The following is a 72,089-nucleotide window of genomic DNA, read 5'->3' on the forward strand; positions in this document are numbered from 1 at the left end:
AGCAAGAGGTCCTCCGGAGAGTTCCCTTAGAGTTTGAGCAACATTAGATTCATGACCTTGAAGTTCATCAAAGAGTTGATAGAGCTTCAACTTTTTCAGCGAACCATTACATTGGAGAAGCGATTTCACATTTCCTCATCCTTTACCGAGGCTGTTTATGAGCTTGAGATTGTACTCCAGAGGAGTCCGGATAATCCCATGAGCATTCATGTTGTTGACTACTATTTAGTAACGGTTAGAGGCTGAGGCCACTGATTCACCAGGAGTGGTAGTGAAAGTGTCAAACTCATTGACAACTGAGGTGAGACGCTTATCTTTCATGTTTTTGGAACCTTCAATCAAGTCCTGAAGAGTTTCCCAAATCTCTTTTGCAGATTTGCACAACTTAATGTGCTCGAAGAGTGAAGGAGGAACACCAAACACCATTTCTGAGAAAGCAACTTGATCTGCATGAAGCTTTTCAATTTCATCTTCAGTGAGAGGAGCTGGACGTGTTTCGTCTTGTCCCATGAGCTGAGCAGCAACATCCCTTACAACTGTTCTTACGGGAACGTGAGGTCCTTCTTTGACGGATCTCCAAATAGCTTCACCTTTTTCTTTTGCCAATAAAAATCTTTCCATTCAAATTTCCAGTGATCATATTCTTCCACAACTAGCAGTGGGGCACGTGTAGGGCAGCCCACGCTATTTGCGATTTGCATTGAATACATTTGTTGAGTGTTGGAAGCAGCCATTGAAGTTAAGATATCTTTAAGCAAAAGTGGTATATAGAAGAACTTTTATCCTTGACACAGGAATGGTTGAAATACCACGGTAAATTCAAACCAACTATAATCTGGTCATGTGGATTCAAAGGACAACCACTCAAGCTCTAATACCAATTGAGAGAGTAAGATTGATCGATGCGCAGGGACAAGGTTTGAAAACTCAAACCTTGAGTTAATGCTTAAGATCAATTTCTGCTTACAAACGAATACTCCAGTCAAGTCTGGATAGACCAGTCAAGTTTGAGATGATATATTCAACAAGTATTCAAGTCATTAATGAAGCACAAGAAGTTGATCAAAGTAAAGCTAATTAATGAAGAACAAAAGGAATGTTACAGTGAAGTAAATAACAAAGTAGTGCAAATGAGTTTGAACAATTCGTCACAATGAATTGCATTGAAAGCTCCTATAAATAGGAGATATGGTTACATCGAACAGACCATAAGACTTACATATGACCGGGCAATAGAGATACTTCTGACATTCTGATTGTCTAATATTACAAAAAGACTAAGTCCTATGAAACGTCTATTCAATACATAGTGACAAAAATAATTAATGCAACAAAGGATTAACTTCGTACAAACATCCATTCCGGAACCAATAAACATTATGGAATGTCTTCAGCATAAACACCTCCGAACACTCTTTACTTCCGGAGTCCACCAGTTCCGCACCATCTTCACTTCGGACATGTAGCTGATTTCGTTTCTTCAAAAGAATTGAGATTGCTAAGGTTCACTTTCAGGTTCCAACACATACTGTCAAGCATACTTAGGTGCCCAACCTACCCTGTCAAGCATATCTGGGTGCTCGACCTACCCTGTCAAGCATACCTGGGTGCCCGACCTACCCTGTCAGGCATATATGGGTGCCCGACCCACCCTGTCAGGCATATATGGGTGCCCGACCCACCCTGTCAGGCATATATGGGTGCCCGACCAACCCTGTCAGGCATATCTGGGTGCCCGACCTACCCTCCGGTTTACTTCAACCGGTTACGGGGTCTATTTTGCCCCCACCACTACCACATAATATCATAGCAAATAAGAACATAAATCACAACAGATAGTGGCATACCAGACAATTATCACAAAGAAAATCATCTTCACAGTAAACAACTAGTGGGCCGAAATTGGTGCCTTCAACCCAATGATATAGGGAATGTAACTCACCTCGCACTGCTAAAGTTCACTACAACAAATCCTTAGCAGGTGCCCTGACAACTCCTCAAGCTATTATCACCAAAATATCACCCGATTAGCAATTGGGTCCCAAACCATGATCCATAATCCATACTTGGGGTAAAATAACCATTTTACCCCTAGCCCAACAAGATTCATAACTAAGGCCCAATCCCAAAACCATTAAGGCCCAAAATTGTAAAATCCATAAAATCCCACTAATGGCCTAATTTTCCAAATTGGGCCCAATCCCATATTGGTCTTATCCTAAGCCCATATTTTCCTTGAATACACTTCATATTATCTCAAACACCCCTTAGGACAAACTTGGTCGAAAACATAAGTCAAAGTCAAAGTCAACGCCAAAGTCAATGGTTCAAGTGACCCAACTCACCGAGTTGGTCCTTCAACTAGCCGAGTTCTCATCGAACTGTAGAATCGATAAGAACCGATCCAACTCGCCGAGTTCCCTTCAACTTATCGAGTTTTCCTCCTTTTCATCAAAATCGGGACAAATCATTTTAACTCGCCGAGTTCTTCATTCAGCAAGGCTTCAAAAACGCGCATGACGCATATTTCCAACACGTCGAGTTTCCCCTCCATAACTCGACGAGTTGCATTTTAGAAATGAGGTTTTATTTCTGTAACTGACCTTCTTGATTCCGGATGTTACAACTATAAAGACGATAAGACGAATACTTCTCCTACATGGCATTTCGATTTAAACTCTAGTCACCAAATTTCTTTAATTACCCATCTCTCCTTTTATAATAAATTAGCAAAAATGTTCGATTCAAGACTGAGGAAATTGGATTCTAGGCTACTCTTCTTCTTCTTAAGTCGTTCACCAAAAGGGCAAGATTGGCCATTCCCATGAACGATTACTCTCCAATCAACTAGTCAGATTTTTTTCTTACTGAACTGGAATTTTTTAAATTGTTCGTGTGTAACTTGTTTTTTGCCCTCGATTTCTAAAATCGTTTTATGCAATAATTGATTTCATAAAATCGTTTTTCTGTAATCATTCCAATAATCCATTTCATTTACTTGCTCATTGACGAATCAATTTCCATTTATTAACTCAATTTTTTCATTGCAATAACTGCTCCATTGTTGTGATTTCCTTTTATCGTTTTTTTCTTCATGAATCACTAGAGTTATTGACTTGTTGTATAAAATAAGAACAATGCCTAGATATCCTTCCAAAAGAGTGTTCGAAGCAGATTATGTTTGGGATATGAATTTCACGTTTGTGGTTTATCCTTATTGATATGTATTTCATGTTTGTGAACTTTTTTTTGGAATTTTCCGATTGTTATTTATCCTTGCGACTATATATTTAACTACCTCATACGATCTGTTAGTTACCTAGTATAAATTCCATGTTTTCTTAGCCACCTGGGTTTAACCGATATGAATTTCGTTACAATAATCGATCCTTAGTGCTATATATTTAATTGTTCTATACCTCTGTTCATTAACTGTTTAAATCTATTCATTAACCGATATGAATTTCGTTACAATAATCGATCCTTACTGCTATATATTTAATTGTTTTATACCTCTATTCATTAACTGTTTAAATCCATTCTTTATTTAGTGTGATCTTTTTTTTTCACAATTGTTTTTTCTTTAAATCTACACAATTACTCAATTGATTTATGTTTTTTACTTGGAAAAATGACATAAAAGCCTTTAAGTATTCAAGAAATGTTTGGTTTTACCATTTTGTGAATTTTAGGTTCGGTCACCAGGTCACTTAGCACTGGTAAAAGTGAGAAATTCTAGCATTAATAAAATCTAAAACTCATAAAAAGATAAAAACCAAATATTTCCTTAAAAACTTAAAAAAAGGCTTTTATGTCTTTTGGCTTTTTTATTTTGTTTGATTATTAATTGTAAGACCCAGGTATTACATGAGTTAATTTAAAAAAATCATTTTTAATATATGAAGATTTTTTTTTTGCTATTTGTTACATTCTTATTCATTTTGTCAAATGTCATTTTATAGTTATTTTGAATTAATTCTTTTTATACATATCACTTTATGAATTTTTCTATTTTATTAAATTTCACAAAATGACTATAAAATAACATTTAACAAATTGAATAAGAACGTGAAAAGTGACAAAAAAAAATTCTTAAAAACTTTAAAAAAAACGTTTTTATGTCTTTTGGCCTTTTTATTTTGTTTGATTATTAGTTGTGAGACCCATGTATTACATGAGTTAATTTAAAAAAAAAAAAACCATTTCTAATAAATGAAGATTTTTTTTTTGCTATTCGTCACACTCTTATTCATTTTGTCAAATGTCATTTTATAGTTATTTTGAATTATTTTTATACATGTCATTTTATGAGTTTTTTTATTTTATTAAAAAGAAAATTTTTTAAGATTATTATTATTTATTATGAGTTTTTTTATTTTATTAAAAAAAGAATGAAAGATTATTATTGTTTTTCATAGTTACCTGAAATGCTTCTTATACGCCCCGTTTACGTCCCTACAGAGAAATGCTTGTTTGCATCCCTATCATTTTTGAAGTTTTGTCAAAAATTCATCTCCCCCTCCTGCTTTAGTCTAGCTGCAACGGCGAAGTACCGAAACCCTAAGAAGCACAGCAGCTAAGAGCGAAGCAGCAACAAATGGCACAACCTAAAGTGTTGTCGACGAAGGAGGCCGATATACAAATGATGTTGTCTGCTGAAGTCCATCTCGGCACCACGAATTGTGATTTTCAGATGGAACGTTACGTATTTAAGCGCCGCAACGACGGTATAAACTGCATACTCCATGTTATGTTTTGGCGTGCTCAAAACTTTATCTATCATAGATTTGTTTAGTCTCTTAGTTTCCGATTCTTGATCTGTCGTTGGTTTGTCTGGAGAATGCTCGGGCGCTACTTTCCTTCATCCCAAGCATGACATTTTTTTAGTCTGATGCAACTTAAGCCATACGGTCTAAATGGTATCAAACCGTGTGATTTGATAGTTGTTTGATTGGACCTGTTTGGATACAGACTCATAGGTTAATTTGCATTTTAATCTAAACTCATCTAAGATTGGTTGTTATCTTTTCCAAGGTTGTGTTAAGGGTTATTTTTGAAGTTTCTATAGTTTGGTAAAGTAAATTCATTTTAACTTTGGCTGATAATATTTATTGGTAAAAGGTGGTATTCTGAATTGAAAAGTGCTTATTTTCTTTTATATTGTTTTACAGGAATTTACATTATCAACATGGGTAAGACATGGGAGAAGCTTCAGATGGCTGCCAGAGTGATTGTAGCAATCGAAAACCCTCAAGACATTATTGTCCAATCTGCTAGACCATATGGACAAAGGGCTGTACTGAAATTTGCTCAGCACACAGGTTGTCAAGCCATTGCTGGCCGTCACACTCCTGGTACTTTCACAAATCAGCTCCAGACATCGTTCAGTGAGCCCCGTTTACTTATTTTGACCGACCCAAGAACAGATCACCAGGTTAATATCAAATTTATGATCATGCTCACATTTCAATCTTGTTTTGTTGCTAAAATTTATCATCTTTTCTTTCTTTACAGCCAATCAAGGAGGCTGCACTAGGAAACATCCCCACAATAGCTTTCTGTGATACTGATTCTCCCATGAGATATGTTGATATTGGTATCCCTGCTAACAACAAAGGAAAGCACAGCATTGGGTGTCTGTTCTGGCTTTTAGCTAGAATGGTGTTGCAGATGAGAGGTGTGTTTGACCAAGGGCATAAATGGCATGTCATGGTATGGACTCTGGTGGTTTTAAATTAATGGAGGGAATTTTGTAAAGGTTATGGTTTGACTTTGATGATGTGAATTTGTTGTGTTTGCAGGTTGATTTGTTTTTCTACAGGGAACCAGAAGAGGCTAAGGAACAAAACAGAGATGATGTTGATTACCCTGCAGATTACACAGCAGGCATGTGTAGCAACTGGTCAGCTCAGATTCTTGATGCTCAATGGGTTGGTGACATGGCACCACCACCAATTGCTGGTTCCCCTGTGGCTGCAAGTGCCACTGGGTGGACTGGTGCTCAAGGTAAGGATTTCTATTCCCTCATTGGTTGTTGTTATTTGAAATTATTAATATTTATATTTATATTTTTGGGGTTTAGCTCTGGTTAGTGGTGGTGATGGATGGGAGGCTGTTGCTGCTCCTTTACCACAAAAGCTTAAACCAGTCAGACAAGTTGTCATAAAATCTAAAAAATTTGATGCAGGGAAGTTGATACAAGAAGACATGGATGAACAACAAAGGTTAGGTATTTTGGGCATTAGAGGGAATAACTAGTTATTTTTTACTTGATCAAGATTGGACTCTTTTATTCTCCTATAATTATAACGAATGACAATCAATGGTTTATTTTTTCAGTGTGGCCAACGATATAAACAAAATTCTGAGGGGGGCTGAGTCCATGTCAAACAAGCTCGAAGATCTGAGCAGTCGTGTACAACATATGGAGGAGGAGTTGCAAAACATTCAAAAAAATCAACCTGAGTTTCCTCTTATCTCAGATGAGGAGTCCAAAGAGGACCAAAACTTAGTTCTACCTGACTACCGAAGCTTAATTCTACCTACCTTCCCTGAGAATTTTAAAGATCTTAAAGTCTTTCGTAAGTGGAAGAAGTGTGTAGATTCGTGTTTTGAGGGTCGTGAAATCCCATACGAAATCCAAGGACAACTTGTAGCCGAGACATTCCCAAAGAATTTCCCATGGTGGGAACAAATCCAAAAGCTAAGCCAGCGAATCGATAACGATGATAAGATTACGTGGAGAGAGATTAAGAAGATGTTTATCGTTCAATTTTTTTCTTCAGATTGTTTGCTTTCCAACAAGGACCGGTCGTCTCCTCCTAAGAATACAGACTAACCATATTATACTTTTGATTCGGTTACAACTAGTTAGCATTCAAAACTACTCAACAATGTCAAACTTTCTATTTGACTGTTTTGGAATTTAGCAAATGAAATGGTTAGCAACTTGGTATTTTGTTTTGTCTTAATTAAATTGATAAACATATTCCTAAAACATTTTTCTTTCTTAAGCAAGATTGTCGGGAAAATATGGACCGGGACACTTTAAAAATTTCTTAGGTGTTGGTAGCATCATTGCATTGAGCACTAAACAATATAAACAAATATCATATTTTTATTGTTACGTTATTTTTAAATGTAAATATTTATTAATTGATTTTTTTTGATAAATATATGGATACATGAATAAAAGAATACTTATTTTATATGTAGATTTTAATAAAGTTTTAATGTTATTACTATATATGCTAATCTTTGAAAAAAAATTAAAAAATTAGACATATTTTATTAATATAGTAATTAAACAAAATTGTCTACTCCTTTACTTTTTTTTATTAGATCACACTTTATTCACTCTTGCTCTATGATTTTGAATTGTTCATGTTTTACATATTTTACCTGGTCCATATTATTTGGTTGAGTCTCATGTGTTTAAGAATCATTTGTTTTTTCACAAACAAAAACATGGCTCAAAGCATATCTGCTAATTATAGCAACGTTTCGTCTTCATCATCTACTTTGAAAATGACGATTTCCTTCATAAGTTTAATTTTCATGCTATTACTCATCTCCAACAAGTAGATAAGGTTTATATACTTAACTTTCATTTATGAAATATACATTATGTCAAATAGTTTTTGGACTATTTTTACCCTCGTATTTCATTTTATCTTTTTTATTATATAATTTAAACTTACATCAATATTTCTCAGAAAAAAAAACATTGATTTTCGTCGGTACGATTAAGCAGGTGTATCGTGACGCAAAATGGTACTATTTGGCTTATATTAAATGTCAAAAGAAAGCCATAAAATTCGTTTTAATGCAGGAGGACCAAAAGCAAGATAAAGAAGTTTTTTTTTATTGTTACACTTCAACTTGCATGAACAAAAACATATATGTTAAGCAAGATAAAGAATGTTTTCAATAATTCTTTTATACATATTATTACACTCTTTAGTTAAATTTTCTAATTTTATATTACCGAATTTGTTTATATCAATGTTTTAGTTTCAAAATCACCATTAGAATACAAGACTTTACTGGTGTGGTGTCACTTACGTTATTTGATCGTGACGCAAAGAAACCACTGGAAAAAACAACACAAGAATTGCTTCAAAAGTTTATTGAGGTTATCGTTTTTAACTTCATTTACATAAAACTAATTTTTATTTTTGGTCTATCTGTTTCTATAACCGTTCATTTTTTAGGAGGGTAATACACAAATTTATCCATGTGCTTTGAATGTACTTTTGGATGAAAAGTTGGCGTTCAAAATTCAAATTTCACATGATAATTTGAAGAACAAAGTTGATGGTTATGCAATCTCAAAGTTCACTGCCGATAATACAATTATTGTTGAATGTGAAAAAGAAAATTAACATCGAACATGTAACAATCTTTTACGAAGTATACTACAAACACTACACTTATTAAATTTTGTTTTTTATATTTCAGTTAATCAAATAAAATATTTTTATGTACTACAAATGCAAATGTCAGATCACCCATCCATCGTATGTTACTAAATTCCATTTACTTCATTAGTATTGTTATACAAAGGTTTTGATGAATATGTTACATGTTTTATTTTATATAAAATGTGTTTACTTTAAAATTGTATAATTTATTATTATTTTGTTTGTGTTACTAAATTCTATTTACTTCATTAGTATTGTTATACAAAGGTTTTGATGAATATGTTACCTGCTTTATTTTATATAAAATGTGTTTACTTTAAAATTGTACAATTTTTTATTACTTTGTTTGTTTTACGGTTATCATTATTGGACACTGAGATGATTATTGAAATGCTTTCAAGAGCATCATTACAAACATTTGATTGTTTACGTTGTACAAGTAAATATTTTGAAAAACTAACGTATAAAAAGAATTTTCTTAATCTATACAAGCGTAGAAATAATGTGGTTTTTGGTGTTATTGTTCAACAAAAAAACCATGGGGAACTATAGAGCGTCAGTTTATTCCGTCATGTGGTGGGAAGAATTTTGACATTGGTTGTCTAACAAATTCGTGTACAATTTTAGCATCTTCCTTATGCGGACTCATTGTTGGTGAAGGTGATAATTGAGAAGAATATACATAAAAGTTTTTTTTAATTTTTTTTAAACCAACGACTTTATATTGCAAATCGTTACCGTTTCTAGTCTCTAAATACGTTGCGGTAAAGTTTGCTATGGTAGTTATGAGTTCGAAGCCGTAGCATTTCAAGATCATTTGATTATCATACACAGTGTCATCGTGATACTTTATTTGTATTATACTTGAAGTATATTATTTTTGTTTATTTTATTACTGATATGTATTTTCTTTGTAGTGATCTGCTTAAAGATCAAGTGGACTATGATTACTTCCACCTAGAATTGTTTGACTCTACTACATGGCAATGGGGGGAGCTTTGTAATATCCGGTTACCATCTTCTGTTTATCCTGTTTCGGATGAGGCAATTATAACCGGAGGTGTATTTTACTTCTTATTGTCTAACCATGATATTTTGCGATTCGATGTATATTTGGAAGAATATTTAGTGATATTTGCACCTTCTGTTATTAATGATTTTAACTCATATGCATCGAGGCTTATCAAGTTTGATGGAAAATTGGGATGTTTTTCTATAAGTAGAGGTCATTTGTGGGCTATTTGGGCTTTCATTCAGAATTGGTAGGCTAAAGTAGATGTTCGTAATTACAATGCCGATGCAAATGAATGGTAAGATGATCGAAACAATCTCCTTTAATTCTTTAAAGGAAATACGGTTGAGTATATCTTTCAAGCACATCATTCTCATGAAGTATTTTCATTTTGTTCAGATTTTGAGATAGTCACTATGCCAAGTAGAAATGTATGATTGTATATATTTTAAATTGCATTCGAAAACCGTTATATTTTTATCAAGAAAATATTTACTATTTATATTAGTTTATGATTGAATACTTTGTTTTTTTAATTATAGTTTCAATTTTCAACTCATGTTTTATTTTGTTTAATGATATTAATTTTTTTAATATATGCATTGAAGAATTTAATAAATTTATTTTAAGCCATTAATTCATCCAATTTGTTTTCTATGAAAAAATTGTGTCATTTATGTTTACAAATAAAACCAATGTGGTGAATGTTATTTTATTCACCTATATGTATGTTGATTGCTTTTGTTGTTTTTGAAATATAGCAATGTACTATTCTTTTTTTTCTAATAATAGGGATATAGTTTTTATATTCACTTAATTGATTCATATAACATTATAAATTTACCATTTTTACTTAAATATACTGCAATTAAATATGTATTGATATTATTAATAGTTATTATAAAAAAATATATACATATGAAATGAATGAGTTTTCTTTCGTCACACATCTAATAGTTAGCACATGAAGGACAATTATGGTGTATAATATGGATCTTTTTAAACTCTGCCCACATGTTTGCATTCAATAAGTAGAAACAAAGCTTGTTGCTCAAAACCCAATCCCATATTTTATACTTAATCATACCCTACCCACTGTAGTCCCTACATCTACCCATTTTTGCATTTGATTGACAAATACTTCATCATCACATTTCCAAATGTGTCCTTAACTATTTTCTTCCTTGTAAAATGTAAAAGTGACAATTACATAAGAAACTTAAATGATATAATTACAGAAAGAGATAAAAATACATTACTATTGGTTACATCTCGGCCGACGAAGGTTAAATGCAAGATATAGCAACATACTCCCGTTTTGTTTATGAAATATAACATCAAATTTTTATTTATAATTTGTCACACCCCCGAACCAGACGGCGAAAACGTCCAGGGGCGGGTGACTTCATTTTGTAATATCATAACAAGTGTATATAAATGAAACATAGACATCATCATCACCATACATAGAAATATAACAACCAACATAGTTTACATCATTGTATTTGTGCATAACATTACATCAAAAATTATCAAATATGGTGAGAACAAAAATACAGCAAACATCCACATTCTTTGGCTGCCAACTTGTTTTTAATGAGATCCTGAGAATACAAGTTATTTTGAAAAGCGTCAACATATAAAATGTTGGTGAGTTCATAATCAAGTTTATAAGAAATGCTTTGTATTAGTTTGTAAGCACCAGAAAATCCGATATTTTCTGTAAAAACATTTTGTGAGTTTTGTTTCAAATCCTGTATTATAGCATGTATATTCTTGTTTGATAGTGTATAAAGAGAGATCCCCAGAAAACCCTGTATTTTCTGTTTAATGAAAAAGTGTGGTCTTAACCCTAAGACCTGAGTAGTGAAAACTTAAACATAAAGTAGTGACTATATAGTTCGTACTTCGTATCACGAGTAGAGTATGTGTATTTCGTAAATTTATTGTATTGTTATTCTCTATGTGAGTCGTTATAACCATACTAATACGGCGAAAGCGCATGTCTTGACGTTCTTCAGGCGTCAGTTTCTGAGAAGACATTTGTCACCCTAGATTGGCCTGTCTAGCTGTAGCGAGCAACTCAGGTGTGAGATGTCAACCCTGTATAGGTCTATACACAAATTCCCGCTCTCCCTCCAGGAGACTCTGATTATAACTACATGACTTTCTATGCACACTAGGTAGGTACGAGTGAAGGAGTGTCTCACAAGAGCCTTAACGAAATTTACGCAAATAGTGTGTTTCATTATTTAACGTTATAAATAATGTTGTGAGTGTATATTTTGACTACAAATCCATTGGTGATAAACATATAATTGTTTTATCAAAATGGTCAAACTATCTGATTTTCACTATTATTATTATAAATAGCTCATTGTTACCCGCGATATCATGAAAGATTCGAGTTTATTAGAATTGTCACTAGTGGCCCAATTAACATAAAATTTGTCATAAAATGCCCAATTAGAATAGAATTGTCATATATGGCCCAATTAGAATAGAATTGTCATATATGGCCCAATTAGTAGGATTGTCATATATGGCCCAATTAAAATAGGGTTGCCACATAAGGCCCAATTTTTGTTCTAATTGTTATAAATGGCCCATTTTTACTAAAATGTTTGAAAATGACCCAATATTATCCAAGATGTCAATAATGGCCCATTTTTGCCAAAAAAATCCATTTTTAGCCCATTTTATATAAAAATGTCATATTATGCCCAATTTTGTTAATTGACTCATTTTCGGCCCTTTTTAAATAAAAAATATCATAAAAATCCCATATTTATCAAAAATAACAATTTGGCCCATTAATACCATAAATGTCATGAAAGGCCCATTTTTATAAAAAATGATCATTTTAGCCCAATAATACCAAAAATGACATAAAAGCCCATTTTTATCAAAAATGATACTTTTGGCCCATTATTACCGAGAATGTCAATAAAAGCTCATTTTTATCAAAAATGACACTTTTGGCCTATTATTACCGAGAATGTCAATAAAAGCCCATTTTTATCAAAAATGACACTTTTGGCCCATTATTACCGGGAATGTCAACAAAAACCTATTTTTATCAAAAATGACACTTTCAGCCCATTATTACCGAGAATGTCAATAAAAGCCCATTTTTATCAAAAATAACACTTTCGGCCCATTACTACCGAGAACATCAATAAAAGCCCATTTTTATCTTTATTGTCAAATATGGCCCCTTTGTATACTTTCTTTAGTTTCAAAGTAACTTTTAACATGTTTAATCTTTCCAAGCATCAAAGGAAGTTACATAAAGTAACTTGTTTACTAATAACTTCAAAACTTGGACGAAATTTCGAGTTCATGAGTGTTTTATCATGGTTTCGTAGCATTTCACCCAACATATCATGAAAATATACACATGCATGCATAAATACAAAGATTTTACACAAAACCAAGCTTGTATTCTCCCCCTAAAGATGGAAAATCACGAAAACAAGGGGTATGAAGCTCACCTTGGGTTTTTTCGGTTGTGAAGAGGAAGAGGAAGGAAGTTTTCGGCCTAGATAGCTTTCTTGAAGAGATTTTTCGAAACCAAGAGAGTTCTAGGGAGCAAAAAATGAAATGGTGCAGTTTAAGGAGTGATATTAGCATAACTTTAAAACAAAACCACTTGAATTTGATAGGAATTTACCAAAAGTGTATAGATTGAAGTGAACTTCTTGTTGCATGCACCCAAAACCCACGGCTTTTAAGAGGAAAGAGTGAAGGATGAGAAAATTTTTCTTGAGGATTGAAAGAGAAATGAGAGAGTTGTAGTAAGTTTGAAGTGAGAATGAGGGAGGTGATGGTGGTCTCGGCGTATAATGAGGAAGAGAAAGAGAGAGAGAGAGAGAGAGAGAGAGAGAGAGGGAAGGGATTAATGGTTATTACTTAATAGCTAACACCTAATTGTATAGATGCATGAGGTGTAATATGCATGTTTACATGCAAGATAACTGTGAGGTGTCACATTTTTAGCTAATGCCATTTTTTTTATTAAAATGATGGCCGTTCGACCCAATAGGAGAGGGGAAAGGATTTGGGACTCATTTTTCACGAATGGCCGAAAACACCTCAAGCGCACTAAGAGTTTTCGGCTATGCGTGTTTTTGGCTTGGATTGGGCCCAAAATGGGTTCGACCCAATAATGGGTCCAAAAGAAATAAATTTTGGCCCAATAAAGATTTTTGGTTCAGTGAGAGGTCCCAAAAGAGATTTTTGATCCATTAGGGTCCATAATTGGGTTCTCAACCCAATTACACTAAATGCAAAGTGTTTTCGGCCTAAAGGGGCCCAATATTAAATTTCCGGACTTTCAAGGTCCTATTGGAAGTTTAATAGTGAGTTGTGTCCCATTAAGCTTTAAAATAATTCCTTACGGCCCAACAATGGCCCAACAGTGGTTGTTCGGCCTAAAAGAGCCAAAGCGAGAGGTTACCGTCCTGTTAGGCCCAATAAGAGGGTCTTAGTCCATTAATAGGGTTTGGACCGAGAGAACTTGAGTTAAGGCTCAAAGTTGAATGGATATAACTTATTGGATTAGGTTTAGAGCTTTCATAAAGAAGTTTCGATTGGAGAAAATTTCTGGATGTATAAACTGATATAACATTGAAGTTTAGTTCACATTTAACATAGCGTCATATAGTTACACACAGAACTATCTTGTACATGAATAGGAAATCCTAGCCCTAAAATGCCAGTTGTGAGATAATTCTTATTTTAAAAAAAGTTATGTTTTTTTTTTCTTATTAAATCATTGTAATTTCAAGCGCTACATAAATCTTTTTCTTAATTGAAGAACTGAAACTTTAAATGTCAAGGGCTGCCCGCTTCATCTTTGAATCGACCATTTAGTCATCCTCACTTTGTTATTGATATTTTTCAACCACAAATTCAGTATTTGTTCTCGAACTAAAACTTGGGTTGATGGTTTTTGTTCTGTCATCTTCTGAGCCATCAAAACTAGGTTTTGTTTAACCTTATCACACTATAAAGACAGAGTAAAAACAAACACTTTACAAAGTTTACAATCGCCAAAATACAAAGAAGCACTATACTTTTTTGTTTCCTTTTGTATAAAATTTACAGGACCTTCAACTTTCGAATAGAGTTAAGTTGCTTTTCCCCATGTCTATTTCGTTCATAATTATCACCTCAGGAATAAAATCTAACCTTTTTATGTGATATCACTTTAGTCCATATCAATGAAGCTGATTTAATATTTACATCATTTATATATTCAAAACCGACTAAGAGTATAATGGTAATTAATAAGAATGTTTGAATCATTCACAAACTTTCACCTTTTAAATCAAAGTCACTATCATTGCTATATTGATAGATACAGTTGGTATATGTTATTAAATTCTACACTTGCGTAAAATTTTTGACAACTACTTTATTTTCATTATTGATCTTTTACCCGTGGTTTCCATATAATCAATAATACTAAGTCTCTTTATGTTACTTTATTTTTTTTATTGTGTCGTTTTTATAACTTTATATGTATTTTTTTTTTATATGTTTCTGTAGATATAACCTAGTTTCGATATATATCTAAATAATATAAAAACATTGCAAAAGAAAAAAAAAAACTAGTTAAGATCAGCCTGGGCCATGGCCCACCCACTTCAACATTGATGTTTTAATATTTTCGGCCCAAAGATTGATCCAGCTCCACCTCAGGGGTCCGGTACAGCGTAGAGAGGCGGTGAAAAGGAAGGGAGCCAGCAAATTAACGAGGCAATTTCAGAAATCGATACCTGAGGACGAGGAGACGGGACGATTGCTTCACGTGATAACGGTAATTTCTTTCTTACTCTACTAATTATTTGATTGCTGTGTGATTTGTGATTCTGATTACTCGAGAACCCTTGCTTGCTTTTCAGTTGTGTTTAGTTATTTTCTAGGGTTTGTCATAAAGCTATTTTGTTTTTTCTGATATAAGTTTCATTGATATTCTGAATATATTGATAGACATCTCTTATAGAGTTGTATTGCAGAAATTCGGATTAACAATTTCTGTACATGTTTGCTTTGCTGCTACTGCTATTATTAAATTATGTAGAAAGTTCTTTGTAAGCATAATCATCCCTTTGGTGTTTTTTTTTTTGTGTTTGTATCGGTTTCAATCTCAGAAGAAACAAACCAATATTAAACGCAGCCCACAAAGCTTTAACATTTGATGGCATCCAAAATTAACAACTTACATACGTTTATGCACATGTGTACATACATACTGCATCAAAAAAGCTTAAACCAGTCAGACAAGTTGTCATAAAATCTAAAATTTTTGATGCAGGGAAGTTGATACAAGAAGACATGGATGAACAACAAAGGTTAGGTATTTTGGGCATTAGAGGGAATAACTAGTTATTTTTTACTTGATCAAGATTGGACTCTTTTATTCTCCTATAAGTAAGGTACCTTATAATGAATGACAATCAATGGTTTTGTTTTTCAGTGTGGCCAACGATATAAACAAAATTCTGAGGGGGTTTGAGTCGATGTCAAACAAACTCGAAGATCTGAGCAGTCGTGTACAACGTATGGAGGAGGAGTTGCAGAAAATTCAAAAAAATCAACCTGAGTTTCCTCTTTTCTCAGCTGAGGAATCCAAAGAGATACCTTTTGACCAAAACTTAGGTCTACCTGAGATGCCTTTTGACAAAAACTTAGGTCTACCTGAGATACCTTTTGACCAAAATTTAGGTCTACCTGACTTCCCTGAGAATTTTAAAGATCTTAAAGTCTTTCGGGAGTGGAAGAAGTGTGTAGATTCATGTTTTAAGTATCATAAAATCCCTCGCGAAAGGCAAGGACAACTTGTAGCCGAGACATTCCCAAAGAATTTCCCATGGTGGGAACAAATCCAAAAGCTAAGCCGGCGAATCGATAACAATGATAAGGTTACGTGGAAAGAGATTAAGAAGATGTTTATCGTTCAATTTTTTTCTTCAGATTGTTTGCTTTCCAACAAGGACCGATCGTCTCCTCCTCCTAAGAATATAGACTAACCATATTATACTTTTGATTCGGTTACAACTAGTTAGCATTCAAAACTACTCAACAATGTAAGGGGCGTTTGGTTCAAACTTTCTATTTGACTGTTTTGGAATTTAGCAAATGAAATGGAGTTGCATGTATTTGGAATTTAAGGAAATTAAAATCCTTTTGCTTGTTCGGTTGAAAATATTTGGATTGAAACCTCTGTAACATCAGCAATGACTAAACTCGGAGGATATTTCCAACTTTATTTGGAGATTCATGTTAAATGAAGGGGAGCAGACTCCTTTAAACCCCTTTTTTCATAAAACATACCAAGTGTGATTAGCTATTTTGAGAGAATAGCTCATACAGGGTGACCAGCCCCTCTTTGGTCTTCAAATTCAAAACAAAAAAAAAACAACAATTTATGATACCTTTATTTTAACATATATATATATATATATATTAAATTAAATATTATCCTACTTTCAAAAGGTAATCTGTAATTTAATAATAAAATCAATTTATACCATTTATAGCAATGTACTTAGAGAGTACATTGCTATAACTAGTGATTTATGTCTTGCAACTATGAAACATCATGTGAATTATTCCCAGTTTAAATGCCTATTTTTATAGATCTTTTATTCACGATTAAATGGATGGATTTTAATATAGTTCGTATGAGCATATTTTGTGGCTAGGAGAAGTTTGAAGTCCAACTTAAATTCTAAATTGGCATATTAATGAACAGTTAGCATGTGTTCTTAACGAGAAAATACAAAAGTATACTTAATAAATAGTCGATCCCAAAAAAAAAAAAAAAGACAAACAATTGACTGCTTGTTTTCAAAACTCATATAATGTAGATCTTTATCCCCTTTATATTTCATTTTCATAATAGTTGATGGTTTGTTATATGGTTTACTCTCTGTTGATATATGTTATGTGGTTCTTAACATATGTAGTGTATGTAACTACATGCTCAATAATTGCTCTTTCATGTTCTTTGTTAACTGTTAGATGGTTCGCAACTTGGTATTTTTTTTTGTCTTAATTAAATGGATAAACATATTCCTAAAACATTTTTCTTTCTTAAGCAAGATTGTCGAGAAAATATAGACGGGACACTTTAAAAATTTCTAAGGTGTTGGTAGCATCATTGCATTGAGCACTAAACAATATAAACAAATACCATATTTTTATTGTTACGTTATTTTTAAATGTAAATATTTATTAATTGATTTTTTTGATAAATATATGGATACATGAATAAAAGAATACTTATTTTATATGTAGATTTTAATAAAGTTTTAATGTTATTACTATATATGCTCATCTTTGAAAAAAACAACTAAAAAATTAGATACATTTTATTAATATAGCAATTAAAACAAAATTGTCTACTCCTTTACTTTTTTTTATTAGATCACACTTTATTCACTCTTGCCCTATGATTTTGAATTGTTCATGTTTTACATATTTTACCCGGTCCATATTACTTGGTCGAGTCACATGTGTTTAAGAATCATTTGTTTTTTCACAAATAGAAACATGGCTCAAAGCATATCTGCTAATTATAGCAACGTTTCGTCCTCCATCCTCTACTCAGAAAATGACGATTTCCTTCATAAGTTTAATTTTCATGCTATTACTCATCTCCAACAAGTAGATAAAGTTTATATACTTAACTTTCATTTATGAAATATACATTATGTCAAATAGTTTTTGGATTATTTTTACCCTCCTATTTCATTTTACCTTTTTTATTATATAATTTAAACTTACGTCAATATTTCTCGAAAAATAAATAAATAAATAAACATTGATTGTTGTCGGTACGATAACCAGATGTATAGTTATGTGGAATGGTACTATTTGGCTTATATTAAATGTCAAGAGAAAGCCATAAAATTCGTTTTAATGCATGAGGACCAAAAGCAAGATAAATAAGTTTTTTTTATTGTTACACTTCAACTTGCATGAACAAAAACATATATGTTAAGCAAGATAAATAATGTTTTCAATAATTCTTTTATACATATTATTACACTATTCTGTTAAATTTTCTAATTTTATATTATTGAATTTGTTTATATCAATGTTTTTAGTTTCAAAATCACCATTAGAGTACAAGACTTTACCGGTGTGGTGTCACATACGTTATTTGATCGTGACACAAAGAAACCACAGGAAAAACCCATACAAAAGTTTCTTCAAAAGTTTATTGAGGTTATCGATATTAACTTCATTTACATAAAACTAATTTTTATTTTTGGTCTATCTGTTTTTATAACCGTTCATTTTTTAGGAGGGTAATATACAAATTTATCCATCTGCTTTGAATGTACTTTTGGATGAAAAGTTGGCGTTCAAAATTCAAATTTCACATGATAATTTGAAGAACAAAGTTGATGGTTATGCAATCTCAAAGTTCACTGCCGATAATACAATTATTGTTGAATGTGAAAAAGAAAATTAACATCGAACATGTAACAATCTTTTACGAAGAATACTACAAACACTACACATATTAAATTTTGTTTTTTATATTTCAGTTAATCAAATAACATCATTCTATGTACTACAAATGCAAGCGCCAGATCACCCATCCATCGTACATTACTAAATTCTATTTACTGCATTAGTATTGTTATACAAAGGTTTTGATGAATATGTTACATGTTTTATTTTATATAAAATGTGTTTACTTTAAAATTGTACAATTTTTTATTATTTTGTTTGTTTTACACTTATCATTATTGGACCATGAGATGATTATTGAAATGCTTTCAATAACATCATTACAAACATTTGATTGTTTACGTTGTACAAGTAAATATTTTGAAAAACTAACGTATAAAATGAATTTTCTTGATCTATACAAGCGTAGAAATAATGTGGTTTTTGGTGTTATGGTTCAACAAAAAAAACCATGGGGAACTATAGAGCGTCAGTTTATTCCGTCATGTGGTAGGAAGAATTTTGACATTGGTTGTCTAACAAATTTGTGTACAATTTTAGCATCTTCCTTATGCGGACTCATTGTTGGTGAACGTGATAATTGAGAAGAATATCCATAAAAGTTTTTTTTTTAATTTTTTTTAAACCAACGACTTTATATTGCAAATCGTTACCGTTTCTAGTCTCTAAATACGTTGCGGTAAAGTTTGCTATGGTAGTTATGAGTTCGAAGCCGTTGCATTTCAAGATCATTTGATTATCATACACAGTGTCATCGTGATATTTTATTTGTATTATACTTGAAGTATATTATTTTTGTTTATTTTATTACTGATATGTATTTTCTTTGTAGTGATCTGCTTAAAGGTCAAGTGGACTATGATTACTTCCACCTAGAATTGTTTGACTCTACTACATGGCAATGGGGGGAGCTTTGTAATATCCGGTTACCATCTTCTGTTTATCCTGTTTCGGATGATGCAGTTATAACTAGAGGTGTGGTTTACTTCTTATTGTCTAACCATGATATTTTGCGATTCGATGTATATTTGGAAGAATATTTAGTGATATTTGCACCTTCTGTTATTAATGATTTTAACTCATATGCATCGAGACTTATCAAGTTTGATGGAAAATTGGGATGTTTTTCTATAAGTAGAGGTCATTTATGGGCTATTTGGGCTTTCCTTCAGAATCGGTAGGCTAAAGTAGATGTTAGTAATTACAATGCCGGTGCAAATGAATGGTAAGATGATCGAAACAATCTCCTTTAATTCTTTAAAGGAAATACAGTTGAGTATATCTTTCAAGCACATCATTCTCATGAAGTATTTTCATTTTGTTCAGATTTTGAGATAGTCACTATGCCAAGTAGAAATGTATGATTGTATATATTTTAAATTGCATTCGAAAACCGTTGTGTTTTTATCAAGAAAATATTTACTATTTTATATTCGTTTATGATTGAATCCTTTGTTTTTTTTAATTTATAGTTTTAATTGTCAACTCATGTTTTATTTTGTTTAATGATATTAATGTAACACCCATAAAATTCAAGCCAAATTTAAACTTTTTAATACATTTTAAAATCATTAAGTTATTACAGTTTGTTTTCAAGTTAGTTCAGACATCAGAGTATCCCCAGAATCAATCATGAAAATATGAGGAGGTGCACGATTACGCCTTCGCCTTCCTGCAATCATCAAAAATACTTGAAACAAAATCAACAACTGTAAGCCCGAAGTTTATTGAGTTTCCCCAAAATACCAACGTCATACAAACATAACCATATCATATAACCAATACAGAACAACATGCATAATAAGTCATCAGCCTGACTGGACCGCCTCACAGGCCTTCAGTCTATCTGGACTGCTCTTCGAGCATTCGACACGTCTGGACCGCCACGCAGGGCCTACAGCCTATCCGGACCGCTCGCCGGGTGTGTTGGTCTACAGCACAAAGCAGGACCGCCTCAACCCAACCCCCAATCAAACAAACATGTGCACATAAGTATCATATGCTAGCTCATTTCATATAACAGTCAAACCGATCTAACAGATCACCAATCATAGCAACATCCCAATAACCGGGATACAGACCTAACCGGTCACTAACATAGCATCATCCTATAACCATGACAATCATGTGCACATAGACATCTTATAACACTAGCATGTATATATATATATATATATATATATATATATATATATATATATATATATATATATATCGAACCGATCTAACAGATCACAAAGCAAAGCAACAATCCTATAACCAGGATATCGACCTAACAGGTCACTAACATAGCATCATCCTATATACCAGGATACCGATCCAACCGGGTCACTAAAGCATAGCATATCACCATCCTAACTACCAGGATATAAATCTGTAAGCATAACATGCAATAATCTGAATACAATCCATAAAGGGCCGGCCTTGGTGCCTTAGACCCTGTTGATACAGAGAGGAGAACTCACCTGGCACTGCTGAAGTCCCGCCGATAAAACTCCAGCTGCTGGTTGACAGATTCCTGAACTGTCAACATCAAACAACACCCAATTAATAATTGGGTTCCAAGCCCAAGGTCCAACTCACACACTAAAGGCTCCATAGTCAAGTAATGGGCCAAAGCCCAACATATGGCCCAATTTTCCAAATTGGGCCCACACCCTCATATGGGCCTTACCCTAAGCCTATCAACATATTCTAGTCCTTATGATTATTCTTGGATGACCCATTAATAATCCAATTACCAAAGCCCAATAGAAAGGCCCAAAAGAAATTAGGGTTTCATATAAGGTGACAGTTAGGGTTAAGTGTTTCTCACTTAACCCATTAGGGACTTAATCCATTAAGTCTAATATTGACTTAGGTTAATTTGCCAATGATTGTTAATTATTATTTTGAGTTTAATAATTAATTCTCGTGTGTGTCCCAAACAATTCCCACAATTAGGGTTTTATGCTCTTAGGGTTTTCCAAACCCTAATTAGGGTTTCCAACCCAAATACTAGCCCATTTATCAATTTGTTGGGCTTTTAGGTCAATTAGGGCTTTATTGGGCCTATTAGATCCACTAGAACATCATCAAGCCCATTAGGGTTTTATTGGGTCCATTGGGGTCTCTTTGGGCCCACTAGGGTTTCTTTTGGCCCATTAGGGTTTAGTAGTCCCTTGTCCAAACATCCAAACGAGACACAAACCCAACAAGGCACACCGCCACCCGACACGGCGGCCGGTGGCGGCAGCCACCACCTCACGGTGGTGGTTCTTAGTTCTCTTTTCATTATTCCAACTTCGGTTACAGTTTTACAATGAACAATACTAAATGGACACGCACACACACACTAAAATACATCCACCCACGGTGGTACATGGTGGCAGCCACCACCTCACGGTGGTGGCGATGGCTTTCCAGCAAAACCGGCCAAACAAAACATACAACGTAATGCATTAACACACCTACACAAGGCAGAACACGCACACAGCCACCTTCCACGGTGGCTGGTGGCGACGCAAGGTGGCAGCAATGGCGGCACGACTAAAAAGATCAACTAACAGTTGCAGCGGCGACGTTGGCGACGGCTAGGCAGAAAGGACGGAGGAAAACGCGTTCGAAAGTGGCAGCACACAACCACATCGTCGTCTTCAGCGCCCTAGTCTCGTCAGCAGCACCCACGACGACGATGGATGGTGGTTCACATCCTCAATAGCCACAAACACACCCGATAGCGAAAAAAACTTGAACACGATCATCCTTCTTGGTGGCATGCGTCGGTCCCGGAGATAGGCAGCCGCTCACAGTGAAGAGTGGTCGGGGGCAGCTCCGATGACTGTCGTGAAGTATCCATGGATGGCGGCAGAAGGCTGAAGAAGAAAAGGAAGGCACGGAGGGACGATGGTAGCGACACTTGAGTGGGGGGTTGCCGACTCCAACATCGGTGGTCGACGGCGGGGAGCTCCGACTTCAATAGGGAAGGAGGCGGCTAGACTCATGGGGTGGCGGCTGCTATATGTCTCTAGGGTTAGGGTTACATGGAGGGTTTGATACCCGCTACCACTCCAAACTTATTGCCATAATGGCAGAAACAGTCCCTCCCCATGACATTTACTTTCAAAATAAGGCCGATAATTACCATTTGGCCCTTGACTCCATGATCCTTTTCAATATAAGTCCAACAGTTACAAAAACAACCCCTCCTCTACAAATTATTCTCAATTAACATCCATAATTTACCATTTCTTCCCTGGCTTCAAGAATCCTTCTCAGAATAGGTCCGATGTTTACTCTTTTAACCCTCGGAATTCAAAAGTATCATCTGGCACCCCGAATCAATACTCCACTAATTGTTATCTAATTTTGGACTATAATAACATATAATAATAATAATAATAATAATAATAATAATAATAATTGCTTCTCAGGGTTCCAGGTTTACTATTTAACTATTATATTTTAAATGGGATGTTACAATTAATTTTTTTAATATATGCATTGAAGAATTTAATAAATTTATTTTAAGCCATTAATGCATCCAATTTGTTTTCTATGAAAAAATTGTGTCATTTATGTTTACAAATAAAACCAATGTGGTGAATGTTATTTTATTCACCTATATGTATGTTGATTGCTTTTGTTGTTTTTGAAATATAGCAATGTACTATTCCTTTTTTTTTCTAATAATAGGGATATAGTTTCTATACACAAATTCCCGCTCTCCCTCCAGGAGACTCTGATTATAACTACATGACTTTCTATGCACACTAGGTAGGTAAGAGTGAAGGAGTGCCTCACAAGAGCCTTAACGAAATTTACGCAAATAGTGTGTTTCATTATTCAACGTTATAAATAATGTTGCGAGTATATATTTTGACTACAAATCCATAGGTGATAAACATATAATTGTTTTTATCAAAATGGTCAAACTATCTGATTTTCACTGTTATTATTATAAATAGCTCATTGTTACCCGAAATATCATGAAAGATTCGAGTTTATTAGAATTGTCACTAATGGCCCGATTAACATAAAATTTGTCATAAAATGCCTAATTAGAATAGAATTGTCATATATGGCCCAATTAGTAGGATTGTCATATATTGCCCAATTAAAATAGGGTTGCCACATAAGGCCCAATTTTTGTTCTAATTGTTATAAATGGCCCATTTTTACTAAAATGTTTGAAAATGACCCAATATTATCCAAGAGGTCAATAATGGCCCATTTTTGCCAAAAAAATCCATTTTCGGCCCATTTTATATAAAAATGTCATATTATGCCCAATTTTGTTAATTGACTCATTTTCGGCCCTTTTTAAATAAAAAATATCATAAAAAGCCCATATTTATCAAAAATAACAATTTGGCCCATTAATACCGTAAATGTCATGAAAGGCCCATTTTTATAAAAAATGATCATTTTAGCCCAATAATACCGAAAATGACATAAAAGCCCATTTTTATCAAAAATTACACTTTTGGCCCATTATTACCGAGAATGTCAATAAAAGCCCATTTTTATCAAAAATGACACTTTTGGCCCATTATTACCGAGAATGTCAATAAAAGCCCATTTTTATCAAAAATGACACTTTTGGCCCATTATTACCGAGAATGTCAACAAAAACCTATTTTTATCAAAAATGACACTTTCGGCCCATTATTACCAAGAATGTCAATAAAAGCCCATTTTTATCAAAAATGACACTTTCAGCCCATTACTACCGAGAACATCAGTAGAAGCCCATTTTTATCTTTATTGTCAAATATGGCCCCTTTATATACTTTCTTTAGTTTCAAAGTAACTTTTAACATGTTTAATCTTTCCAAGCATCAAAGGAAGTTACATAAAGTAACTTGTTTACTAATAACTTCAAAACTTGGATGAAATTTCGAGTTCATGAGTGTTTTATCATGGTTTCGTAGCATTTCACCCAACATATCATGAAAATATACACATGCATGCATAAATACAAGGATTTTACACAAAACCAAGCTTGTATTCTCCCCCTAAAGATGGAAAATCACGAAAACAAGGGGTATGAAGCTCACCTTGGGTTTTTTCGGTTGTGAAGAGGAAGAGGGAGGAAGTTTTCGGCCTAGATAGCTTTCTTGAAGAGATTTTCGAAACCAAGAGAGTTCTAGGGAGCAAAACACGAAATGGTGTGGTTTAAGGAGTGATATTAGCATAACTTTAAAACAAAACCACTTGAATTTGATAGGAACTTACCAAAAGTGTATAACTTGAAGTGAACTTCTTGTTGCATGCACCCAAAACCCACGACTTTTAAGAGGAAAGAGTGAAGGATAAGAAATTTTTTCTTGAGGACTGAAAGAGAAATGAGAGAGTTGTAGTAAGTTTGAAGTAAGAATGAGGGAGGTGATGGTGGTCTCGGCCGATAATGAGGAAGTGAGAGAGAGAGAGAGATAGAGAGAGAGGGGATTAATGGTTATTACTTAATGGCTAACACCTAATTGCATAGATGCATGAGGTGTAATATGCATGTTTACATGCAAGATAACTGTGAGGTGTCACATTTTTAGCTAATGCCATTTTTTTATTAAAATGATGGCCGTTTGACCCAATAGGAGAGGGGAAAGGATTTGGGACTCGTTTTTCACAAATGGCCGAAAACACCTCAAGCGCACTAAGAGTTTTCGGCTATGCGTGTTTTTGGCTTGGATTGGGCCCAAAATGGGTTTGACCCAATAATGGGTCCAAAAGAAATAAATTTTGGCCCAATAAAGATTTTTGGTTTAGTGAGGGGTCCTAAAAGAGATTTTTGATCCATTAGGGCCCATAATTGGGTTCTCGACCCAATTACACTAAATGGAAGTGTTTTCGGCCCAAAGGGGCCAAATATTAAATTTCCGGACTTTCAAGGTCCAATTGGAAGTTTAATAGTGAGTTGTGTCCCATTAAGCTTTAAAATAATTCCTTACGGCCCAACAATGGCCCAACAGTGGTTGTTCGGCGAGCCAAAGCGAGAGGTTACCGACCCATTAGGCCCAATAAGAGGGTCTTAGTCCATTAAGAGGGTTTGGACCGAGAGAACTTGAGTTAAGGCTCAAAGTTGAATGGATATAGCTTATTGGATTAGGTTTAGAGCTTTCACAAAGAAGTTTCGACTAGAGAAAATTTATGGATGTATAAACTGATATAACATTGAAGTTTAGTTCACATTTAACATAGCGTCATATAGTTACACACAGAACTATCTTGTACATGAATATGAAATTCTAGCCCTAAAATGCCAGTTGTGACATAATTCTTATTTTAGAAAAAGTTATGTTTTTTTCTTATTAAATCATTGTAATTTCAAGCACTGCATAAAACTTTTTTTTAATTGAAGAGCTGAAACTTTAAATGTCAAGGGCTGCCCACTTCATCTTTTAGTCGACCATTTAGTTATCCTCACTTTGTTATTGATATTTTTCAACCACAAATTCAGTATTTGTTCTCGAACTAAAACTTGGGTTGATGGTTTTTGTTCTGTCATCTTCTGAGCCATCAAAACTAGGTTTTGTTTAACCTTATCACACTATAAAGACAGAGTAAAAGCAAACACTTTACAAAGTTTACAATCGCCAAAATACAAAGAAGTATTATACTTTTTTGTTTCCTTTTGTATAAAATTTACAGGACCTTCAACTTTCGAATTGAGTTAAGTAGATTTTCCCCATGTCTCCTTCGTTCATAATTATCACCTCAGGAATAAAATCTAACCTTTTTAAGTGATATCACTTCAGTCCATATCAATGAAGCTGATTTAATATTTACATAATTTATATAGTCAAAACCGACTAGGGGTATAATGGTAATTAATAAGAATGTTTGAATCATTCACAAACTTTCACCTTTTAAATCAAAGTCACTATCATTGCTATATTGATAGATACAGTTGGTATATGTTAATAGATTTTACACTTGCGTAAAATTTTTGACAACTACTTTATTCTCGTTATTGATCTTTTACCCGTGGTTTTCATATAATCAATAATACTAAGTCTCTTTATGTTACTTTATTTTTTTTATTGTGTCGTTTTTATAACTTTATATGTATTTTTTATAATATGTTTCTGTAGATATAACCTAGTTTTGATATACATCTAAATAATATAAAAACATTGCAAAAGAAAAAAAAACTAATTAAGATCAGCCTGGGCCACGGCCCACCCACTTCAACATTGATGTTATAATATTTTCGGCCCAAAGATTGATCCAGCTCCACTCAGGGGTCCGGTACAGCGTAGAGAGGCGGTGAAAAGGAAGGGAGCCAGCAAATTAACGAGGCAATTTCAGAAATCGATACCTGAGGACGAGGAGACGGGACGATTGCTTCACGTGATAACGGTAATTTCTTTCTTACTCTACTAATTATTTGATTGCTGTGTGATTTGTGATTCTGATTACTCGAGAACCCTTGCTTGCTTTTCAGTTGTGTTTAGTTATTTTCTAGGGTTTTTCATAAAGCTATTTTGGTTTTTCTGATATAAGTTTCATTGATATTCTGAATATATTGATAGACATCTCTTTTAGAGTTGTATTGCAGAAATTCGGATTAACAATTTCTGTACATGTTTGCTTTGCTGCTACTGCTATTATTAAATTATGTAGAAAGTTCTTTGTAAGCATAATCATCCCTTTGGTGTTTTTTTTTTTGTGTTTGTATCGGTTTCAATCTCAGAAGAAACAAACCAATATTAAACGCAGCCCACAAAGCTTTAACATTTGATGGCATCCACAATTAACAACTTACATACGTTTATGCACATGTGTACATACATACTGCATCAAAAAAGCTTAAACCAGTCAGACAAGTTCTCATAAAATCTAAAAATTTTGATGCAGGGAAGTTGATACAAGAAGACATGGATGAACAACAAAGGTTAGGTATTTTGGGCATTAGAGGGAATAACTAGTTATTTTTTACTTGATCTCTTTTATAATGAACGACAATGGTTTATTTTTCAGTGTGGCCAATGATATAAATAAAATTCTAAGGGTGATTGCGTCCATGTCGAACAAGCTCGAAGATCTGAGCAGCCGTGTACAACATATGGAGGAGGAGTTGCAAAAAATTCAAAAAAATCAACCTGAGTTTCCTCTTATCTCAGATGAGGAGCCCCAAGAGGAAACCTTCGTCCCACCCCCTTTCCCTGAGAATATTGAAGATCTTGATGTCTTTTGTGAGTGGGTGGCGAATGTGGAAAATTTTTTCGAGGAGAATATGATCTCACAGTATAAACAAGTACCACTTATAGTCAGCACATTGCCATCGGAAGAAGGGGGGGTTCTCTCATGGTGGAAACAAATCTATGACCTAGACTATCGAATCGATAAATATTATATGATTAAGTGGAAAGAGATGAAGAAGATGTTAATGGTCCGATACCTTTCTCCAGATTGTTTGGAAACCAACAAGTCTCCTCCTCTTAAGAATATAAACTAACAATGTAAGGGAGCGTTTGGATCAAACTTTCCATTTGACTGATTTTGAATTTACACAAGGAAATGCAATTGCATGTATTTGGAGTTTAAGGAGATTTAAATCCTTCTGGTTGTTTGGTTGAAAATATTTGGATTGGAATTCAATTCAGTAGCTCTTTTCTTTATATATCTGCTAATTTACAAACATATCCTTTCATCTTCTTTTTTTCACATCCAAAGAAAACACATTTCAGCAGATAACAAACCTCCATAACGTCAGCAATGGCTAAACTTGGAGGATGTCAATGAAGGATATTTGCAACTTTGTATAGGAGGTTCATGTTAAATGAAGGGGAGCAGATTCCTTTTGTGTTATCTGTCCTTTATTTTTACCACTTTAACAATATATTACACATTCAGATCTCACACACCACAAAAACCTATTAACAGCTCTGATGACCAATGAATCTCTCTTATAAACACTCAAAGGCATGTATAAAGGGTCTGATATGTCATAAAATTCAATTCAATATGTTTCTAATTATACTTATTCTTATAATATATATTTTATAGAATAAGATATAACTTAAAAATACTATATTATGAGAAAATTATAAAATATAATAGTCATAATAATAACAGTATTCTGAAGATGCATTGGTATTTTTACTTAGCCCTACATATTATTTCGTATGATAATACAACTTTTACAATTTTCTTATGAACACATCTTTTTGAATTAAATTGACATAAATAAACTCGAGAACTTTAACAGACTTTGGTAAAGCAGAGTAAGAGTAGTTGATGGAATTCAAGAACATAAATTGGTTTGTAGGAAAAATAGTTTTTAATGATAATCTAAACACCAAATTCTTCACCAATTAAAACATAAATAATTAGTAAAAAGTGTGAAGTGCAAGTGAGATGGAGGTTAACTTTGTTTCGAATAAACTGTTTGTTTTATTTTCCAATAAAAGTATAAATGCCTTATAGGACTTTGGTTTCTTTTCAATTTCCTAATAACATACATAATTTTTGTAAAGTCTGTTTGTCTTTCAATACTATGATTGTGTTGCACAATCATTGAGATTGTTGGCAAAGACAACGGAAGAGATGAAATGCTTGATGACATGGGCACGACTGAAACCATAACCAAATTAAATTCTCCAAGATTTGATCCCTAGAGTACAATCATTTGGTGAAATTTTTTGTTTTTTGGCCAATAAATCATATTTGGTGAAATATAAAGTTGTGGCTAAACAATTAGGAGGTTAATTGAGATATTAATGGTGAGCCTTGTTAGGTTCATTTTACGCATCATTTTAGCCTATTTATTTAATCACTTCCAAGATATGTCGTGTATATTTAGCATGAATTTCATACATTTCATTACATCGTTAGTATGGTCCAATTTTACATGTTTGGGTAATGATATATTTGAGCACGGATAGAAGTCTTGTGGAAAGCCTTGCAATCACATTTGAAATCACATAGCAACAATCCGTGATCAAAAAGAAAAAGAAAATGATGTAAATATTTTTTTGGAAATTCGGCATCACTACATGGTCTTAATCAAGTGGCTGGATTGAAGGGTAAACATGGTCGGATTGAGCTGGAATTTTATAGGGTCATCATCGACTTGTTGATCTTTGATATAACGGAAGGAGTGCATTTTTACTAATAAAAAAAATGAAGATCACCAGTGTCCTATGTCATTTGATCTTCCAAGTAAAATCACATGAAATTTTGATATCGGGTCTTCTTCATTGTGTTCCTACTCCCCACTATAGATCAAAATAATGATTTACCATGCTTTTAAAACACATCGGCTTCTTCAATATCCATTCAATGAGTTTGAAAATACACATGACTATGTTACTTGTCTATAGTTCTTCAATCTCCGATCGATGGCTTTCAGTTCTTCATTCTTTTTCCTCCTCCTCCTCATGCTTGTCACCTTCATCACCATAGCCAAATATGCCTTTCATCATTCTCTAATCACTTCAACCGCTACAAAAGTATTGGAAATAATGTTCAAGGTCATTAATTGTTTTGATAATATTTCTAATAGTAGCATGGCCTTTTGGGTTGGCCTCATGACCAAAATACTATAAGGACATGGAGTTTAATAGTGTGTTAATTTATTAAGGAAATAATGAATTAATTAAAAATTATTTTGGTAAATTAATTATAAGAGGTTAAATATTAACTAATCATATGGATTTATTGGAATATTCCAGAACATCCTGGGGGCTCTTAGAATGGACGGTTTTGATGCCCTATGGATAGGCATAAAATTGGTTTGAATTAGATAAGGATAAACCCTAGAGTTTGTATCCATCTAAGATTCTAAAAAATACCTATAAAATAGATTTCTAGGGTGAACCCTAGAGTCGATTATTCCTCTCTTCAAATTCGTCCATCCCTTGTCTCTCTCTCTCTCTCTCTCTCTCTCTCTCCATAACTGAATTATCATCACCTTTCATATGGTCTAGATTTTCAAAAAAACCCTAGTTTTTGGGTTTCTTCCTTTTTTCTATTTGGTGTGTGGGTTCGATTCCATTAGAGGGATTCTCCTTTAGATCTTTCATCTTACAACTAAGCAGGCACGTACGAGATCAAAAGGAAGTCAACAAGAGGTTAGTAATTCCTTATGTATGTTGTTTTTCACAGTACGATGCTATAATAGTAAAACATAAATACTAAGTTGCATGTGCACTTAGGTATAACTGTAACATCCGGTTTCCCCAGGTACATTATCTAATTGTTAAATTGAGTTTTTCTGGAGTGATTCGATGAGTTGGTGCATAGAATCGTCGAGTAGGGTCGTGATCTGGTGACGTGGAAAATGAATGGACTCGACGAGTCGGGGAGATGACTCGTCGAGTCAGAGCTGACGAGAGAAACCCTAATTATCTGGGTTTGAGACCTATTTAAAGGTCCTTATGGCCTTCATTTGCGGCCACCATTGTTCATTGAGAAACCCTAATCGACCTTGAGAGCTTAGAGTGAGAAATAGAGCTTTTGTGAGTTTCTTTGGTGTAATTTTCAAGGAAGGAGAAGAGTTTCAAGCTTTAGGAGCAAGAAGGACGTGGGATTTGCTGCTATTTCACTCCAAGCTTCTATGAGAGGTATAAATCTATACCTAACCTCTTGTAGTGGGTAGATCTCATGGATTTAGTGTTCTTTACCCTCTTTTGAGCTAAGATATGAAGATTTTAAGGTCCCTTTTCGACCTAGACATCAGATCTAGACCTTGGGAGGTCCAGAGAGTCCCATGAACCTAGCTTTACGCAGTTCCATAAGTGTATTGAGTCTTAAACACCATTAAGATGGTTATTTCATCAAAAAGAGCTAGATGTGCGATGCATGGACATAAAAATTGGACCTTTACGTGATTAATGGGCTGTGAGAGTATAGATCTGAAGTTTCGGAAAGTATCTTGCACTAAAAACGTCTGAATGCTTAAGGGTCTGAATAGACTCACCGAGTCCAACAGCCGACTCGGCGAGTAGTCTAGGGTTTGTCCCGAAGAGCTGAGTCGCGTAATGACTCGATGAGTCAGGGGTTTGACCTGTCGAGTTGGGTCTGCCAGAGGGTCCCTGAGAGTCGATGGGACTCGGCGAGTCATTATATGAACTCGGCGAGTCTAGTCAAAATGGGACTGTTGACTGGGGTTGACTTCTGTTGACTTTAGGGTTTGTCCAAAATCAGTGAGAGGGATCAGAGAAGGGTAGAATAGTCTTTTACCCACCTTTCAGAAATAAGAGTGTGAGGGAATATTAATTAGAAATATTACCTTGTGATAGGCGGAGGCTAGATCTAGGACTTTGAGCACAAGATTTTTCTAGTTATTCCATGAGGTGAGTCTTCTCACTATACTTTACCTAGAGTGGTAACCATGTATGAATAGAGAATCTTATATGCCTGTTGAGCTATGCATGTTATGTGTGATTTGTGTGTATGTGATATTATGTGAAACCTACACCGGACCGGAGGGTCCAACGAATATTGAAACCAGAGGGTTCTCGCCAGACTGGGCCAGAGGGTCCAACGATTAATGAGAGCGGAAGGTCCTCACTAGACCGGACCAGAGGGTCCAACGAACAGTGAGACCGGATGGGCTTTCACCCAGACCGGACCGGAAGATCCAACGATTCATGGGACTGGAGGGTCCCACTGAGACACACGGGCTGGAGGGTCCTACAGAGTTACAGCCTCGAGTGGCTAGTATGTGTATGTGGTATTTTGGGGAACTTACTAAGCATTCGTGCTTACCGTGTTATGTGTTATGTGTTTTAGGTACTTCCGAGGATCGCAGGAAGGCACCAGCGTGATTATACACCTGCATCGAGATGGAGATATGATCCTGGATTTTGAATAATTTTTTTGAAAACTTGTTTATTGATTTTGAGAACTTATGATGTGACACATGATTTTATGAAATTAAAAGTGAAAATTTGGTTGAAAATTTTGATCGTTACAAGTTGGTATCAGAGCCTTGTTTTGAGGGATTCGGATACACCTTCGGGTATGTCTGGACTCAAACTGAGGATTTGAGAAAAGTTTTCAAAATAAGTGATTTCAAAAATGAGAAAGAGATTTAAGAGAAAGAGAAAGCAAGCAGTGTGTACAATCAGCCAGCGCCCGAACGGTGATTTCCCAAAATACCCTTACTTTATGTGTTATAAGTTGTTATGAGATATGATATGCATGCTAGAGAGTAGGCTAGGTATTTCATGACTTAGGACTAGAGTGGCCTGATTTGTGATGCCTTAGCCTAGGAGTTGCTATCTGTGATTTTCTTGAGTGCGAGTAGGTAGCAGGAATGAGCATATGATAGATCCACTATGAGAGTAGTTGATGGTGAGCGAGATGTAGAGTACTTGTGAGCTAGGATCCTAGGATGAAAACTTGGGATGAACACTGTTGCGGTGTGGAAGGTAGTATTGGGCCCGTACTAGTGGAAACACCGGGTCGGTGAGCAGTCCAAGTAAGAATCCTTAGGGTACTAGGGATCAAGTAAGTACGAGTGATCGAGTGTGATTAATCTCGTTCGAGTCTCTGATGATTCTATATCGTGTTTCAGAGGCATCATGGTGGTTACGCGCCACAACGATAGGGGCAGTGGTACCAGTGATGAGGAGATTCGCAGGATGATTCATGATGAGGTGGCCGTAGTGATCCGAGAGGCTATCCCAGAGATGTTTGGGTCTATTAAGACCACACTGATCGAGATGTTTGACGAGCGTTATGCTGCTGTTACTCAGGCGGCTGCTGCTGCAGCCACTGCAGCCGTCGCTGCTGCCAGACCACAGGGGGGTGACTCGTTGCTGTACCGAGAGTTCAGCAACACAAAGCCACCAGAGTTTGATATACTCTATGACATTGAGGGGTTTTTATATACTTGTTCCTGTACAGGGCATTTGAGGGTATGGTTCGCATTGAACCAGCTTCGCTTGGGGGCGAAGGACTGGTGGAAGTTTGTGACAGCTGACTTCACGCCCGCAGAGCTTACCGCGGTGACCTGGGAGAGGTTCACCACGATGTTTCGAGATGAGTATGTTCCCCTGGTGGAGAGGGAACGATTGGCCCAGGAGTTCTTGTCCCTCAAGCAGGGGATTGAGTCTGTGACGGTGATCACGAGGATGTTTCATGAGAGGGCACTGTTTTGCCCTGAGCACGTGTCTACTGAGCAGGCACGCATGAGCCGATACTTGAGCATACTGAGGAGAGACATTCGGGAGTCCGTGGCGAACTCGACATACCGGACATTTGATGAGCTCAAGGTAAATGCTCGGAAGGGGGAGATTGAGCTAGAGACTAAGGCCAGGGAGGAGGCAGAGTCTCAGAGGAAGGATAGGCGGCTGGAACAGTCTCAGCCGGCAGCCAAGCGGGCGAAGCCCGTAGATTCGAAATCCGGAGGCCAGAAGGGCCGCACTTGTGGAAAGTGCGGCAAGAGTCATGATGGGATGTGTCGGGCAGGTGTGTGCTACAAGTGTAGGAAGGAGGGGAATATCGTGCGGGATTACCCCAAGGGATTTTCGGTTTGCTTTCACTGCAACCAGACGGGCCATCGGAAGGCCGAGTGCCAGCAGCTGCTACAGGGATCAGCACATGGATCTGCCCCTGTTGCTGCACGAGCTACAGATTGTCGGCCAGCGAAGGCTCGCGACAGAGCTTTTCAGTTGACGGCGGAGGACGTCCGCGCGGCACCCGATGTAGTGGCTGGTATGTATTCTGTGTTCCTCTGTTAATGAAAATATTATGCTTATATTATGATATGTATATGTACTTTTCTTGTGAATTCTGTACCTGCATTGGTGTTATTTGACTCGGGTGCGAGTCGATCCTTTGTGTCGATAGCTTTTAGTCGTCACCTTAGCATCCGACAAGAGGCGTTGAGTCGACCTCTGCGAGTTTCCATAGCTAACGAGCGCGCAGTTTATGCTACTGATGTGATTTGGGGATGTGTACTTGAGATTTTCGGTGTTGAGTTTCCGATAGACCTGGTACCGATTGCGATGGGAGATGTCTGTGTCATTGTGGGCATGGACTGGTTGAGCTGATTCGGAGCTGTTATAGACTGCGAGCGTCAGTTGGTGACCACACGAGACCCTAGTGGGGGAGTTCTTACGGTGTACAAAGAAGGTACTAGGTCCGGATCAGCTTTTTGTTCTGCTGCTCGAGCGAGACAGAGTTTACAGCAGGGTTGTATGGGTTTCGTAGCATATGTGATGGATACACGGGTTACTGACGCCAGACCGCGTTCTGTTTCAGAGGTGCCGATAGTGTGTGAGTTCGTTAATGTTTTCCCCGAGGAGTTGCCGGGTGTGCCTCCTGAGAGGCAGATGGAGTTTCGGATTGACCTGATTCCGGGTGCGGCGCCGATTGCCAAGGCACCTTATCGCCTTGCGCCGCCAGAGATGCAGGAGTTATCCTCTCAGCTTCAGGAGCTGCTGGGGAAAGGGTTCATTAGACCGAATAGCTCACCATGGGGAGCTCCGATCCTTTTTGTGAAGAAAAAGGATGGTTCACACCGGATGTGCATCGATTACCGGGAGTTGAACAAGTTGACGGTCAAGAATCATTACCCACTACCGAGGATCGACGATTTGTTCGATCAATTGCAGGTTGCGTCTTGGTTTTCCAAGATCGGCATGAGATTAGGATATCATCAGATGAGGGTGCGTGATGAGGATATTCAGAAGACAACATTTAGGACTCGTTATGGTCATTACGAGTTCGTGGTGATGCCTTTCGGGCTCACCAATGCACCGACAGCATTCATGGATCTCATGAACCGGGTGTGTAGCCTATGCTGGATCGGTCGGTGATCGTGTTAATCGATGACATACTAGTATATTCGAGGTCCAAGGAGCAGCTCGAGGAGCATTTGCGGGAGATCCTTGGAGTGTTGAGATCGGAGAGGCTTTATGCCAAGTTCTCCAAATGTGATTTCTAGTTACGAGAGGTTCAGTTCCTAGGACACCTCGTTAATCAGAATGGGATTTTGGTCGATCCGGCCAAGATTAAGGCCGTTATGAGTTGGGAGGTGCTGAGATCCCCCACCGAGATCAAGTGTTTTCTGGGATTTGCTGGTTACTATCGGAGATTTATTAGAGATTTCTCCAAGATTGTCGTCCCCCTCACTAGATTGACCCGGAAGGGTGTCGCTTTTGTTTGGGGTCCCGAGCAGCAAACCTCGTTCGAGACTCTTCGCCAGAGATTGTGCGAAGCTCCAGTGTTAGCCCTTCCTGAGGGGATGGAGGATTTTGTGGTTTACTGCGATGCATCTTTATCGGGATTGGGTGCGGTAATTATGCAGAGGGGGCACATGATCGCTTATGCTTTGAGGCAGTTGAAGCCTCATGAGACGAGGTATCCCACCCACGATTTGTAGTTGGGGGCGGTGGTGTTCGCCCTCAAGATCTGGCGCCATTATTTGTATGGGGTTCAGTGTATCGTATACACGGATCACAAGAGCTTGAAGTATCTCATGGATCAGCCCAACCTGAATATGCGCCAGAGGAGGTGGTTGGATGTGGTAAAAGATTACGATTGTGAGATCTTGTACCATCCGGGCAAGGCTAATGTGGTAGCCGATGCCTTGAGCCGCAGGGCGGAGAGTGCCCCGATCCGAGATATATGCATGAGGATGACACTGATGACTCCAGTACTGGATACCATTCGAGAGGCCCAGGCAGAGGCCGTGAGACCGGAGAACCACAAGAGGGAGCGAGTCATTGGGCAGGTATCCAAGTTTGTGATGGATAGCCGAGGACTTATGACCTTTCGAGGGCGGATTTGGGTGCCCCACACGGGCGGAGCACGTAGCATACTGATGGAGGAGGCGCATAGATTGAGATTCTCGATCCATCCCGGGGCCACTAAGATGTATTTAGACCTGAAGAGAGATTATTGGTGGCCTTGTATGAAGAGGGGTGTTGCATCGGTAGTTGAGTGGTGCTTGACTTGTCGCCGGGTCAAGGCAGAGCATCAGCGTCCACATGGTAGACTATAGCCTCCGGAGATTCCCCAGTGGAAGTGGGAGCAGATCTCTATTGACTTCATCGCCAAATTACCGAGGATGGCGCGTGGAGTTGATACGATCTGGGTGATTGTGGATCGATTGACGAAGAGCGCTCACTTCCTTGCTATTAGTGAGAGCTCTTCTGCAGAGAAGCTGGCCGAGATTTATGTGAGAGAGGTGAGTTTTCTCACTATACTTTACCTAGAGTGGTAATTATGTGTAACTAGTGGGTCTTATGTGCTTATCGAGTTATGCATTGTATATGTGATATGTGTTACATGTTGTGAGATATTTAGACCGGACCGGAGGGTCCAACGAATCACACTCAGACCAGACCAGAGGGTCCAACAAATGATACCTAGACCGGACCGGAGGGTCCAATGTATTATGAGACCGGAGGGTCCTCACTAAGATCGGGACGGAGGGCCCAACGAGTGTAAGACCTGAGGGTTTTCGCCTAGACCGGACCAGAGTGTCCAACGAGGCCGGGGACTGGAGGGTCCCCCTGAGACACATTGACCAGAAGGCCCTACAGAGTTATAGCCTCGAGTGGCTAATATATGCATGTGGTATTTTGGGGAACTCACTAGGCGTTCGTGCTTACCGTGTTGTGTAATATGTGTTTCAGGCACTTCAGAGGACCACGGGAAGGCACCGACATGATTGTACACACACTGTTGAGATGGAGTTATGTTGTGGATCTTGGATTTTGACTTAATGCTTTGAAAACTTTGTTGACTGATATTGGAGTTTTGATAATGTGACATGTGATTTATGAATTTAAAAATGAAAAATTTGGTTTGAAATTTTCTGTCGTTTCAAGTTGGTATTAGAGCCTTGGCTTGAGGGATTCGGATACACCTTCGGGTATGTCTGGACTCAAACCGAGGATTTGAGAAAAGTTTTCAAAAGAAGCGGATATTTTTCTAAAAACGAGTAAAAGATTTTTAGAGAAAGCGGAAAAGATTAGTGTGTAGAATCAGCCAGCGCCCGAACGGTGATTTCCCAAAATACCCTTACTTTATGTGTTATGAGATAATATGAGATATGATATGCATGCTAGAGAGTAGGCTAGGTACTTCATAATTTAGGACTAGAGTGGCCTGATTTGTGATGCCTTAGCTTAGGAGTTACTGCTACTGTGAATTACTTCGAGTGTGAGTAGGTAGCAGAGAGGAGCTTATGAGAGGTCTACTAGGGTGTAGCCTGTATTCAGCGAGACATAGAGTACTTGTAAACTGGGATCCTAGGAGGAGGACTTGGGGTGAATATTGATGTGGTGTGGAAGGTAGTATAGGGCCCGTACTACTGGAGACACCGGATCAGTGAGCAGTCCAAGTAAGAGTCCTTAGGATACCAAGGAACAAGTAGGGGTGAGTGATCGAGTGTGAGTGATCTCGATCGAGTCTGATTATTTTATGTTGTGTTTCAGAGACATCATGGTGGTTACGCGCCACAACGACGGGGGACGCGGTACCAGTGGTACCAGTGATGAGGAGATCTGCTGGATGATTCATGAGGAGGTGGCCGCAACGATCCGAGAGGCTATCCCGGAGATGTTTGGGTCTATTAAGACCACACTGATTGAGACGTTTGATGAGCGATATGCTGCTGTTACTGAGGCGGCTGCTGCTATAGCCACCGCAGCTGTCGCTGCTGGCAGACTATAGGGGGGTGACTCGTTGCTGTACCGGGAGTTCAGCAACATGAAGCCACCAGAGTTTGATGGGACTCAGGATCTGATAGCCGCGATGAGATGGATTTATGACATTGAGGGATGTTTCTACACTTGTTCCTGTCCGGAGCATCTGAGGGTACAGTTCGCGCTGAACCAGCTTCGCTTGGGAGCGAAGGACTGGTGGAAGTTTGTGACAACTGATTTCACTTCTACAGAGCTTATCGCGGTGACTTGGGAGAGGTTCACCACTATGTTTCGAGACGAGTACATTCCCCCGGTGGAGAGGGAACGGTTGGCCCAGGAGTTTTTGTCCCTCAAGCAGGGGACTGAGTCTGTGACGGTGATCACGAGGATGTTTCATGAGAGGGCATTGTTTTTCCCTAAGCACGTGTCTACTAAGCAGGCACGTATGAGCCGATACTTGAGCATACTGAGGAGAGATATTCGTGAGTTCGTAGCGAACTCGACCTACCAGACATTTGCCGAGCTCCAGGAAAATGCTCGGAAGAGGGAGATTGAGCTAGAGACTCAGGCCAGGGAGGAGGCGGAGTCTTAGAGGAGGGATAGGTGGCCGACACAGTCACAACCGACAGCCAAACGGGCCAAGCCCGCTGATTCGAGGTCTGGAGGCCAGAAGGGTCGCACGTGTAGGATGTGTGGCAAGAGCCATGATGGGGTGTGCCAAGCAGGGGTTTTCTACAAGTGTGGCAAGGAGGGGCATATCGCGGGGGATTGCCCCAAGGGATTTTTAGTCTGTTTTCACTGTCACCAGACTGGTCACTGGAGGGCCGAGTGTCCTCAGATACTTCAGGGATCGGCGCAGGGATCAGCACCTGCTACCACACGAGCGACAGAGAGCCGGCCAGTGAAGGCCGAGGCACCGAGGGCTGGCGGTAGAGCCTTTCAGTTGACAGCGGAGGAGGTCCGCACAGCACCCGACGTCGTGGCCGGTATATTCTCTTACTTATTCTGTTATTGAGATATGTTGTGCTTATATTGTGATATGCATAGGCACTTTTCTTGTGAGTTTTGTGCCTGCTTTGGTGTTATTTGACTCGGGTGCGAGTCGATCTTTCGTATCACTAGCGTTTAGTCGTCACATCAGCATTCGACGAGAGGCGATGAGTTGAACTCTGAGAGTTTCTATAGCCAATGAGCGTGCAGTGTTTGCTACTGATGTGATTCGGGGATGTGTACTTGAGATTTGCGGTGTTGAGTTTCCGATAGATCTGGTTCCGATCGCGATGGGGGATGTCTGTGTCATTGTGGGCATGGACCAGTTAAGTCGATTCGAAGTTGTTATAGACTGCGAGCGTCGGTTGGTGACTATATGAGATCCTAGTGGGGGAGTGCTTACTGTGTACGGAGAGGGTACTAGATCTGGATCATCATTTTGCTCAGCTACCAGAGCGAGACAGAGTGTACAACAGGGTTGTATGGGTTTTGTAGCGTATGTGATGGATACGCGAGTTGCTGCTGTGAGATCGAGTTCTATCGCTGAGGTTCCGATAGTGAGTGAGTTCCCAGATGTTTTCCCCGAGGAGTTACCGGGTGTGCCTCCCGAGAGGCAGATGGAGTTCCAGATCGATCTGATTCCGGGGGCGGCGCCTATCGCCAAGGCACCCTATCGCCTTGCGCCGCCGGAGATGCAGGAGTTATCCTCACAGCTCCAGGAGTTGTTGGGGAAGGGTTTTATCCGACCGAGTAGCTCGCCGTGGGGAGCACCGATCCTTTTTGTCAAGAAAAAGGATGGTTCACACCGGATGTGCATTGATTATCGGGAGTTGAACAAGCTGACGGTCAAGAACCGTTATCCACTACCGAGGATCGACGATCTATTCGATCAGTTGCAGGGCGCGTCTTGGTTTTCCAAGATTGACTTGAGATCTGGATATCATCAGATAAGGGTGCGTGAGGAAGATATTCAGGAGACAACATTTAGGACTCGTTATGGGCATTACGAGTTCGTGGTGATGCCTTTGGGCTCACCGATGCACCAGCAGTGTTCATGGATATCATGAACCGGGTATACAGGCCTATGCTGGATCGATCGGCGATCGTGTTCATCGACGACATTTTGTTGTATTCGAGATCTAAAGAGCAGCATGAGGAGCATTTGAGAGAGATCCTTGGAGTATTGAGATCGGAGAGGCTTTATGCCAAATTCTCCAAGTGTGATTTCTGGTTACGAGAGGTCCAGTTTTTGGGACACCTCGTTAATCAGAATGGGATTTTGGTCGACCCGGCCAATATTTGTTATGAGTTGGGAGGTGCCGAGATCCCCCACCGAGATCAGGAGTTTTCTGGGGTTAGCCGGCTACTATCGGAGATTTATTAGAGATTTCTCCCAGATTGTCGTTCCCCTCACCAGGTTGACCTGGAAGGGCGTCACTATTTCTCGGGGTCCAGAACAGCAGACCTCGTTTGAGACTCTTCGCCAGAGACTGTGTGAAGCTCCGGTGTTAGCCGTTTCTGAGGGAATGGAGGATTTTTTGGTATACTGCGATGCATCTATATCTGGGTTTGGTGCGGTGCTTATGCAGAGAGGGCACGTGATAACATATGCTTCGAGGCAGCTGAAGCCTCATGAGACGAGGTATCCCACCCACAATTTAGAGTTGGGGGCAGTGGTGTTCGCCCTCAAGATCTGGCGCCACTATTTGTACGGGGTTCGGTGTACCATATACACGAACCATAAGAGCTTGAAATATCTTATGAATCAGCCCAACCTGAACATGCGGCAGAGGAGATTAATAGATGTGGTAAAAGATTACGACTGTGAGATTCTGTATCATCTGAGCAAGGCTAATGTGGTAGCCGATCCCCTGAGCCGCAGGGCGGAGAGTGCCCCGATTCGGGATGTGTGCATGAGAATGACAGTGATGACACCGGTGTTGGATACCATTCGAGAGGCCCAGGCGGAGGCCACGAGACTGGAGAACCGCAAGAAGGAGCGGGTGATTAGGCAGGTATCCGAGTTTATGACGGATAGCCGAGGGCTTATGACATTTAGGGGGCGGATTTGGGTGCCCAATACGGGTGGAGCACGTAGCATACTGATGGAGGAGGCACATAGATCGAGATTCTCGATCCATCCCGGGGCCACTAAGATGTATTTGGACCTGAAGAGAGATTACTGGTGGCCTTGTATGAAGAGGGATGTTGCGTGGGTAGTTGAGAAGTGCTTGACCTGTCGTCGGGTTAAGGCCGAGCACCAGCGTCCACATGGTCCATTGCAGCCTCTGGAGATTCCCCAGTAGAAGTGGGAACAGATCACTATGGACTTTATCACCAAATTACCGAGGACGGCGCGTGGGGTTGATGCGATTTTGGTGATTGTGGACCGGTTGACAAATAGTGCTCACTTTCTTGCTATTAGTGAGAGCTCTTCTGCAGAAAAGTTGGCCGAGATTTATGTGGGAGAGGTGGTATATCAGCATGGAGTGCCGACCTCGATTGTGTCAGATCGAGACGTGCGTTTTACTTCCAGGTTTTGGAAGAAATTTCACGAGGCGTTGGGCACTCGTTTGCATTTCAGCACGACGTACACCCGAAGACAGACGGGCAGAGCGAGCGGACGATTCAGACGCTCTAGGACATGTTGCGTGCCTGTGTTTTTGGACTTCGGAGGAAGTTGGGACACCTACATGCCATTGGCTGAGTTCTCTTACAACAATAAGCATCATTCGAGCATTGGTATGCCTCCCTTCGAGCTCCTGTATTGGAGGAGGTGTCGGACTCCCATTTGTTGGGGAGAAGTAGGGCAAAGGGTGATGGGCAGCACGTAAATAGTGCTAAAGATGACCGAGCAGATTCAGCAAGTCAGACAGAGGTTACTGATGGCCCAGAGTAGCCAGAAGAGTTATGCGGATAGGAGTCGATCCGAGCGCGAGTTTCATGTCGGAGATGTACTCCTGAAGGTGTCCCCATGGAAAGGGGTGATCCGATTCAGGAAACGGGGAAAGTTGGGACCTCGGTACATCGTTCCCTTCAGGGTGACCGCCAGAGTGGGAAGGTAGCCTACCGTTTGGAGCTGTCTGAAGAGTTGAGTCAGATTCATAACACCTTCCACGTGTCCCTGTTGTGGAAGTGTGTGGCCGATGAGACAGCAGTGGTACCACTAGAGGACATTCAGGTGGATGCGAGCCTGGATTACATCGAGAGGCCGATCGCGATTATAGATCGGAAGGTGAAGGTTCTAAGGAACAAGGAAGTGCTCCTGGTTCAGGTCCAGTGGCAACATCGGAAGGGGTCCGATTTTTCTTGGGATCCGTAGTCAGAGATGCGGGACCAGTATCCTGAGCTCTTTGCGGAGCAGGACTTCGAGGGCGAAGTCTGATTCTAGTGGGGGAGAATTGTAACATCCGGTTTACCAGGTATATTATTTTAATTATTAAATTTGAATTTCATGGAGTGACTCGACGAGTTGGTGCATCAACTCGTCGAGTAGGGTCGCGACTTAGTGACGTGTTAAATGAATGGACTCGACGAGTCGGATAGCTGACTCACCGAGTCAGCGCTGCCGAAGGAAGCCCTAATTTCTCGGGCCTGTGACCTATTTAAAGGCCCTTAAGGCCTCCTATTACGGCTACCCTTCAGAAGAGAAAACCCTAAACGATTCTTTAGTGCTTAGAGTGAGAAAGAGAGCCATTGTGAACTTCTTGGTGGGTGTTTTGCAAGGAAGAAGAGGGTTTCAAGCTTGAGGATCAAGAAGGGTGTTGGATCTGCTGGTATTCACACTCAAAGCTTCAGTTATAGGTATTGAACTCGACTTTTCACCTGTTATTGTTGTAGATCTCTCATTTTGGGTAGAATAGGGTTCTTTTCCTTCTTCTCATTGGGGTTTTGTGAAATTGGGGTTCATGAGGGAGTGTAAACCCCAGATCTGGACCCTAGGAGGTCCCTAACACCTAAGAAATCATGCTTTATCCAGCTTGAATGGGTTATTGCTAAGAGAAGTCCATTTAAATTATATTATTTGCATTTCTTGCTCTAGATGCGATGCATGGACGTAAAGTCCACGGCTTTATGTTTTATATGGACCCTAAAAGTATAGATCTGAAGTTTGGGAAAGTATTTTGCCTTGAAATCGTCTGAATGCATGAGAGTCTGAATGGACTCGCCGAGTTGATGGGTCGAATCGACGAGTAGCCCATGGTTTGTCCTGATTAACTGAGTCATGCGGTGACCCGACGAGTTAAGGGTTAGCCCGTCGAGTTGGAGCTTCCTGAGGTTACCAAGAATCTACTGGACTCAACGAGTCGTCCAATTACACTCGGCGAGTCTGGTCAAAGTTGGAATGTTGACTGGAGTTGACTTCTGTTGACCTTAGGGTTTGGTCAAAATGAGTGAGAGAGGTCAGGGAAGGGTAGAATGGTCTTTTACCCACTTTTCAGGGATAAGAGTGTAAAGAGAGTATTAATTAGAAATATTACCCTTGTGATAGGCGGAGGCTAGATCAAGGATTTCGAGCACGAGATTTTACTAGCTATCTTACGAGGCGAGTTTTCTCACTATACTTTACCTAGAGTGGTAATTATGTGTAACTAGTGGGTCTTATGTGCTTATCGAGTTATGCATTGTATATGTGATATGTGTTACATGTTGTGAGATATTTAGACCGGACCGAAGGGTCCAACGAATCACACTCAGACCAGACCAGAGGGTCCAACAAATGATACCTAGACCGGACCGGAGGGTCCAATGTATTATGAGACCGGAGGGTCCTCACTAAGACCGGGACGGAGGGCCCAATGAGTGTAAGACCTGAGGGTTTTCGCCTAGACCGGACCAGAGTGTCCAACGAGGCCGGGGACTGGAGGGTCCCCCTGAGACACATTGACCAGAAGGCCCTATAGAGTTATAGCCTTGAGTGGCTAATATATGCATGTGGTATTTTGGGGAACTCACTAGGCGTTCGTGCTTACCGTGTTGTGTAATATGTGTTTCAGGCACTTCAGAGGACCACGGGAAGGCACCGACATGATTGTACACACACTGTTGAGATGGAGTTATGTTGTGGATCTTGGATTTTGACTTAATGCTTTGAAAACTTTGTTGACTGATATTGGAGTTTTGATAATGTGACATGTGATTTATGAATTTAAAAATGAAAAATTTGGTTTGAAATTTTCTGTCGTTTCAACTTGTATTATAACACTCAGTTTCGAATCATTTCATTATTCGAGGCCGTGAATCGAAGATCAGTTATCATAAGGCACTGGGCCATATGGGAAGACAAATGTAGACCCTTTTTGGATATGGGTATTATAGATTAGGTGATCTGAGAATTCGGTTGTGTTTCGGAACCCAAGGGTTTAACTGCAAAGTGATAGTTCGGGACTTTTATGAATTTTGGGCATAAGCTCGGGAAGTTTTAAGGAAAAAGGGGATTGATAGAATTATAGAGTTTCTCATTACCTTTCCGTGTATATAAAGAACACCAAAATCAGATGTAGAACGAAGAAGTTATTCGCAAGATTTGTGGTTTTGGACCCCAGCCGAGTATGCGGGGGGTACGCTAATAGTACGTCGGGCTTACTGGGTTGAAAATGATCGCGGGATTAATGCACGTACGTGGGAGTACGCATGACGTACTGTGACATACCCTAATTTCTCGGCCAGAAAGACCGATTTAATTTATGCTTTTTAAAATAAAATCAGAGAAATCTTTTCAAAAGATGTTGCGGAATAGGTCCCCAAAATAAAACATGATAAAAGTTTATCAAAACCCTTCTTTAAGAAGGTATATATTTTCCATATATATCAAAACATCGGGATGTCATGTTCCGATATAGATCAAAAGCATAAACAAGACATTATAAGCCTTTCAACAGTTATTTACAACTACTGGCCTATAATCCAAAAATCTCTCATTGTCCTCCGACTATGCTCGGGGTCCACTACCTGTAATCATAAAAAAACTGAGTGGGTCAGGCTTGGGAGCCTGGTGAGCATATAGGGTTTTCAACCCACAATAATAATAACTTATTAAGTTCACCAATCAACAATAACCCTGATTACCCATTCCCGTTGTCCTCACTTTACGTCCCTAAACACCTAACACAAGGGACTTAGCTTAAGAAATATCATCGGGTTGGACACTACTGCTAAGGGGACTCCTCAGCCATACATGTCCTAAAGGCAACCATGAGGGGGATTGGAGTACACCAATGAACATTTAGTTCATCAACACCTACAAGTTGCGAACATGCTAGTGTACCACTGGACTGTCTAGAAAGGTCCATGATCGTCATCTATACTCCGCTAGACGACTACAACAACACCGACACCGACACCGAGGCCTCTCATCATTTTAACACCCACCGACTATTTTGTCTACCCATGTTCTACCCAACATATTTGTAGATAAAATACATATACAGTTTAAACTTGTATAAAACATCAATTCAACAGTCACCTCAAATAAACAATTAACATATTTACACATAACACGTATTTTAAGGTAAATACTTCATATCTATGTGTAAATTGAAAGTAACTACACACTCACTTGATTCGATGAAAATCGGGCAACAATTCGTTTCCTAAAACGTTCGTTTCTAATAAAACCGGGAGTTTTATTGAGAAACCGGGCTCTGCAAAAGTCGGGCTTCGAAACCGAACAGATAAATTTTTCGGGCTTCACGGGCACTTCGTGGCGTTTTCCGAGGGTTATAATAGATACCGGGGCTTTGGGGAATGTTAAGATGAAGAAAATATGAAGAAAGGGGTGAAAAATGGTGAAATCCCAAAATTACCCGAGAAGGCTCGCAGGACCCTTCTATTTATAGGGGTCCGAAGTCCTGATCCGACGGCTGAGAAGGAACCACGCGTCGCAGATCCGAAGCTCGCAGGGGGATGGCTCGCACGAGGTCTGTGCGTGCAAAGGCTTGCTGTCCTCTCCTGATTGGACCGAGGTCTACTGGTTTGAAGTAGAGGCATCGTGGCACTCATGCGAGGGTTCGGTCTCGTGCAAGAAGGTACGTGTCGCATCGCTACTGGACCACTTCAGATAAGGTCAGGTGCTCGGATGACTCAGCAGCTCGGACACGTGGCTCGCCTGACTCACCATTTCGGACACGTGGCACGTTCTAAGCGAGGGTGACGTGGCAAATCGTGACTATGCGAATTTTCTCGGTTTTTGTGCAAAAACTTCTAAAATCCATAACTTTTGCATACGAGCTCCGTTTTTGACGTTCTTTATATGCACGCGTAGGTAAAATTACGCTCTACAACTTTCGTTTAGACTTCGTCGGCTAATTTTGAATTTAATTTTTATATTATTATTTTTAACAGACCAGGACAGGAAACCCATTAAAAATTCATAACTTCTTCATCCGACGTTAGATTTGGCGATACCTTCGATTCTCGTTTAGGTTGTGTCGGCTAAAAATCACTCGATCTAAAATTCGAGTTTTTAGCTGTCTACTGTTAAGCTGAAACTTCGAAAAATCATAACTTCCTCATATGAAGTCAGATTTGGGCGTTCTTTTTATCGAACTTCTCGGTTTAACGAACACTACGAGTTTTGTTTAGATCACTAAGGCTAAAAAGTAGTTTATTGAAAACTCACTTTTTACGACATTCAGCACCAAGCCGATTTTGTCGTGAAACTTCGACAGGTCATAACTTCTTCGTTATAACTCGGATTTCGGCATTCTTTATATATCCGTAATCCTTGTCACGACCACAACAACTTTCTTAATAGATATTGGCTTTATCTAAAATTTAATTTTGACGCTCATTTTTATTCTTAATTAATTAACTCCTAGTAATTAAGCATAAAACACATGAAACACATAAAATTCACATAATTCCTTTTTCATTTCTTCAAACTGAGTTACAAAGGTTAACCTAGACTATCACCTTAATATTAATGCCTAGTCTAGAAATATGAGTGTTACACGTACGCAAGTCAGGGATAAACCCTAATTTTTAGGGTTTGTTCCCTATTTAAACATCTTAAACAACCTTTGGACAATCCATTGATTAGCCTCTATCTCCCTATACCCTGAAATTGAAACCTTAAGTGCATTGATGAGTTTTGAGCTTGAAAGTGAGTTTGTTGGTGTTTTGTGGTGAAGAAGAAGAAGAGGAACACTTGGATGTATAGTTTGAGCTTGTAGATCCAGAGTTACCTTCACCTTTGCAATCCTTTTGAGGTAAAAGCTCTCACCTTGTTGGTCATTTGTACTAGATCTATGTTATGGTGTTGTTTATGCATTTTTGAGACTTTTAAGTTAAAGTTGAGCTTTTGATCTACTACAGAAGAAATGGATGTTAGATCTTAGCTCCATGGAGGCCCCTTGTTTATTAAAATGCAAACTTTATGAAGGATATTGGTCCATGCAAGTGTTAAGAGCCTTATTAAGTTTCCTCTTGAGTGTTGGGTTCCATTAAGTCATGCATGGGTGTAAAGTTGCCAAATTTACGTATTAAGTCACCTTTTAGAATCAGATTTGAGAGTTTCACTAGAGGTCTTAACCGAATAAGTGCTTAATGGAATGGATTGGTGATCTGGGGCGTACGTTCGGCGTACCCAGATGGTACATTGAGCGTACTAGCCCCGAAAGGAGTACACTAAGTGTACGAGTTGAGTACGCACCGAGTACCTAGCAGATGGACACTTGGGCTTGACGTTCATGGATTGGGCCATGTTTTGGGCTTTTAAGGTTTGGGCCCTGTTGGGCCATTTGACTTCTGACTTTGGGTTGTGGATAGAATATGAGCTTTCTTGGAATTAGGTCCATGATGGTTTTTGGGCCTAATTAGGAAGTTGGGCCGTATTGGGCCTTGGGATGCCATTTAGGAAATTAGGCTTTTTGAGAAAATGGTTTGGGACTTGGTTTTGGGTTGAGTAAGAAAAGGGTAAAATGGTTATGTTACCTGGGTTATTGGGCATGTAACTTAGATTCTTGATTTTAGGTCGTGATCCTATTATTAACTGAATGTTACTTGATGGTGCTAGCACGTGAGGATTTTTTCGGATCAGCAGACCGAGATTTATCTGAGAGACTTAACAACTTGAGGTGAGTTTCCTTCATTGTATATGTGGGTTGAAGGCACCAATGTTGGCCCACTAGCTTATGCTTGTAGTGTGATGATGGTCTTCGTGATAATTATTTGTTATGCCTGTACTTGTTTGATGTCTCTATGATTCTTCAGTTATGATATTATGTGGTAGTGATAGGGGTCAAATAGACCCGATATCTAGTTGAAATTGACTGAAGGGGAATGCAAGCACAGAGATATGATTGACAGTAGCTGGTTGAAATAAACCAAAGGGAAATTCAAGCACCCATATATGATTGACAGTATCCTGTTGAAAGAGACCGAAGGGGAATGCAAGCACCCGACTATGCTTGACTGCATGTTTGTATGGTATGTGGTATTTTAGGGGAGCTCACTAAGCTTTGCACTTATGGTTTTCAGTTTACGTTTCATATACTTCCGGTACAAATGAGAAGAGCCCGATATGACTGCACTGCATCCACCCATGTTTCTGTGACCTTATGATTTTAGGATTGTACTTTGATAACTGTTTTTATGTTATTTTACTTTTGAATGATTGTTAATACTAAATGGTGTTTTAATGGTTGAATTAAAAATGAAATTTTTACCTTACAATTTTTGGGATGTTACAGGTACACCCCCTCGTTAGGCTTAAGATCTTTAGAACCTTCACAACACCATCTTCGTTTTTTTTGTTTGAAACAAGTATAAAAGATAATTGTTCTTTGTAAGTTTGAGGTTGCCAAAGTGCATAAAAACCCAAGAAAGCATCAAATAGTTTCCTTTGTTCAACTCTATCTCCGCCGCTATTCATCATCTCCGATTCCAAATCACATAACATCTGTTGTGCTCTTTCGTATGCTTTCAGATGTGAATCCACCCCATGTGGCCCATCCACCACTATAGGTTTCACTAACGTTAAAGTATTATTAGCTTCTCCAAGTCTCCCTTGTTACATCAAACAAATCCCTAAATTACACATCTTGTTGTTGTCAGACGCTATCACTAAATCTCTCATGTATTCATCTTCTGCTTCAATGTAGTTGTTCTATTGCATCAACTCCCACCCCAAATTCCCCTTTAAAACAAAAAAACACAAAATTCACATTTAAATTATAATACAAAGTCAAAATCAAATTCAAACGAAGTTCTTACAAGCGGACGAGTTGACTCTTGTTCAACTGACACTTGGAATTTCTTCCCTTGAGAACTTGCGGTTTTGGTTCGTTTCCCATTGAATGTCATTCCTTGTTGGATTAAGATGTAACATTCATCAAAGATTATAAAAAATTTAAACTTTTAAATTTTACTCAAAACCATCATTGTTTACAAATTGTTTCCAAAATATGTTCAACATCAGAGAAATCCCAAAATCGTGAAATAAAACATGAGGAGATGTACGATCACGCCTTTGCCTTCCCGTGATCCTTTGAAGTACCTGAAACATAATCCAAAACTGTAATCCCAAAGCTTAGTGAGTGTCACAGCTAGCAAATTAGCTAGGAAATTCTATATTTTTGGTAAACTCCAACAATGACCACAATTGTAACCATGACTTGAAGACATGAATGATGTTATTCAATGACAACAAAATTCCATAAAAATCCAAATGAAAAGCTAAAACTCTATAGAAGCACTTCAAATAGTCAACTAAAGATTGGAAACCCTACAAATCCCGGTTTAAGTCCTTGATGGACTAGGATTTCCTTATTGGGCCTAATGGACCAATATGCTTCCAATTTGACTGTTTTGGGCACTAAATGGATCCACTTTCATGACACTTAACATTTTCGGCCATAATGGGCCTAAAATGAATTAGTTTTCCCTAATGGGCCTTATTGGGCCATAACTACTCTAATTAGTCCTAATGGGCCATAAATCCATTCTTTTATGGAAAATTGGGTCGTGAACCTCCTTTAGGGCCCAATAGGCTGTAAAATATTATTAAGCTCCATAAATTCGAGCAAGACAAGAAAAAGGAGCCCAAAACCATTTCATCTCCATCCTTAAGCCCAATTCTCGGCCCATTTAGTTAATAAAAAAAGAGAGAAAAGAAGGGATTTTGTGCATATGACACCTCATTAATATCCTCCATGCAATTAAGATTAATACACATTATGTAATTACCCAATCCCATACTTCCATGCAAGATTTTATTTCTCCTTCCCTCTTCTTCTTAATTCTCGGCCAAAGAGAGTGTCTTACCACTCTCATTTTCTTTCATCTCCACTCTCCAAAAACTCTCTCAAGAAATCCCCTCTTCACCTCAAAATTTCGTGAGTTGTGGGTGTATTCAAGAGGATCTTTCACCTATATCACAATCCTTGGTAAGTATTGCTTAAATCCATGGCTTAGTTTCTTGATTCCTTCAAAAATCTTCTCTTAACTCATGCAAATTCGTGATCTTGCTTCTTAGAGACCATCTAGGCCAAGGACCTCTCAAGAAACTTGCTAGGGCCAAGAATCACCTCATCTCTTTCCATTTCTTCTTCAAAATCAAGAACAACTAAGCAAGGTGAGTTCATACCCCTTGTTTTCGGTTTTTACTTGTTTTTGGGGGGAGAATACAAGTATTATGTGTTGATCTATGTGTATATGCATGGCTATGTGTGTTTTTCATGATTTATTTGGTGATTATGTGTTGTTTACTTCATAGATCTAAAAATATGTTAAGAATATGAAGTTTATCACTTGGATCTTCATAAAAACCTTTAGAAAAGTATGTGTTATCACATATAATACATGTAAGCTTTTAGATATGGGATTTATACACTTAAAATAGCAAAAACAAGTGTTGTGAACAAACATGGATAACATAAACTCAAAAATCAGCCTTTGACAGAAAAGTTTTAGTCTAATCTTCGACTGTTTTGACCACCTTAATGATAATATTTTTCAAAACTGTTTTATATGCAAAACGTTCAGGTTTATACCTTTAAAATGACTACTCTCACGTCTTCATACAATTTTTCTACAATTTTTGGCAAATTTTACAAAACTGCCTATCATATTTGAAATAATCTCGGACCAGCCTGTGAAGGTGAGTGATTTTACACTTGTTTGATGCCATTAAAAATTATGAGAAAAATGGCGAACAAAGTAGACAAAATTTCCAAACTTTCAGAGTTTACGGATCCAAATTTCGACTTACGATGATTTTTCTTCAAATTTTCCAATAACCGAGTCGGAAAAGTCAAAAACCAGAAAATGTGTAATTTCACAAAGATCAAACCAAAAATGAAAACTTTTACCAAATAGGGGCTGGAAATGTCAATATTTATATTTTGGGGCTGAAATTGTAATCTAAATTATGATTGGGACGAAAATGTCAATAAAATGATTTAAGGATTAAAAATGTCATTTTTCATCAAAAAGGACTAAAAATGTCATTTTAAACTAAAAAGGGGCTGAAATGGTCAAATAAATGTTTTGGGTCAAATATATTAATACTTAAAACAATTTGGCCAAAGATGTGAAGTTGTACAACTTATGGATTTGAAAATTTTATAAAACAATTTATCGTTATAATCTCAAGCGTCGGATATTTTTACATAATAACTAAGCGTTCTGTGTAAAACAAATCCTATACTACTATTTACATCTATAAACGAATAAACAATACAATGGTTGGGCCTAGTATTAATATTTGTGCTTATTGGGCTTCCGGTGACCCAATTCCACAATTATTGGGCCCATCATAATCAACACATGTTTATTGGGCTTTCGGTGACCCAATTACATGCCTAATGGACCTACATTAGCTTTTACATGTTATTGGGCCTTAGTGGCCCATTTGCATTGCTAATATGGTCTGAGATATTCATCATAATCAACACATGTTTATTGGGCTTCCGGTGACCCAATTACATGCCTAATGGGCCTACAGTAGTCTTTACATGCTATTGGGACTTAGTGGCCCATTTGCATTACTAATATGGCCCGAGTTATTCATTATATGCTTGATGGGCCATCACGTGTCCGTGAGCATACTCGACAGCCTATAAATGACATACATGATTAGTGGCCACAATTGTCATTTTTCGTGTTTGTTAGGCTTTATTCAATATGATGTGAACATCAAACAGGTTATAATTAATGTTATTTAAATTAATGGGGGTAATATTTGGGATTTAGTGAGAAATATCGGTTGGCACCAATAAGTGTCGGCCGTAGCCTGTAGTTATAGCAAGAGTCCCCTGGAGGGAGAGCGAGAGTTTGTGTATAGATCTATACGGGGGTCACTCCCCCACACCTGGATTACGAATATGACGAATCTGACCAGGAGATAGATGAAGCAAGGGACGTTGAGGAGACACACAGTGAGCCCCACCTATCGGAAGTCCCCTCAGATCCATGCACGGTTCAGAAGAATGATACGAAGCATATACACTCCCTTGAGGAAGAAATAATCAATCTCAAGCGTCAACTCTTTGCAGCTGAAGCTAGGGCCGTACGAGCTGAGCAGAGGGAAGAGATAATCACCCAAGAGGTGAATGGACTGGCTGAACTTCTGATACGTCAGCTTGTCGATTGAGTATCATCGTCGTCACTACTGATGGAACATGCTCTACTACTCGCTATTATAGGTACTACAGTATGCAGAACCGGCCGTATCTCCTACTAGTATTGAGTTTCTTCTATGTGTACTATCCTATGTACTATTGACCTTATGTCGTAATGTTGTCGGGCCATACATTTTCCTACGTATTGTATGCCTTTCAGGCAAATTTTCCTGTATTAAAATGACTATTTCTAATATAATTGTTGTGTGTTTTAATATGGGGTTTCGCTTATGTGCACAAAACAAACCATCGAAACCGCTAGATACTCAAGAACCTCGAAACCAAAATAATCTATGACTCTATGGATAGACTTAAAAATTTGCGCTAAATCTACAATTACCTACTATCATAAATACATCATAGGAATGTGGATCGAAACAATGTGAATCATACGACAAAACGCGAAATTTATAGAGTACAACCGGAAATGACCAACGTTACTTACGATCCTACTTATCATCATGTAGCAGAAGATGTCATCCCGCATAAATAACAAGCCCACCCGTGAGACACCAATCCTGCAGATAGACTCTGCTACATTCCAAGCTGTTGTAACAGCTGCCGTAACCGCTGCTATGGCACAACTCAATGCAAACAACACCAACAAGAGTGGAAATAACGTCAACCACTCCAGCCGAAGTAACAACCACGGAAACCAACATGTGAAAGCTTATCAAGGCACTCCAAACCCCAAGCCCAAGATCAGGAAGTAAAAATCTAGAAGTAAGAAAAAGGGACAGCCAACTCAAGGGTCCTCGAAGAAACAACATGTTGTTGCTGTCCAAGCGACCATGACAACTACTACACCAACACCAACAAGACCATATGCCGAAAGTCTTCCAAAATGCAACAAATGCAATTTACATCATCATGGAAAATGCAGGGAGTTGCATTGCATCCGTTGCAACTGAAAGAGTCTCATCGCAAGATATTGTAGGACTCATCCCCAACAAAGCCAACGGCTAACCAACAACAACAACAACAATCACAACAACAATAACGCTGGGGTTAGTTACACTTGTTACAGATGTGAAGGAACCGGTCATTTCAGACGCAACTGCCCCAAAGCCAACAACCAGGGGGCAGGAGGATCAGGAGGAATCTTGACTTTAGGTCAAGATGAGACAATTCAAGACCCGACGGTTGTTGCAGGTACGTTCGCACTTAACAACACCTCCGCTTGCATCTTGTTCGGTAGTGGGGCAGAACGAAGTTTTGTGAGCAATAAATACAAACGTTTACTAGATCAACAACCCCAGAAGCTCAATCAAGCCTTCACGGTGGAAATGGCTAATGGGAGAAACTAAATCAATTAAAGATATCTATGTAGAGTGCATGTTAACAACTAAACAACTACTCTTTCCAAATAGACTCGATGCTAGTAAATATTTGGAGTTTTGATGTGATCATTGGCATGAATTGGTTAAGCCCCATCATGCTAATATTATATGTTGCGAAAAGGCCGTTCGCCTTCACCTCCCCAATCATGAAACCCTAATAATTTATGGAAATAAACCCGACACCAATCTTCGTCTTATCTCGTGCATCAAGGCACCGAATCACCTAAGGAAGAAAAACTACGCATTCCTTGCCCCCATTGTGTATAAGTCCAAAGAAGAAATAAACATTCGAAGTATCCCAGTGGCGTGGGACCTTCCAGACGTATTTCCTGAGGATCTTCTGGGAATACCCTTCTGATAGACTAGTCAAATTTCGAATCGAACTTGTACCAGGAGCCACTCCAATTGCCAAGTCACCCTATAGGATGGCTCCCGCAGATATGCAGAAACTATCAAGCCAAGTAAGCGAGCTCCTGCATAAAGGATTCATCAGACCCAGCTTCTCGCCCTGGGGAGCTCCGGTCCTTTTCGTTAAATAGAAAGATGGATCCTTCCGGATGTGTATCGACTATAGGGAACTAAATAAGCTCACTATCAAGAATCGCTACCCACTCCCACGAATCGGTGATCTATTTGACCAGCTACAATGGGCTAGCTACTTTTCAAAGATAGACCTGAGATCCGTATATCATCAACTCAAAGTCCAAAAGAAGGACATCCCAAAGACTGCTTTCCGAACTCATTATGGTCATTACGAATTGTCGTGATGCCCTTCGGTCTAACAAATGCCCCCGCCAAAATTATGGACCTAATGAATCGAGCCTGCCGCCCATTCCTTAATAACTTCGTAATCGTTTTCATTGATGATATTCTAGTATATTCGCGAAGTGAAGAAGAGCATGGTCAACATCTTGTTCAAATCTTAGAAACTCTACAAGCCGAAAAGTTGTATGCAAAACTATCCAAATGTGAGTGTTGGCTCCGCAACGTAAACTTCTTGGGTCCTATTGTTAACAAGGAAGAGATACATGTGGATCCTTCCAAGGTCAAAGACATTGAAGGCTAGGCGACCTCGCCGACACCCACATAAATTCGCAAATTCTTGGGTCTCGCAAACTATTACCATGGGATTCATTCAAAACTACTCTAAGATAGCCAAACCTCTCACAACATTAACATAAAAAGGGCGTACCTTTTCACTGGACCGAGAAGCAAGAGGTTGCCTTCCAAACCTTGAAGCGAGTCCTCTATAGTGCGCCGAAGTGAAAATGGAATACCTACTTGCCTTCGATTAAATTCTCATACAACGACAGTTATCACATGAACATCGAGGTTGCTCCTTTTGAGGTGTTATATGATCGCAAATGCAGAGCACCTCTATGCTAGGCTGAGGTGGGTGACACTCAACTAGCAAAAAGGGAAAACACTGGACAACACTAGCTTTAACAGGTCCAGGGATTATCCGTGAAACGACAGAGAAAATAATTCAAATCCGAGCCCGACTTCAAGTATCGCGAGACCGACAAAAGAATGATACTAACAAACGGCGAAAGCCCTTAGAATTTCAAATCAGGGATCGGGTACTATTAAAAGTCACACACTGGAAAAGGATGATTCGTCTCAGAAACGGGGAAAATAAATCCGCGATACATTGGACCATTCGAGATTCTAGCCCGAATCGGTCCAGTGGCATATAGGCTGCAGCTACCTGCAGAGCTCAGCAACATACACCCCGTGTTCCATGTTTCAAATTGAAGAAATGCTTATCTGACGAAACTCTTGTTATTCATTTAGAAGAAATCAAAATCAACGAGAATCTCCTGTTCGTGGAAGAACCAGTCGAAATCATGGACAGGGAAGTGAAGCATACTAAACAAAGTCGCATCCCGATTGTGAAAATTCGATGGAACGCAAAGCATGGACCGGAATTCGCATGGGAACGCGAAGACCAAATGAAGCAAAAGTACCCTCACTTATTCTCGCATTCTCAGACCTAGTTTCAAAGGAATTTCGGGACGAAATTCCCTCTAATGGGGGGATGATATCACAACTAGCAAATTAGCTAGGAACTTCTATATTTTTGGTAAACTCCAACAATGACAACAATTGTAACCATGACTTAAAGACATGAATGATGTTATTTAGTGATAACAAAATTCCATAAACATCCAAATGAAAAGCTAAAACTCTATACAGACACTTCAAATAGTCAACTAAAGATTGGAAACCCTACAAATCCCGGTTTAAGTCCATGATGGACTAGGCTTTCCTTATTGGGCCTAATGGACCAATAAGCTTCCAAGTTGACTGTTTTGGGCCTAGACCTCTTAATTGGGCTCTAATTGGATCCACTTTCATGAGACTTAGCATTTTGAGCCATAATGGGCCTAAAATGAATTAGTTTTCCCTAATGGGCCTTATTGGGCCATAACTACTCTAATTAGTCCTAATGGGCCATAAATCCATTATTTTATGGAAAATTGGGTCGTGAACCTCCTTTAGGGCCCAATAGGCTGTAAAATATTATTAAGCTCCATAAATTCGAGCAAGACAAGAAAAAGGAGCCCAAAACCATTTCATCTCCATCCTTAATCCCAATTCTCGGCCCATTTAGTTAATAAAAAAAGAGAGAAAAGAAGGGATTTTGTGCATATGACACCTCATTAATATCCTCCATGCAATTAAGATTAATACACATTATGTAATTACCCAATCCCATACTTCCATGCAAGATTTTATTTCTCCTTCCCTCTTCTTCTTAATTCTCAGCCAAAGAGAGTGTCTTACCACTCTCATTTTCTTTCATCTCCACTCTCCAAAAACTCTCTCAAGAAATCCCTTATTCACCTCAAAATTTCGCGAGTTGTGGGTGTATTCAAGAGGATCTTTCACCTATATCACAATCCTTGGTAAGTATTGCTTAAATCCATGGCTTAGTTTCTTGATTCCTTCAAAAATCTTCTCTTAACTCATGCAAATTCGTGATCTTGCTTCTTAGAGACCATCTAGGCCAAGGACCTCTCAAGAAACTTGCTAGGGCCAAGAATCACCTCATCTCTTTCCATTTCTTCTTCAAAATCAAGAACAACTAAGCAAGGTGAGTTCATACCCCTTGTTTTCGGTTTTTACTTGTTTTTGGGGGGAGAATACAAGTATTATGTGTTGATCTATGTGTATATGCATGGCTATGTGTGTTTTTCATGATTTATTTGGTGATTATGTGTTGTTTACTTCATAGATCTAAAAATATGTTAAGAATATGAAGTTTATCACTTGGATCTTCATAAAAACCTTTAGAAAAGTATGTGTTATCACATATAATACATGTAAGCTTTTAGATATGGGATTTATACACTTAAAATAGCAAAAACAAGTGTTGTGAACAAACATGGATAACATAAACTCAAAAATCAGCCTTTGACAGAAAAGTTTTAGTCTAATCTTCGACTGTTTTGACCACCTTAATGATAATATTTTTCAAAACTGTTTTATATGCAAAACGTTCAGGTTTATACCTTTAAAATGACTACTCTCACTTCTTCATACAATTTTTCTACAATTTTTGGCAAATTTTACAAAACTGCCTATCATATTTGAAATAATCTCGGACCAGCCTGTGAAGGTGAGTGATTTTACACTTGTTTGATGCCATTAAAAATTATGAGAAAAATGGCGAACAAAGTAGACAAAATTTCCAAACTTTCAGAGTTTACGGATCCAAATTTCGACTTACGATGATTTTTCTTCAAATTTTCCAATAACCGAGTCGGAAAAGTCAAAAACCAGAAAATGTGTAATTTCACAAAGATCAAACCAAAAATGAAAACTTTTACCAAATAGGGGCTGGAAATGTCAATATTTATATTTTGGGGCTGAAATTGTAATCTAAATTATGATTGGGACGAAAATGTCAATAAAATGATTTAAGGATTAAAAATGTCATTTTTCATCAAAAAGGACTAAAAATGTCATTTTAAACTAAAAAGGGGCTGAAATGGTCAAATAAATGTTTTGGGTCAAATATATTAATACTTAAAACAATTTGGCCAAAGATGTGAAGTTGTACAACTTATGGATTTGAAAATTTTATAAAACAATTTATCGTTATAATCTCAAGCGTCGGATATTTTTACATAATAACTAAGCGTTCTGTGTAAAACAAATCCTATACTACTATTTACATCTATAAACGAATAAACAATACAATGGTTGGGCCTAGTATTAATATTTGTGCTTATTGGGCTTCCGGTGACCCAATTCCACAATTATTGGGCCCATCATAATCAACACATGTTTATTGGGCTTTCGGTGACCCAATTACATGCCTAATGGACCTACATTAGCTTTTACATGTTATTGGGCCTTAGTGGCCCATTTGCATTGCTAATATGGTCTGAGATATTCATCATAATCAACACATGTTTATTGGGCTTCCGGTGACCCAATTACATGCCTAATGGGCCTACAGTAGTCTTTACATGCTATTGGGACTTAGTGGCCCATTTGCATTACTAATATGGCCCGAGTTATTCATTATATGCTTGATGGGCCATCACGTGTCCGTGAGCATACTCGACAGCCTATAAATGACATACATGATTAGTGGCCACAATTGTCATTTTTCGTGTTTGTTAGGCTTTATTCAATATGATGTGAACATCAAACAGGTTATAATTAATGTTATTTAAATTAATGGGGGTAATATTTGGGATTTAGTGAGAAATATCGGTTGGCACCAATAAGTGTCGGCCGTAGCCTGTAGTTATAGCAAGAGTCCCCTGGAGGGAGAGCGAGAGTTTGTGTATAGATCTATACGGGGGTCACTCCCCCACACCTGGGCCCTCTGACGTTTCATATATATTTCATTCTGACAGTTGTATTATGTAATGTTGGTGATGTATGTGTTATGTTTCATATATATTCATTGTGATGATATTTCAATTGATAGTCACATGAGCCCTCTGACGTTTCCGCCGTCCGATTCGAGGGTGTGACAGTGAGTTCCCCCAAAATACCAATACATAACTAACAACACAAATATAATAACAACATGCAATGGGTCAACAACTAACTGGCCGGATTACCCCTAAGCCCATAGCATGAGTCTGGCTTGCCCTTGGCCCACAACTCATGTCTGGCATGCTCCCCCGTCTAGATCAGTCATCGGAATGATTGCCACTAAGCCCTCAGTACGAGTCTGGTATGCCCTTCCCGACCCTCAGCTCGTATCTAGAATCCTCACAAATCCTCAGTATGAGTCTGGCATGCCCTCGCTGGCCCTCAGATCATATCTGGCATAATCCAGGGTTTGTTGTCTACGACACAAAGCAGTACAACCTCAACCCAACCCACACAATATGTCGACATATAACTGATAATATCACATACATATAAACAGGCAGTATCACAGGTAGTCCTACAGATCTACTAGAATAACATATAAAACTAGCATGCATATCTAATCCATACTCAACATATCAACAAATACAAGGTTATCAAACCAATGGGCCAGCCTTGGTGCCGTCGACCCCTAAGTATAGTGAGGAAAACTCACCTCTCAAGTAGTGCAGAACTGATAAGGTCTAACTTCGAATATTAGCTCCCAACTTAAATGCCTACAACCACCATGTGATCAATTCCATCAAAATCCCGAAATACCTAAAATGCCCTCAAATGTCAATCTTGGTCAACCATGGTCAATGTCAAAGTCAACAGTCAAGGTCCATGCTGACCCAACTTGCCGATTTTTCCTTCAACTCGCCGTGTTTCTCCATCAATTCTGAATCGGGACAAAACAAACCAACATGCTGAGTTTAACCAACAACTCGCTGTGTTTGTCCAAATTCCAGCAGCTTAATACATTAAGCCCTTTTATCGAATCTAAGGCTTCAAAATGTATATATGATACCCTGGAGATGGAAAACCACGTAAAGTTTCCAAATTTACGTTCATGCATGCCAAAAAGAAGCTTTAGAACTCAAGAAAGGCTTATTAAAGGACTCAATGCATGAATAAGACCTAGAACCTAATAAAGCTTGAAACTTTCAGCCAAAGGAGGCCACAAAATGGCCAGATCTAATATGACAACCCATGAAATACTCAACTCCTTGAACAATCCACCAATGAGGCCAATAATCATGATAAAACTTGAAAAGCAATAATGAAGCAAGGTTTAGACTTTATACATCAAAGAGACTGCAACAAGTGGGGAGGTTCTGGATCTATAGCCTTCCTTGTAACGCCCGTGTTTTGGGGCTAAGCATTATTAGACGATGTAATAGTCTAGGTCAACTATTGTAACTCTTTTTGAAGTAATAAAGATGAAATATTTGAGTATTATGTGAATTATGTGCTTATATATTTGTTTATAAAGAAATAATAAAAATAAGCATCAAAATTAAAGTGAGAGATAAACCCGATATCTTTACATAAAGTTGTAGTGGTCGAAACAAGGATTCCGAATATGTAAAGAACGCCGAAATCCGAGTTATAACGAAAGAGTTATGGCCTGTAGAAGTTTCACGACTAAACCGACACGACACTGCGCAATGTAAATAGTGAATTTACAACAGAGCGATTTTTAGCCTTAGTAATCTAAACGATAGTCATAGAAAACGTTAAACCGAGAGCGTCCATAAAAAGAACGCCTAAATCTGACTTTGTATGAGGAAGTTATGATTATTCTAAGTTTCGGCTTAGCTGTGTGCAGCCCGAAATTCAAATATTAGACCGAGCGGGTTTTAGCCAACACAACCTAAAAGAGAATCGAAGATATCGTTAATAGTAGCATAACGATAAAAAGACAGACTTGAACGGACGTTGAATGAAGAAGTTATGAATTTTTAACGGACCAATCCTGTCCCGGCCTGTTAAAAATATAACTTTAAAAATAAATTCAAAAGTAGCCAACGACGTCTAAACAAAAGTTGTAGAGTACGGTCCCGTCTACGCGTGGATATAAAGAATGTCGAAAATGGAGCTCGTATGCGAAAGTTATAAATTTTAGAAGTTGGGAAGGAAAATTTCGAATCTGCGAGAGGGGTGATGACGTGGCTCGATCTGGGCTGTCGCTTGCTGATCATGGATTGCCTTCGGATTCGAACACCTGGCCTCGCTACGCCTCTGTTCAAGAGGAGCGCACAACGTCCGAGGAGCGCCCTGTGTCCGGAAGAAAAATGTGCGTACACCGAAGCCTTCTGTGTTCCGAATGCGGCCACGATGCACCACCAGCGAGGCGACACCTCAACGTATGAATGCGCCGCGTCCAAGACCTACACCCCGCGTAGTCCGAGGATCTCCGACTATAAAGGAGGCCGAGGACTGCCTTCTTTTTCACACTAATTCAAGCCTTATCTCTCTCTAGATTCTCTCTCTAGCTCCCTAACCCCCCTAAAGCCTAGGTAAACCCCCTTGCACCCGAAGGAAGCCCCGACGCTCCCGGAGCCCTGAGAAAAAAAGCTTTTCGGCTCGGAAACGTTGCTCCAATGAAGCCCGGTTTTTAATAAAAAACCCGCTGTAAGTGAGCAACGTCTACCTAATTTTTAATATAGCTTTTATTTAAATATAGTAATGTTATTAGGACCTTATAATGAGTATTTGGGCTATTATTATGAGTTATATAAGTGTCGTTATAATATCTTTTTAACCACTCTCGGTACGGAGAATCTGGTTTGGAGGGCCGCTTGGGTTGCTGGATTCAGAAGTGCTATATGCCGAAATGATCCTTCCCTCCGGTGTTTCATGTCTGGCCCCTGTCTGTACATAGTGGTTGAGAAATATTGTTTTGTACTTATATAATAGTAATTGTCACAACTAGCAAATTAGCTAGGAAATTCTATACTCTTGTAAACATTAACAATGGCAACAATTGTAACCTTAACTTGAAAAAGTGTATGATGTTTATTCAGTGACAACAAACCTCCATCAAAAATCCAATTGTTAAGCCCAAAACCTTATGCAAAACCTTTTAAAAAGTCAATTAAGGATTGGAAACCCTAAGAATCCTAGTTTAGTCCATTATGGACTAGGATTTCCTTATTGGGCCTAATGGACCAATAAGCTTCCAATTTGACTATTTTGGGCTTAGGACCCTTAAATGAACTCTAATTGGACCCACTTTCATGAACTTAACATTTTGGGCCATAATGGGCCTAAAATGAATTGGTTTACCTTTAATGGGCCAAATTGGGCCATAATTGATCTAATTAGCCTTAATGGACCATAAAACCCACTTTTTTATGCCATTTGGATCGTGAACTACCCTAAAGGCCCAATGGGCCAAAAACCTTCTTATGGGCTTTATAATTTCGAGTAAGGACCAAGATAAGGCCCAAACTCTTCCATAATTACCCCATTTCGGCCCAAAGTTAAAAAAAAAAGAGATTAATGGAAGATTAAAAGGGAATTGATACCTCATGATTACCCAACATGTCTCTAAGCATTATTCTCCATGTATCCATGTGAAGAGCCAATATATATGGTTTGGGCTAGGCATTAAATGTATAGATGAGTTAGGGCATTTGTCATTATATTTTGGAGTCTTTTGTGTATGTTTGTAGTTTTCGGTCTAGACAAGTTCTCGGTTAAGGTGTCACCAAAAAACAGTTTTCGGTCTGCTGACAGAAAACTGTTTTCGGTCCTTGTTGGTATATATAGGTTGTCAGGTTGTCAGTAGTCAGAGTTTATCCACAGTTGTTCACTGCTAGTTTTGGGTCCTTGAGTTGTATCATACATTTCCTGGTGTGAATTGTATGCAAGCTCAAGTTTCATTCTACTTCTACTCCATTTCTTCTTTGTGTTCTTATGCTTGATTGATCACTGGTGAAGATCCTTCCATCAAGGACCTTACAATTGGTATCAGAGCAGATCTGGTGTCAATCAAGTGTGTTTTTCAGCTCACCATGAATTGGATGCGATTATGGGAACAACTTATCGAATTCCCCAACTGTTATCCGCAGAAGGATTTCCAGAATGGAAATATCGGATCGAAAAGTACATCAAAATGAAAGATTTCAAGATATGGCGAAGTATTCTAAGAGGTCTAATTCGCATCACAACAACGTTGGAGGATGGCACAATAATGGATAAGCAAGTTGAGAATTACACTGACGATGATTTCGAGAGAGCTGAGGAGCAGGAAAAGGCTCTTGCTACACTTACTATGGCATTATCTCCGGAAATTGCTCAAGGTTTCTGCGAATATACATCAGCAAAAGCCTTATGGGAAGCACTGATTGAAGTCTATGAAGGCAACGAAGACATGAAACAGAGTCGCCAAGACATGCTGCGATAAAATTTCAATATGTTTAACCATGTCTTGGGAGAAACACTTGAGAATCAGTTGCAAAGGTTTATCACACTTACCACAGAAATGAGCTCTGCTGGTGTTATGGTTACAAGATCTGAGATCAACAAGAAGTTACTGAATTCTTTACCAAAATCTTGGGATATGAATGTCTTAATGATAAAGAAGACCAAAGATTTGAACCGTTTGAGTTTGGCGGAGACGATGGCGATCATCAAGGCTTGCGATCTCGATGATAAGTAAAGGGAGATTAATCATGTGAATTCATACTCCACAGCAAATCTTGGGATCCAAACCACCAACAACACTGCTTTCTCAAGCTTTTCTACCCCTCAAGCTCCTCCATTTTCTCATGTTCCCCAAGTTCAACCCTATGTGACTCATCAGCCTACCTCATACGTGATACCTCAAATGCAACACATTCAAGTTCCTCAACCTCAAACTTCTCTTCAACAAGTTGGTTCTATTGTTGGTTCATCCACAACTGCACCCATTCAATCTCATGGAATCAGTTCTCAAGCTTCATCTTTGAAAGAAAAGGAAGAAAATCTGGCCCTCGCCACTGGTTTGGTAAATTGCTACAATGCCTTTGTGGCCGGAGAGCTTTCCCCATAATTATCTTTTGCTGACCTAGACCAGATCCATCCAGAGGATGTGGAGGAGATGGACATTACATGGCAAATAGCCATGGCTATTTTAGGGCAAAGCAGTTCTCCAAGAAAACCGGAAAGAACAATTGGAGTGTGGATTCAGACAAGAAAGTGGGGTTCAACAAAGGGAAGCTGAGATGTTACAACTGCCATGAGCCTGGACATTTTGCTAGGGAGTGTCCAAAGCCAGATCGAAGAGAGAATTCTCAGCGAACCATGGTGTCGGTGACCTATGTCAACAAGGGATCTTCTTCAAGCAATCAGACTGCTAACTTGGCGATGGTGGCCCAATCCTTTGATTGGGAAGATCAAATTCAGGCTCTGAATATTTCAGAACCTGAAAATGCACATCTTGCTCAAATCAAGGATTGTGTGGAGGAAGAGGCAGAGAAAGACCCCGAAGAAGAGATGATGAATCTTCAGTTTGCGTTCACGGTGCAAACTACTCCTGAGCCAGCCAAACCCGAGGTCAGTGAATTCGGTTGCTCTCAATCTTGTATAAAAACTGTTAAATTCTTACGTGAGCAAATTGAATTAATCAAGAGAGAGAACGAGGACCTTAAGTATGAGGGTTACACACTTCGTAAAAATCAAAAGCCTTTAAAAACAAAATTAGAGAATAAAACAAAGGACTTTAAGAAATTGCAAGAGGATTACAACAACAAATGCGAGAACTATGATCATCTCAAAAGAAAATTTGCTGCTGTAACCACTGAACTTGATGCGTTGAAAATCGTCTTGAAAATATTGAATTTATTTTTAACAAATTCGATGGGTCAAGTGAAGTAGTTGCAAAAATGATAAAGGGACAGATGCAGTGGAAGGACATTACTTGTCGAAACCAAAAGAAAGTATGATTAGGTTTTGAGAGTGTCCCTCCTCCTTTCAATCATACTTACACTACCATTCCTCTATCTCAAGAAGAGATTGATAGAGAACCTTTCCTGGTTTATGGAAGGCCTGCTGCTGAACAAGCAACTGGGCCTAGTGATAAAATTTTGGATACTAACATTTCTACCTTAAGTGCAGATATGTCAGTAGTTCAGGGGGAGCAAGAAGCTGAAAAGTCTTAGTCGAATAATTCTGTGTCTAAATTTGGTGTTGAGTTTTGTGATGAGTCTGTCTTAAATTATAAAACTGATGTGTTTGTTTCTGGTGGTGTGTTATTTCAGAATGATAAGATTGAAAATAATGATGTTGTTTCTGATAAAGTTGCTAAATCTGATTCGAGTGCTTCTACATCTTTGACGTTTGCTACACAATCTAGTGCTTGTTCTCGCAAATGTGAAAATGCTAGAAAATATAATAAACGCAAGAAATCTGACAAGAGCAGTACCATTTCTAATGATAATAAACAAATTTGTTTCAACTGTGGTACTGCTGGTCATATTGCCAGAAATTATTTAAATCGAATGTTTGTGCATTATTTGTCACAAAGAGGAGAGAATGAGTCTAGAGGACGATCTTTAATTAGAAAATCCTCCAGAACTCGCTCTCGAGATGATGACTGGAAAACAAATCAAAACAAGAAAATGGTAGTTTTTCAAAAGAACAAACATGTTTTCAATAAATTCACAAACAGTTTGCCAAAATCGACCCAAGCTAAGCCAAAGTCGATTTCGTCAAAGAGTAGGTCTGGATCTTCAAACTCTTCGAGTAGAAAATCCACCGGCTCGAAGCAAACTGAAAAGAAAGTTGTTTCAAAACCTAAATATCAATGGATGCCAAAACTAAAATCTAATCAGTCATCATCATCCTCTGTACCTGTTGAAAAAAGAAAAATCAAAAGAGAAATTAAAAGCTGAATCTGTGAAAGTAATGGGTCAACCTAGGACTGTAATGACCTGGGTCCCCAAATTAAAATAATTCCGCTCATCGTGCAGGGACAGTTGCAGAGGAATGTCGTCAGACCGTGGTATGTCGACAGCGTCTGCTCCCGGCACATGACTGGAGATATCTCCCAACTGCACGACATTCAGAAATTTAATGGGGGATATGTCTCCTTCGCGGGCGGAGAAGGCGGAAGGATAACGCAGAAAGGAACGGTGACCAATGGAGTGCTCAGTTTTGAGAATGTCAACTATGCTCCTGAGCTGAAGCACAGTCTACTGAGTGTTTCTCAAATCTGCGACAAGGGTTTCTCAACACACTTCACCGATAAAGAATGTCTAATCTTATAGCCAGGCATTGTCATCCCAGAGGAGTGGATTCTCGTAAAATCAAATCGGGATGGGAATGCCTATATTATCGACATGACCAGCAATGTACCCGATGAAGTCACTTGTCTCTTTTCCAAAGTCTCCGAACAAAACGCAATGTTGTGGCATCGTCGACTTGGCCATGCAAACGCAAAGAATCTGAACCGGATTGCTAAGAACGAACTGGTCCGCGGTCTGCCTGTCATAGATTTTATTACTTTTGAAAAATGTGTTTCCTGTGCTCAAGGCAAACACTATCGGAAACCACATCTGCCAAAGCAGGTGAACTCCATCAGTCAGGTGCTCCAATTGTTGCATATGGACTTGTTTGGTTCAGTCAATGTCCTCAGCATCAACCGAAATTCATATTGTCTCGTTGTGATAGACGATTTCTCTCGTTTCACGTGGGTCTTCTTTCTGTCCAACAAAGCTGAGATCGCTGACCTCATCAAGAAGTTCATTGTAATAATCGAGAACCAAACCAACCACCAAGTGAAAGTGCTACGCACAGATAATGGAACAGAGTTCAAGAACGCTGTTCTTGATCATTTTTGCGCTGAGAAGGGTATTGTGCGTCAATTCAGTTTTGTTCGGACACCACAACAAAACGGTGTTGCTGAGCGGAGGAATCGGACGCTACAAGACGTAGCGATGACGATGCTTTGTGATTCTAAACTTCCAGTTTTCTTTTGGGCGGAGGCGATCAACACAGCTTGTTACATTCAAAATCGTGTCCTGATCAACAAAGCCCAGATGAAAACCCTGTATGAGATTCTCTATGGACACAAGCCGTCTGTCAGCCATTTCAGAGTATTTGGTTGCCCTTGCACCCTTCTCCACTTGGAATCCAACCCAAAATTTAATGCAAAAGCTGATGATTGCTATTTTGTCGGATACGCTACTCGTACTGCTTACCGGGTATACAACAAGAAGACGAAACAAATCGTGGAGTCTTTCGATGTTCGCTGGCTTGAAGAGAATGAACCGGATGCTAGGGTGGGTCCTCATTGGCTATTTGACTACACATCACTATTCAAATCTTTTAGTGTGTCGTCCGATAACCAAGCTGGGTCTCCTTTTGGCTCGAAGACTATCATTGAAGACGAAGATGAAGAGGTTGTCTACAGACCACCATTGGTTTCTGCTACTAATCCTCCGGTGGTGTCTACTGTTCCAATCGCTTCTCCTGAGTCATCAACCCAACAATCTGCTCCAGATGCTGATCCTACTCCTCTAACTCCAGTTGAAAGAGAGTTCATGAATCAAGATGCTTCCGCTGTCACTCAAAATCTGATGGACCTTCTCTTTCCTGAACAAATCGCAGATGAGTTTGTAGCAAATTCACCAAACAAAGCTCTGTGGATTCTTCAGCAAATGAAGGAGCTATTAATATCCATAATCTTCCTGTTTCAGTCAATGACATCAGTCACGAAATCCCCTCTCGCATACAGCGTGATCATCCGATAGAAAACGTCATTAGCCAGCTGGGCGACGGTGTTCAAACGCGAAGTCAGAGTGGAGACGTCAACACATGTCTCTATTCTTGCTTCATTTCTCAAATAGAGCCCAAGAACGTTGAAATGGCTTTGAATCGGCCCATCTGGGTGGATGCCATGCATGATGAGATGAATCAGTTCGAAAAGCTTGGGGTTTGGAAGTTGGTGGAGCTGCCTAAAGGCAAGAAATCTCTCGACACCAGATGGGTGTTTTGGAACAAGCAAGACGATTCGGGTGTAATTGTACGTAATAAGGCGAGATTGGTGGTCTGTAGGTTCAGGCAAATTGAGGGTATTGATTATACAGAAGTCTATGCTCCGGTGGTGCGCCTAGAGGCTATTCGTATCTTCCTCGCCTATGCTTCCTACATGAACTTCACCGTATACCAAATGGACGTCAAGACAGCTTTCTTGTACGACAAGGTGTAGGAGGAGATTTATGTTGACCAACCTCCTGGGTTTGTTAACTCAAAATTTCCCAACCATGTCTACAAGTTAGACAAGGCTTTGTATGGGCTGCATTAAGCTCCTAGAGCCTGGTATGCTACCTTAACACATCACTTGCTCAATCATGGCTACTCACGCGGCACTATTGATCAGACCTTATTTATCAAGCATGTCGGTGCAAACCAGATTCTTGTCCAAATATACGTGGACGCTATCATTTTCGGGTCGACGAGTCCTCAGCTTTGCAAGGAGTTCGGGGACGTCATGAAAAAGCGGTTCGAGATGAGTTCATTGGGGGAAATCACCACGTTTTTGGGGCTTCAGGTCAAACAATCTTCAGCCGGAATCCTAATTCATCAAGCCAAATATGTGGATGATATGCTCGAGAAGTTCGGGTTCAGAGATGCCAAACCTGCTTTGACGCCCATGGCGGAGAGACCACTGCTGACTCCTGATCTTGAAGGCGAATCCGTAGATGAAACGTACTACAGATCGATGATCGGATCACTGATGTATCTGACTGCAAGTCGCCCAGACATTATGTTTGCGGTCTGTCAATGCGCGTGCTACCAGGCTAATCCTAAACTGTCTCATCTTATTGCTGTTAAAAGGATTTTTCGGTACCTCAAAGGCAGCCCAAAACTGGGTCTTTGGTATCCGAAAAATTCCGAATTTGATCTTTATGCTTTTGCAGACAACAATTACGGAGGCTGCGAGCTTGACAGGAAATCGACTTCAGGCGGATGTCAATTTCTCGGAGGTAGGCTGGTTTCCTGGCAGTGCAAGAAGCAGACTACTGTCTCGACCTCAACAGCAGAAGCAGAATACGTAGCTGCGTCTGCTTGTTGTTCTCAAGTAATATGGATCCAACATCAGCTGTTGGATTACAGTTTGAACTTTCAAGAAACCCCTATATTTTGTGATAATGAGGCTGCGATCCAAATTGCTAAAAATCCGGTCCAGCACTCAAAAACCAAGCACATCGACATCAAAGTTCATTTTATTAGAGATTTTTATGAGTGCTCGCTCATTCGGCTAGAACAGGTTCACATTGCTAATAATGTTGCAGATCTGTTCACCAAGCCGTTTAACAAAGCTCAATTCGATGTGCTGATAAACTTTTTGAAAATGATTCGCTTTGAGGATTAATTTTTGTTTAGGTTAGTTTAAATTTGCGCATTTTAATTTCATTCTCACCCATGCACAAATTTAGGGGGAGAAATAAACAAAAACCAAACAAAAATTAGAAAATTAAAAATCTAAAAACAATTGAAAATCAGAAAATCCAAAAAAAACATTAGAAAAACAGAATAATCAAAAATATTACTGAGAAGTGATGTATAGGGTAGTGATATCAGCTTGTGATAACAGACAATCTGAGTTTGTGTAAAGTACCAAATCTAAATTGTCTAGGCTATGTGTTCGATGCGATGGTAGGCACGAAAAATTTAATGGACTTGACTAGGTGCAGATGAACTTAAGGAATCTAGAGACTTGATAAATTCTGACCTAGATAGTTCCATTTAGCCTGACAATACGATGCTTGGATAGGTTGAGCAGGGAGATATACATGAGAATCCACCAGTCACATTAAAGAACCCCTATCTAGAACTGTGGATTAACTTTTCCTCGATGTACGGATTCTATCCTTAATTCCGGTATTGACAGGGCGACTGGGGAATTACGATAAAGTAGGTCTGTAGAAAATTATTTTCTTTCTCTCCTACTGGTAGTCATATGTTGCCTCCTTTGTGTGATCGAACGATCCGATCTGGACTGCAGCATATGCAACTCTATTTCTCTGCATCTTCTATCTATGCAATTCTTCCTATCTGTTAGCCATATGTTGTCTCCTTTGCGTGATTAACAATCCAACCTGGTACACAGCATATGCAACCTTCTACTTCTCAATCCCTCTGAAATTCTAGTCAGTCATATATTTCACTCTATGCGTGACTGAAAGATCCGACCTGAGTGTACACCATATGCATTCTAAATCTATCCTCTCTATGAATAACCGTCTGCTCACCTAAAGTAAGGAGTATCTCGGAAGTTCTTGATTATTGGGGTATGTCAGAAAGCGGGAAACATGTTCTAGTACATCTAAAATTGAACAATTCTAGATTGTCTGTAGATCTCGCTGCTCAATTTAGGTGGACAACAATATCCTTGGTCGTCGTCAGATAAATGGTCATTAGGTAATTTTATCTAGTAACTTAGGATCAATCTGTCCTGTCACTGATAGAATCCCTAAAATTTGTCACAATTTTTCGTGCTTGAGTGGACCACAATATCGGCGATCGACCAGATCTATTCATGAAAGGAGAAGTACTGATAAATGGAAAATGATTGTCCAACAACTTTGATCCCATATCACAAAAAGTAAATCAATTTTAAGATAGAGGATTAAATTTAGGTTGAATTAAAATTTAAGTATTTTTTATTTTATTTTATTTTCATTTTTTAGGATTGATAAATTTTAGAAAATATTTTTATTTTTATTATTATTTTATTATTTTTTATTCTTTAAATTTTTAGGATTGGTAAATTTAGAAAATTTTATTTTATTTTATTTTGAATTAATCCTCAAAGTGATTTATTTTTTAAATTTTTGAGTATTGGGCTCAATGCTTAATGAAATCGGGATCAGCCCATGGGTGAAGTACCGGGTTTGGGCTGGATATATAAGGGAAAGGGGACCCCAAATTCGGTTCTTCCCTCCTCATTTCTCCTCTCTAGCCGAAAACCTCTAAATCCTCTCTAAATCTCGAATTTTTTTTTTGTGTTATTTCTTCGAATCAACTTGATTTTCTTGAAGGTGTGAAGATTCCGACCCCAACTATGTGTTTTTCACCGAGAATCGACCGTGAAATCAAGGCTAAATCGCGAAAACAAGAACTGTCGGCGAGCTTTCGGTCCAAGCTTTCGGTCGAAAACCGGCTTTCGGTCGAGCTGAGCCGTTTTCGGTCTAGCCGGCTTAGACGACTTTCGGTCGAAGTCTTTTTCAGTCCAATGTGGCTTTCGGTCAACATGTGTTCGGTCCATGAGTTTTCGGTCTAACTGCCTTGACCGAGAACCCATGTTTGACTAATAAAATTCAATTAAAATGGCCAAAATGAATGGATTTAATTGAGAAAATAATTTTAATTTGTTATAATCAAATGTTTTCTCACCTGGCTTGTTTTGTGCAAATAAAATGGCAAGTCTCAAAGTTGCTGAAAGTCACAATGTGTCCATTCTTCTTGATGATCCTCCAGTAGCACACAACGAGTTCAAATCAATGATGTACAGGCTAAGGGAATGCTACATCTCAACTACACTGACCTGGAACCCCATCATTTATCTGAACCTGATCAATGAATTCTGGAGGTCGGCTAACACTAAGAAAGGAGAAGATGGCTTGGTAATCATCGAATCTACTGTCAAAGGATGTAAAGTTGTTATCTCTGAGCAATTCATCAGAGATGTTTTGAAGATTGATGACAAAGCTGCTTATCCGACTGATGTAGATCTGAGACTTGTA

General features: G+C 38.6%; 3 protein-coding genes across 5 annotated transcripts; all 3 read left to right on the forward strand.

Moving 5' to 3' along the window:
- Window positions 1-4,432: 4,432 nt before the first annotated feature.
- LOC111915526 (40S ribosomal protein SA) lies at window positions 4,433-6,955 on the forward strand. Of its 2 annotated transcripts, none has more exons than XM_023911182.3 (6): window positions 4,433-4,727; window positions 5,172-5,434; window positions 5,515-5,712; window positions 5,802-6,006; window positions 6,188-6,224; window positions 6,340-6,955. In XM_023911182.3, the coding sequence occupies exons 1-6, from the start codon at window positions 4,598-4,600 to the stop codon at window positions 6,836-6,838; spliced, it is 1,332 nt and encodes a 443-aa protein (XP_023766950.1). In that variant the 5' UTR covers window positions 4,433-4,597; the 3' UTR covers window positions 6,839-6,955. The 2 variants fall into 2 exon arrangements, with proteins under 2 accessions (XP_023766950.1, XP_023766949.1); XM_023911181.3 differs by having other exon boundaries at window positions 4,435-4,727; window positions 6,083-6,224.
- An 8,146-nt stretch (window positions 6,956-15,101) lies between these two features.
- LOC111915527 (uncharacterized) lies at window positions 15,102-16,624 on the forward strand. Of its 2 annotated transcripts, none has more exons than XM_023911183.3 (3): window positions 15,102-15,259; window positions 15,758-15,827; window positions 15,920-16,624. In XM_023911183.3, the coding sequence occupies exons 2-3, from the start codon at window positions 15,778-15,780 to the stop codon at window positions 16,470-16,472; spliced, it is 603 nt and encodes a 200-aa protein (XP_023766951.1). In that variant the 5' UTR covers window positions 15,102-15,259; window positions 15,758-15,777; the 3' UTR covers window positions 16,473-16,624. The 2 variants fall into 2 exon arrangements, with proteins under 2 accessions (XP_023766951.1, XP_023766952.1); XM_023911184.3 differs by having other exon boundaries at window positions 15,103-15,259; window positions 15,758-15,794.
- Window positions 16,625-27,127: 10,503 nt separating this feature from the next.
- LOC111915525 (uncharacterized) lies at window positions 27,128-28,529 on the forward strand. Its single transcript, XM_042895488.2, has 3 exons — window positions 27,128-27,267; window positions 27,766-27,802; window positions 27,889-28,529. Exons 2-3 carry the CDS (start codon window positions 27,786-27,788, stop codon window positions 28,364-28,366), a joined length of 495 nt encoding a protein of 164 aa, XP_042751422.1. The 5' UTR covers window positions 27,128-27,267; window positions 27,766-27,785; the 3' UTR covers window positions 28,367-28,529.
- The last annotated feature ends 43,560 nt before the right edge of the window (window positions 28,530-72,089 follow it).

Source organism: Lactuca sativa, chromosome 1 (genome assembly GCF_002870075.4).
Source record: "Lactuca sativa cultivar Salinas chromosome 1, Lsat_Salinas_v11, whole genome shotgun sequence".
In the NCBI taxonomy this organism is placed as follows: Eukaryota; Viridiplantae; Streptophyta; class Magnoliopsida; order Asterales; family Asteraceae; genus Lactuca; species Lactuca sativa.

Excerpts from the sequence above, each read along its gene's own strand:
- LOC111915526 (XM_023911181.3), top strand. The coding sequence starts at position 4,598 with ATGGCACAACCTAAAGTGTTGTCGACGAAGGAGGCCGATATACAAATG. Across the intron at positions 6,007-6,082 it reads TGGGTGGACTGGTGCTCAAG|CTCTGGTTAGTGGTGGTGAT; the intron begins GTAAGGATTTCT and ends TTTGGGGTTTAG. Across the intron at positions 6,225-6,339 it reads GACATGGATGAACAACAAAG|TGTGGCCAACGATATAAACA; the intron begins GTTAGGTATTTT and ends TTATTTTTTCAG.
- LOC111915527 (XM_023911183.3), top strand. The coding sequence starts at position 15,778 with ATGGATGAACAACAAAGGTTAGGTATTTTGGGCATTAGAGGGAATAAC. Across the intron at positions 15,828-15,919 it reads GGCATTAGAGGGAATAACTA|TGTGGCCAACGATATAAACA; the intron begins GTTATTTTTTAC and ends TTTGTTTTTCAG.